The 72,089-nt window shown below is 46.2% G+C and overlaps 1 protein-coding gene across 1 annotated transcript; it reads left to right on the top strand.

Moving 5' to 3' along the window:
• The first annotated feature begins 9,845 nt into the window (after positions 1-9,845).
• LOC146179419 (arylsulfatase B-like) lies at positions 9,846-41,987 on the top strand. The gene is made up of 11 exons (XM_084580189.1): positions 9,846-9,856; positions 11,524-11,620; positions 12,765-12,924; positions 23,504-23,616; positions 27,504-27,614; positions 28,532-28,669; positions 30,194-30,320; positions 31,418-31,729; positions 32,624-32,762; positions 36,461-36,803; positions 40,816-41,987. Exons 1-11 carry the CDS (start codon positions 9,846-9,848, stop codon positions 40,978-40,980), a joined length of 1,716 nt encoding a protein of 571 aa, XP_084436315.1. The 3' UTR covers positions 40,981-41,987.
• Positions 41,988-72,089: the final 30,102 nt, after the last annotated feature.

The following is a 72,089-nucleotide window of genomic DNA, read 5'->3' on the forward strand; positions in this document are numbered from 1 at the left end:
GCTTCTGCCAGTATTTTAACAGTGCCCTCCTCTGCTCCGAAGAATATTTTGTCCCATTTTCCTCCCGCCTTGATTTGTTATTATATATCATTTAAGCAGTACTATTTATTTAACTTTAACTATTTATTTTACTATTTTAATTTATTTAACTATTTTATTTAAGAAGAAGAAATGGACGTGGGAAGGACATGTAGTGCGAAGAGAGGATAACCGATGGTCGCTTAGGGTAACAAACTGGATTCCAAGGGAAGGAAAGCGTAGCAGGGGGCGGCAGAAAGTTAGGTGGGCGGATGAGGTTAAGACGTTCGCAGGGGTCAAGTGGATGCAGCTAGCACAGAACCGGGTTAAGTGGAGAAATATGGGAGAGGCCTTCGCCCTGCAGTGGGTATAGTCAGGCTGATGATGATGATGATTTATTTAACAGTACTATAAGTCATATGCAGGGCCAAGATAGGAGTGCTTTGCTCAGATAAAAAGTACACTCATAGTAGTAAATTAGAAAAAAAAGCGTTGCACATGAAATGTAGTCATGATCAAAGGAAAAAAGATGTGAACAGCATACCTACCATCGCTAATCCAGCTATTCAGACAATAGACAGAATTACTCAGGCTCTTAGCAAGTACAATATTATTGGTGTGTTTATTAGTCTCGCTTCGGGCATAGTGGCTAGCACACGTGGAAGACGCATACAGAAGGTTGGTGGACAGTTCATCGTGCGATAGCCACTACATCCGGCTCTAGCAACCAACAAGCCCAAGCAGTCTCGCGCTCTTTCGATAAAAAAGGAATACTTCATGCATTCTTTCGATAATATTTTTAATTCTGTGTGCTTGGAATTCTATGTGCTTGGAAGGTAGGCCTCGACAGTTTTGAGGCGGAGGTTCGCCTGCCACCGGCGGTTGTACCTGTTGTAGGCCATCATTGCACCCGCTACAGCTTCGGTGCGGACGGCGGCTGTTGCCGACGCGCGTCTCTCTCTCTCGTTTCTTCCTTTTGTTTATTCTTCTCTATTTTCTCCTCTGTCCACACGAGGCAGCGGATGTGGCTCAGCTACAAAGCCAAAGCCCGTGCATTTTCTTTTCCTTCCTTCTTTCTTCAGTCGACACAGCAATATTATGCGACATAGAACACCGAAATAAATTTTGAGACATTTTAGAGTAAGTGGCATAAATTTATCTTATGTTTCTGAGTATAGAATGTTAGGTAAAGAAGTAGTGCTCAATGTTTCAAACGTTATGGTTTACGGGGCTTGAACAACCTCGAAAATACCAACTTCAACCAATGGGGTTCACACGTGGGCCAGTCCAAATCGGGCTGGCCTCTGTAAAGCCTGCGCCGGTACCATTCGGCTATCGGAGGGGTTAACCGGCATTAGCATGAATTAAAACGTCGATCAATGGGGCAGCACTCGCCTGTACAAAAGTAGGGCCCATTAGTGATTTTTGTATGCTGTCCACATTTGGCTATCCGGACCGTATGCGTGCAGCCCTATTTGGGCTGCGCACACGGGTTCGAATTGGGATGGATCGTGGCAAAATTGGGCAGCCTAAGCGGGGTCCCTCTGGTTAAGAGTAGTGAATCCCACATGGAGCCCATATGGGCTGCCCCTATGGGCCCAGCGCGGGCCCCCACTTAATAGCCCACGTTTTGCTACTTGGGTCCCCGTTCACGCATGCGGCGCGATAAGATGCGGCGGTGGCCAAGTTGTCTAAACCGACGGCCTCGGGAACTACTCCTTTTTCGCAGGTGATGGTTCCAATCGCGCGCGAGGACGAAGTTCTTTTATAGCGCTTCAGTAGGCTTTCCTCCGGCCGCTATGAGATTAATTGGCGCTGGTGTCTTAAATGGGGAACAATGGGCTTTTATGGAAGTTTGCTGACCCTGAGATAGTTTCTTTTACCCGAAGGTCAACAAATCCTCACCTTCCCTACTGGATTAACAATGACACTTTGGCTCGGTCTACACAGTATAAATACCTAGGTGTTCATCTTACACAAAATCTTTCTTGGGCTGAACATACAAATACCATTTTCGCTAACGCTTCAAGATTGTTAGGTTTCCTCCGTCGCGACCTGAAAAGCAATAACCCTCATGTGCGTAAACAAGCCTACATAACATTCGTGAGACCGCAGTTAGAGTACGTTCCATCAGTCTTGTCACCCCATCAGATATACTTGACTGTCATGTTGGAAGCTTTGCAGAACAGGGCTTGTCGTTTTATTTCGAGAAATTATTTTTGCCAAACCAGTGTAACCCAACTATAAAGCTCGAACTTTCACTCCATCCGTTTAAAGCTCGTCCATACATTGCGATCTGTGTTTCATTAATATGTCCACGCCACTAATTCACCCCTAGCACACCTAAAGAGTCCCTCCTACTTATCACATAGGTGAAAATAAAATTTAGTTACGCCCGCATTTATGACTACACAAGCTTTTAACTTTACGTCACTGCCGAGAGCTATTAGCCTTTGGAACGACCTTCCCGGACTGCGTCGCCCTGCTACGCAATCACGATACCTTCAGCGAACACCTATTCAAACGCTGCGTTGATAACTGTTAGTACGCCATTTCTAACCCCGTCATTACTACTATGTTTGTTTTTAGCTACTTGTGACTATTGTTGCGTTGGTTCTGTTCCCGCTCGGTTTCCTGACATGTACTCCTGAAATGTTTTCTTTTAAATTTGTGTGATATTTCGTGCATTTCATTCAATTTTTGTTCCACGACGCATAGTTGCCTTATATTTTATACATTTTCTTGCGACTAACGATTTGTTACCTGTGTTCATTTCTTTGTTTGTAACACTACTCTTTATTATGCTTTTAATGCAACATCAACCTTTGTATTTGCTCCCCTTCCACAATGTCTGTATTGAGGCCTGTAAGGTATCTGTAAATAAATAAATAAATAAATAAATAAATAAATAAATAAATAAATAAATAAATAAATAAATAAATAAATAAATAAATAAATAAATAAATAAATAAATAAATACCGATCGAGATTTGTAGGTGGAGTAAAACGTTTTGTTGGGCTAGTTGGTCCATAATGATTAGAAAAACTTCAGCTCAAATGAAATAGCCGGAAGGCGAAAAGCTACTTTCATGTCCTGTCCCTTCTTCTTTTCGCCTTCGGGCTATTTAATTTGCGCTGAAGTTTTTCTAATCTTGTAGCTGGAGTGCACTCTGTAAGTATTGACCTGATTTGTCAGTAAATGAGTGAAAGCCATTCTTCCATCCGGTGGGCTAGGCTGACTAACACAGGCCTACACTGAGATAAAAAAAAATTATAAGAGTTCAACACTGCTGCTCAATAAAGCGAAAGCAATAGCTGCAGGTGACCGAGCATTCTTCTTCTTCTTCTTCTTCTTCTTCTTCTTCTTCTTCTTCTTCTTCTTCTTCTTCTTCTTCTTCTTCTTCTTCTTCTTCTTCTTCTTCTTCTTCTTCTTCTTCTTCTTCTTCTTCTTCCTCTTCTTCTTCTTCTTCTTCTTCTTCTTCTTCTTCTTCTTCTTCTTCTTCTTCTTCTTCTTCTTCTTCTTCTTCTTCTTCTTCTTCTTCTTTTTCTTCTTCTTTTTCTTCTTCTTTTTCTTCTTCTTTTTCTTCTTCTTCTTCTTTTTCTTCTTCTTCTTCTTCTTCTTCTTCTTCTTCTTCTTCTTCTTCTTCTTCTTCTTCTTCTTCTTCTTCTTCTTCTTCTTCTTCAGCCCACACATAAAGCCCCGCTTTAACTAAGCCGTATGAACGTGCCTTGGTGGCCTATAGGGGTAATGTGAATGCCAGGGCCTTTGCAGGCTGATTCTGACATAACCGTCCCATGTGAAACGAGAGACCCAAGTTGGCAGCTCTTGCCAACTTGGTGGTCACCGTCGGGCCACGCTGACGGCTCAAACTGCGAGCAGTATTGCTTTCGCAATAGAAAACAAAAAAATATCGTCTTCGTCGTCGTTCAACTACCTGCCATTTTGTTTGCGTCTGGTCGAGCGAATATGCTTTGCTGGAGAATTAATAGACGAATAAAGTTAGAGCCACTTTTTGTTCTAGATTCCTCTGTATGCTGCAACATTATCTCAAACCACCTGTAAAAGTTTCTGCAAAACGCGAAGGAAAGTGCATTCAGGTCGGTGAGTTAACACGTCATACCTCGCATTCTGGCTGATATCATTAAACGTTCGCGAAGGCTAATAAAATAATAAGCGAAATTCTGAAACGCACCTGGTTCTCGTACGCAACACAGTATGTTCACAGAATGCCTAGCGTATAGAGCAGCAGTATATATCCACGCTTTTTTAATACGTCTTTATTTATGCAGCTTATAGGTCAAATCTTGCGGCATTAATTCGGTGCTCTATAGGAGGGGGGCAGGGAAACTCTTTCATCTTCTCCCTTCCGGCTGGGCGTTCCCGAGGTCGGTTTTGCGAAGAAGCTACCAGGTCTCTTTTTTTTTATTGCGAAAGCAATACTGCTCGCAGTTTGAGCCGTCAGCGTGGCTCGGCGGTGACCACCAAGTTGGCAGGAGCTTTCAATTTGGGTCTCTCGTTTCACATGGGACGGTTATGTCAGAATCAGCCTGCTAGGACCCTGGTATTCATGTTACCTCTATAGGCCACTAAGGCACGTTCATACGGCTTGGTTAAAGCTGGACTTTATATGTAGGCTGGCAGGAGCTGCCAACTTATGTCTCTCGTTTCACATGGGACGGTTATGTCAGAATCAGCCTGCTAGGACCCTGCCATTCACGTCACCCCTATGGGCCACTAAGGCACGTTCATACGGCTTGGTTAAAGCTGGACTTTATATGTAGGCTGGCAGGAGCTGCCAACTTATGTCTCTTGTTTCACATGGGACGGTTATGTCAGAATCAGCCTGCTAGGACCCTGCCATTCACGTCACCCCTATGGGCCACTAAGGCACGTTCATACGTCTTGGTTAAAGCTGGGCTTTATATGTAGGCTGGCAGGAGCTGCCAACTTATGTCTCTCGTTTCACATGGGACGGTTATGTCAGAATCAGCCTGCTAGGACCCTGCCATTCACGTCACCCCTATGGGCCACTAAGGCACGTTCATGCGGCCTGGTTAAAGCTGGGCTTTATATGTAGGCTGGCAGGAGCTGCCAACTTATGTCTCTCGTTTCACATGGGACGGTTATGTCAGAATCAGCCTGCTAGGACCCTGCCATTCACGTCACCCCTATGGGCCACTAAGGCACGTTCGTACAGCTTGGTTAAAGCTGGGCTTTATATGTAGGCTGGCAGGAGCTGCCAACTTGGGTCTCTGTTTCACATGGGACGCTTATGTTAGAATCAGCCTGCCAGGACATTGGCATTTCGTTACCCCTCTAGGCCACTAAGGCGCATTACGGCTTGGTAAAAGCGGGGCTTTATGTGTGGGCTGGGGGAGAAGAAGAACAAGAACAAGGAGAAGAATGCTCGGTCACCCGCAGCTATTGCTTTCGCTCAATATTCGGTTCAGCAGCGTCGAACTCTTCTATTTTTTTTCTTTCTCTTCTTGAAGTAGTGCAATAAAGCTGGCATAAGTCAAAGTGACCCCGCACTGACTTTTTACCTTTTTACATAAAGCGCTGCCCAGTAGAAATAAATCTCTTCATTCTTTTGGTAGTGATAGGGGAGGGCTTAGTGCAGGGTCCTCTTGCTCCAACGCAGACAGCAGCTTCGTTTTGTGAGCGTTAAGAGATGGCGCTGTGCAGTTCGCAGTTATAAGGCATCGAGGTACCCTATGCAGTTAACTATATGTAACGCGGTAAATGCAGCTTTGGCAGCGTCGGTGTTGTGAACGAAAACGTACTGGAATTGCTGGGCCCTGATTGGCCGTACAGTTCACTGACGTCAAGCGACATATATGGCATGGCTGATATGGCAGAGCTCTCTCTCTCTCTCTCTCTCACACACACACACACACACACACACACACACACACACACACACACACACACACACACACACACACACACACACACACACACACACACACACACACACACACACACACACACACACACACACACACACACACACACACACACACACACACACACACACACACACACACACACACACACACACACACACACACACACACACACACACACACACACACACACACACACACACACACACACACACACACACCTGCTCAAAAATTTAACTTCCTTTTGAGCGACAAGGCCATGTTCGAGCGCTCTAGACGCGCTTGCTAACGGCTGTACAGCCGTTCCAGCCATACAGTCCTCAGCGACTCAAAAAGAGCAATTCTAAATTTCTCGGCAGGCTACATCTGCCTTCATGCTGCACGCATCCTGCGCGGCTGCAGTCCTGATCAGAAAATTAACCTAGTCTGGGTACCCGCCCACGCGGGCAACTCTGGAAACGATGGGGCCGACCAACTTGCCCGAAGATTAACAATCCGGGCAGTCGGTCTTACGCGTCCAGACGCACTCGCTGAAGCCCCCAGACTTTGGTCGAAATTACCAATTTTCACAAAGAGATGCGACGCCTTTTCCCGCCTCCCTACCCCGACCTCGACCGAGCACAAGCCACCTTGCTCCGCAGATTACAGACACTCAATTCTTAGTCACTAGAAGCTATCACTAATTACTAACGTGGTGGTGGTGGTGAAAAACTTTATGCAATGTTGGGAGCCTTAAGTGATTACATCCTAATGACGGGTCGGCTCTTGTCTGCGTGTTGTGGCCGGAAGCTGGTGCTTCCCAGCGACACCCAAAGCCCAGTCCGTCAGCCGCTTTTGAACGGCTGGGTCAGAGCTGGACACCGCAGCCTGCCATCGTTCGAGGTCGGAGAGCTGCCAAGTGGCTGGAGAGTGGAATTCCGAGCATTTGATCATGATGTGTTCAAAATCAGCTTTAGGTGCCCCACACAGGGTGCACTGCGGCGAGAACAGTCCTTGATGGATTAAAGCTAAGAAAGCAGGGGATGGGAATGTATGGGACTGAAGCTGGCGCTACGTCATCTGTTGTAGCTTAGTCATAGAGTTATGAGGAGGAGGGTAGATGGTTCGCTGATCACGGTAATGGAGAGAGATTTCGTGGTAGGATACCATGCGCTAGCGAGCATCTCCCAGGCAGTGGCAGTACCTTCTCGGCTGACGTATCCTCGAGCAAGAGTGAGCTGCTTCGTTGCTTGGGTGACCCGTGTGAGCGGGCACCCATATTAATTGAATAGGGTGTTCGGGGGGGGGGGGATGCGAGGAACCGGAAGGCTGGGCTAGAGATCCGACCGCGAGCGAAGTTTCGTACGGCGGATTTAGAGTCGCTAAAGATGGTTGTGGCTCGGGTAGTAGCTATGGCGAGGGCAACCGCCGCTTCCTCCGCTTCCTCCGCTTCCAGGGAAGCGGAGGCAAAAGTTGTAGCGGCCACGACCAGTTGCAAAGAGTTGGGGAGAGCGCTGAGGGCGAACGCATGGCGGGAGGGGTATGAGACAGCGTCTACGTAAACGGTCTCTGGCTGGAAGACATAGTGTTTGTGAAGAGCTTCTGCGCGTGCGTTGCGGCGAGCGACATTGTGGTCCGGGTGCATATTCTTTGGCAGGGGATGCCCCTTAAGAACGCGTTGTATCGCAGGGGGAAGTGTATGCTGTGCAGAGCTGTGACCGGGAGGTGAGAGATGTATGCGAGCAAGGATGTTCCGGCCGGTGAGGGTAGATGATAGTCGCTCCAACTGTGTTGAGCGGTGGGCTTCCGTGAGCTCAGCCAGGGAGTTATGGATGCCCATGTGAAGAAGGCGTTTATTGGAGGTGTAGCGGGGTATGTTGAGGACGGCCTTGTACGCCTGTCGGATAAAGGCGTTAACCTTGTCTTCCTCCGCTCGCGTGAAGAAGAGGTAGGGGAGCGAGTGTGCACAACACGGCTCAGGACAAATGCCTGTACCAGGCGCCTGAGCTCATGCTCGCGCATGCCACGATGGCGGTTGGCTACGCGGCGAATGAGGCGGATTGTTTGATGAACCATCCCCGCCAGCTTAGTGATGGTTGCGGTATTCTTGCCATTGTTTTGTATCAGGATACCAAGAATCCTGATGTTGTCCACTTCTGGTATCCGGGTGTTGTCAACTGTCAAGAAGATGGGGGGATGAGGGCCTTTGTCTGTACGACACCTAGGAGATCGGAGTATGAGAAGCTCCGATTTGGTAGGGGAACAAGCCCCGACCCCACATGTCTAAATTGCAACAACGGAGAACCCGCCACTCAGGCGCACATCCTCTGGGGATGCAAAAATAACCCGCCCCCAAGGGCCCTCCTGCCAGCTCCCTCTGCGGAAAGCTGGCACCAACTGCTTACTAAGCCAGACAAGAACACACAACTTGCACTTATTTCGTGGGCCCAGGATGTCGCTCCCACCTGGGGGCCACACAGGACCCACCTGCCCTAATTCACAACATCTGGGGCAAATGAAGTTCTTTCTCGCTCTCTCTAGGTACACAGCCATCAATTTCAGACCATACCAAAATGCGTCGTAATTTATCCTCCGACTAAGGCAGATATTCCAGTCTTGACATTATGATAAGGTTGGTTGGTTTGTGGGGTTTAACGTCCCAAAGCAACTCGGGCTATGATAGACGCCGTAGTGGATAGCTGCGGAAATTGTGACCACCTGGGGTTCTTAAACGAGCACTGCCATCGCACAGCACACGAACACCTTGCTTTTCGTCTCCATCGAAAAGCGGCCGCCGAGGCCGGGATTCGATCCCGCATCCGTGGGCACAGTAGTCAAGCGCCGTAACCACTGTACCATCCCGACGGGGTACATGATCAGGATTCATAATCAGGATTCATAATCTAGTTGCGTTTAAGTCATTCTTGCGTCTGCACGTCCTTGGCTGCTATTAAGGCGATAGCCTTCAGTGGCACATGCTGTCGTGGACAAAATGTGTCCCGCTTTTGAGGCGTTCTGATTGGCCGAGGCGGGCTGCGTCCCTGCTATCTACAATGTTACACTTGAACGCGTGCTCTCTGAAAGGTGGCTGTTTCTGACCCTGCGGCGCTGAGACTGGTAGGTCAACGCTGCTTGCGGCGGGGGCTAGCCTGCCACCGAATTTTGCGGTGGCTGTCGCGTGGCGTGTCGCGTGTCGCGGGTTGAAATGTGGGATTGCAGATGGCAGGAACGCTAGACAAGAAGAGACCTCAGGCTTTTGCCTTTCACTACTTTAGTCGCTAAAGTCCCTCGTAATATTTTATATTCCTCTATCCTTGCTTATGACAAATCTCAAGCCACTGTTATTACTGTTATTAGTGCTTGATGGAAGTAACATATCCAGAAATATTTTTCGTGGGTGTCAAATGCCGTCGGCAAAAAAAAAAAAGCCTGAAAAGAAGGGGGAGGGCAGAGGTGAAGTGCAATGCTGCCTTGAGTATTATGACGTTGCAGTTAGGTTGAGTTTTATCGAATTATTGCAAAAAGCTTTTTTTCAATTAGTGCTCAGTAATAGTCGACGCCGGTACTTGATATCTACTTGTCCTTTTATATACATGTGAATAAAAATGGCGAAAATTTCACGGGTTCAACGCTGCTGAACCGAGTGTGGAGCGAAAGCTTTGGCTGCGTTGCATCGAACACAACCGGCGTTTAAGGTGGTGGTGGTAAATGCGTTTATTGCATCCAAATATGGGGGACACTTAAGCTCTACCTTTAAGGATATGACACGATAGCGTAGGCTACCAGCCCACATATAAAGCCCCGCTTTAACCAAGCCGTATGAACGTGCCTTAAGTGGCCTATAGGGTTAACGTGAATTCCAGGGTCCTGGCTGGCTGATTCTCACATAACCGTCCCATGTGAAACGAGAGACCCAAGTTGGCAGCTCCTACCACGGTGCCATGGTGCTACGGTAACAAGGTGACGGCTTGAAAACCTAGGGCAGTTTAGCTTTCGCTAAAGCATTATGGGGCACTTAAGCTCCACCTTTGAGGGTATGATGCGACAGCGTTTGCCACCCCGTATATAAAGACCAGCTTCAACTCTGCCGTATGAACGTATGAACGTACCTGCATGACCTGGTTATAACGTGCCTGACTGAGAATGCATGAGTCGTGGCAGGTTGATTCTGATATCACCCTCCCATATGAGAGGAGAGAACCGAATTGGTAGATCCTGCCAAACGTAATACCAGGAAGCCCTGCGTCAGTGCTCGGCCATGTCAGCTGCCAGCTTTTTTCGCTCACTACGCCAACGCTGACCATGACGCCAGATGACGATGACGCCAGAAAATAGCCTTGTGTTGGCAGCGGGGATGGTCGCCTTTTACCCTTTAAATCTGAGCTTGCTCACAAGGCTGCACTGGTGATAGTCTCTATCACTCATTTCACAAGGTAGCCTATTTAAGATCTCAATGTGTCCCTAGTATTAGAGTTAATTTAGCTGACGATGCAATGAAATATCTGGATTAGTTGGCTTGATTTATCGGCTTTAACGGCCCAAAAGTGATTTAGGCTATGGGAGACGCCGTAGTGGAGGACTCCGGAAATTTCGACCACCTGGGGTTCTTTAACGTGCGCTGACATCGCACAGCACACGGGCGTCTTGCTTTTCACCTCTGTCGAAAAGCGGCCGCCACGGCCTAGATTCGATCCCGCATCCTTGGGTACAGCAGTTGAGCGCCCTAACCATGCACTGCACCATGATGGGGCTGGCACAATGATCTATTACTTGAGCAACATCGGAAAAATAAGTAATGGCAGGAAATTCTCAAGTTTATTTTGCTAACTAAGATGTCTAAATTCTGGCCTGATAATGGTGCTCAGGGATATTTTATTGCGATAGCAATACTGCGCCATGTTTCGGTCCGTCGCGTCGTCCCGCGAAGGGCCATGTTTGACCTTGAACAACAGCCACGAATAAGAATAAGACAAAGAAGAAGAACACTCGGTCATCCACAGCTAATGTTTTTGCTCCACATTCGGTTCAGCAGCATTGAACCCTTTTCATTTATACTATGTGGGCTGGTAGCTTACGCTCTCGCGTCATGCTCTTAAAGGATGAGCTTAAGTGTCCCCAATAAAATAGCACCTTACACTGATAGGGCATGACAGGGGAATAATGTAGCAAGCAAAAGAAGCTTCCGCCGTTGCTATCGCAATTCAACTAGGGTTAACCAGAGTTAAACCACAACTAATGTTTTTTTGTAGGCGTTCCTGGTAAGTAATATATACAAGCATGTATGCGTCTCAGAAACATCGAGGACATACAGATTCAGAATGTGACGTAGCGCCACTTCTACTGCTTATTACGTACCACGCGCCGTCAGACCACATGCATATATTTTAGAGGGTGTCAGATGGCAGCAAGTGCAGCGTCGGTACTACCTTCTCATGCGCATGCGTGGGGCGCGGTACGAGGCAGAAGGTAGCGATTGTGGTGCGCGCTATGCTGAAGGTGTTTTTTATTGGCCTTTCACCTGAAGCGATGACTATAAAAGGATATTTGTCAATTTTATACTTGGCATCACAAATGTATTCATGTTTTTTCTTTTTGCTTTTCTTCTTCGGATGCGAACAGCGTGGCAACCTGCGCTTGTCTCGTTGCATCTCGACGGCCACCTTCGCCCAAGGAGCATCGACCTCCACACATTGTCTTCTTCTTAGGGGACGATATTGTGAGTAGCCGCCATTCAATCTGCCTTGAATTTGTAGAATAGCCTAGCACATACTGGTGGGCGAGTTGGTTCAATATGCTTGCAAAACGGCACCAAAATAGACACGGCAGACAAAGAAGAGACACGGGACCCTAACGGGATACCTACGTTCGTGTCCCGTCTCCTCTTCTCTGTCTACCTTGTATTTTTGGCGCCTCTTTGCAAGATGCTAGATTAGCCGAAATGTTGGCACTTTACAGTATTTTTTCAAGGAAAGTAATGGTCAAATATTCAAGAAGCCTAACTTGTTGGGCCAGTTAATGCATGGTACGTGGAAAAAGCCAGAGGAAAGGACTAGTTCACAGTACTACGCTGGAAACCAAATTTATGGTCAAATGCTTGTACTTCTCATGATCTTTTCATTTTTTTCATACCGGGACTTTCAACTGAGACTGCAAGTAATATTTAAGTATACGTTTTCTCAGATAAATAAGTATCTTTTCGAAGAGAAGTACCGCTTGCAGGGGCATATATCAGAAGTCAGATTAATGTTATTGATTATCAAATTGGTTATCTAAATTAAAACTACCGATACTCTGTCTGTTACTTTTAAGTGTGCCTGGTTCTAATTATATATATTTCTATGCGGTCGTTAGTGGCAGCCGATTTAGTTTTAGACATCCTAAAACGAAATTTGGTTCAGCACTGTTGCGAATCAAAATTTAGCTTTCCTGCAGCACATCAAACATTAATGGCATTACAGAAACGTGCATGCAACCACACCGACAAGAACGTCACTCGGTGACACATTTGTCAAGAGGTCTTCTTTGTCCCAGTATGGTTGTACAATAATAACTGGTGGGCGAGTTGGTCTGACATATCCAGTGAAGCAGCGCTGTGTTTCTCCCTTTCTTCCTCTGGCCTTGTGCCGTAGCGCTGCTTCACTAGATTGCCAGTATGGTTGCTGCCCTCTGCTCTAGTCTCCAGCGGATGTAATATCGACACTCATTATGTAAACCATTAACAAAACATTAATCCACCAGGGTAACACACAATTCGCCACTTACTGTCATCAGATGGCTGTAGTGGGCGCATGTCATGAGTGCTGGAAGTTGCTGTGTAGACGTGTACTTGTTTCTCTTTTCAAGACGTCTGGAACACGCAGGGCTGGAACGACGTGAGTTTCCATGGCTCGCCTCAGATCCCCACTCCAAACATAGATGCTCTGGCGGCCTCGGGAGTCATTCTGAGTAGACACTACTCAGCGCCAACATGCACGCCCTCCAGGACGGCCCTCATGACGTCATACTACCCGTCGCGCACGAGTGAGCCTCTCTTCTTTTGTGGCTAAGTCACCCTGTGCGAGATTTTTCCATTTGAAATGTGGCTTCTTGACTTTCGCCTTCCACACTGGCAAATTACGCACCGAGACTTACTGATTGGAATAGAATTCAGAGCGAAACCAATTTATTGTTTGATAAACCACTCCATGTATATAGAGGGATCGCATGACATGCAGGATGAAGTAGCAAATGCAGTACAGTAGGCAATGTACGATAAATAGAGAAGCCAGTAATTATTACACTTTGAAGCCACTCATGAAAGCAGTCGCTGATTGAAACATCCAGGCCCTGTACTGAGGACTGCGCCAGTTATGGACGACTCTATCAATGACCTTTGGGACTGAATACAATTTTCTACCACCACAGCGAAGAAGTGACAGCGGCAGCGAAGCTTTACTGACCTAACCATAAGCCAAACCCGTTAGCGCTGTGTCGTGTAGGTACGTTGCTCTTTGTGTTGATACAACGAAAAAAAAAGAGAGAAGAAATTCAGCTCAGTCTGCTTTGAGATCGATGTCGGTTAATATGGGAAGGTTACAAGAGTATTGAATTCGAATTTTTTTGTAGTTTCTAGCGGTATTACACTCAGACTAGGTGACGTTCTTGGGTGGTCACTTGAAGGTCGACGGGAGATCTCGTGATTCTATCGCGGTTGAAGACGGTCATGAATCATAATTTTCTTCAAACAATGGGAAGCAGTAATCTTTCTTAATATTCACTGTTGTCTACCGCATGGTGAAATAATGAAAATGTAGGGGGAAGCTTCTCGAAAAAAGTATAGATTCAGAAGAGGCTTTGGTAATGAACGAGCTTGTGTGTGAAGTTTCTCAATATCATTGGTGACGAGAGCAAAGCTCACCAAAGAATTTAAAGAAGTCGTTTACTACATGCGTAAATATGCCTACCAATTACTTTTTCATAAACCTTGATTATGGCCCACTAAATAGTTTCATTAATGAATGCGTCCATTTTTAATATCCGACACACTGACATGTGAGATAAAGAAAAGAGACGAAGTGGCCCGCGAAGGTCCCCAGCAGCGTTTACATGAACCCTCTAAGCGGTTCTCGACCCGATAACTCAACTCAACCCGCTTCTATCGGGTCCACGCAAAACGCCTCACGACGAGGAGAAAATATCAGCGCGGTCCCCTCCTATTGTGGTAACCCCGTCGCTAGTTTCCGACGCGCGCAGCCGCACGCGCGCTCACGCGCCAAATATGTGGCTGGTTGGTTGGTTGCACAACTTTTATTTCCATCGGAAATGGGCGTCCTCTTTCCCGCCCCCGACACGCCTGCCGGGGAAGTAGGGGAGTCGTGCGCCCGCGGATTAGATAGAGGCTGACAGGTAGCCTTTGGCTTGTTGCGGCCTCTTCCACCAGATGGAGCAGATCGGAGCGTCAGCGCTCGCGATGCTTGCGTCAGGTGCCGCGCGCATGCGCAGACCGGCTTTGGCTGACGCACGCGATGACGTTGGCGCTGCAGCGCATGATGCGTGTGTGCTTGGAGACGGGGCTTTAAGTGTATGTGGCAATAGCGTAGGCTACCAGCCCACATATAAAGCCCCTTTAAACAAGCCGTATGAATGTGCCTTAGTGGCCTATAGGAGTAACGTCAATGCAAATGACCTGGCAAGCTGATTCTCATATCACCATTCCATATGAATGATGGGCTGATGAGTTATGTGTGACTCTGGGGCACGACACTTCCGGGTGTCAATCCCCCTCTCCATCTGACAACGGCAAAGGGGAGCTCCGGGTTGGCAGCTCCTGGCAAACGTAACGTTAGGCAACCCTACATCCAATCAAGTTGCGGCCATATGTAAGCTGCCAGCTACCATCTGTCAGCGCCACGCTCGTGATTTTTCACCCACAAGCCCACCGATGTCAGCGACGGATGTCCGGTGAACGGTGTCTTTAACGCTATCACGATAAAAAATTCACATTAACTCCTAACAACATTATGCGTTTTCCGGTGCCTAGCATTAGGCACTGTTGATGCCTTCCCATCGAGTTTTATGTCATGCTTTCAGGGCTGCGTTTGCGGACCCCTACATGTCTGTTTGCCTACAACAAGACAGCTCTTCGGCTCATTTAGCATGTGGTTATGTCTCCTTAACATATGGCCACGTAGCTGTTTAGGCCCGTAACTAGAAGGTTGGTTTTAATGGGAGTTGACCCAGAAGGCATCGCAGAGCAGGTCAAGAGCACCGAGAGACGGTCGGCACCCAACTTCATCTTCGCATCGAACGTCACGAGGCCACTTCCGCGTCTTCCCGCACCGCACCGTCCATCTGGCGGAAGATGCCGCAGCAAGCCAAGGGCTACCTGCCATCCTCTAATCCGCGGGCGCACGATTCCCCTTCTTCCTCGGCCCGCGTGCTGGGGACGGGGAAGAGGACACTCATTTCCGATGGAAATAAAAGTTGTGCAACCGACCGACCGACCGCGTCTTCGATTCGGTGCACGAGACTCGCGATGAGCAGCCGCCGAACGGCTGCTGTTGCACACGCTGCATTACACTCTCTTAGGTAAAATAACATTGACTCGATTAATTCGAAAGAAAAGCAAAGTAAAGAAGAAGCATGCGCTAAGGCGGTGCGCTAATCTTCTAGGGCTGCTCTCGCGAAAAGCACGGCTTCATAGGCATGACGTAGACCACATCGGGTTTCTGCTGGAGACGCTTAGAAGAAAAGCCGTCCGAAAGCACTTCGTACGTGACGTCACTAAGCTGACAGAGCACTTTGAACTGGTCAAAGTACTGCTTCAAAAGTTTCTCGGATAGTCCACGATGTCGGATCGGAGTCCAGAGCCATACTCTGTCTTCCGATTCGAAAGTCTACACGGTGGCGGTGATTGTAACGCTAGGCGACTCGGCCTTGCTGGTTTCGGATGTGTGCTCTCGCCAGCTGTCGCGCTTCTTCTGCGCGCTGAGTAAATTACTTGGCGCCAACTTCGAGGTCACGGCCGTCATGGGCAACACCACTTCCAGAATTGTTGAAACTTCGCGGCCATACAATACGGAGAAGGACGTCATTTGTGTTGTTTCCTGCTGCACCGTGTTGTACGCGAATGTGACGTACGGCAGAACGTCATCCGAAGACCTATGTTGAACATCAATGTATATGTACATCATGTAGGCGAGAGTTTTACTCAGACGTTCTGCTAAGCCATTAGTCTGTGGATGGTAGGCGGTTGTCCTGCGATGGGTCGTGCCGCTCAGCTGCATGACAGATTCCAGCAGCTTGGCAGTGAAAGCAGTGCCTCGGTCCATTTTATAACTGTCGGGGCGCCGTGCCTCGGGATGATGTGTTCGATGAAAAATTTCGCTACCTCGATTGCCGTGCCGCGCTGGAGGGCCTTTGTTTCAGCGTAACGCGTGAGGTAATCTGTAGCAACGATTATCCACCTTGCCCGAAGCAGAATTAGGAAAACGACCCAACAGATCCATGCGGGCGGTGGCTGTGATTCGAAAAGAAATTGATCCGCGAGGTAGTTAGCGAAGAGCTCAAGTTCAATATTGGCTCGCCTAATCCGACTGCCGCTGCTGTCCCTGAAACCGTGCTCGAAGAGATCCGCCAAACATTTTCAGCACCGGAATAGCTGTGGGAGCCACGTTCAATCAGCTACGCAGCAGCCCTTCGTCGGCCCCCGGTGCCTCCCTCTAGAAGTTGTTTTATGAGGAGACCATAGCTACGCCTCTTAACGACGTAGCTGCGGCCACCCGAGGGCTTGAAAACCTACCACAGTGTATAGCTTTCGCTACAAAAGAGACCAGTGGCTGTACCCAAGTAGATGGCACTGAACGATAATAAGATCTGGCTGCTCAAATTAAGTCCCAGCTTTTGCAATGGCTTCTCCAAATACCGTCTTCTCATCATGGTGACAAAGAGGCAAAACAGCAAGATAGCTCGGCTCGATACAGTCCGTACATGCAGAGGCAGTGACGCCACCATAGAGACTCCCCTCCAAACATCCATCAACACTATTGACACCTATGTGAAGGAGAGATGCCTATCTGCTCACCGTCTAAATCTCAACTCTTCCTCTATCGACCCAAATCTACTCATCTTGATAGCCCACCTATCACTCTGACACTCGGTATACACAACCAATTCCCCTAGTAACTCAAATAAGAGTGCTAGGAACGATTCTCTTCTCCCATGGGGCCCATGGGGTGTAAGCATGGGGATGGAGCAGTCCAGACTCATGCTCAACAAACTACCGGCTCATCCGTCGTGTAGCACATCGGAAAACAGGCCTTCACGAAAGAAATACACTTCGTCTAACTTAAGCATACGCTATTAGTAGAGTCGCATAAGCTCTTCCATACCACATAAAAAAAAAAAAAAAGAAAAACTACAGGTGGAAAGAGCCTGATTTCTCTTGCCATGCGGTGAAGTAGTTCCTGGTTTTCGTGAGGCACCCAACTAAGACTGCTGCACACTGGCTGTAAATGCCGGGTATACATTTTGGACATGCGGCGGAACTTCGAAAATTGCCTTTTCATGGAATAAAATCACCCGGACTCTGAGTCAAAGCTCAATAGTGAACAGCTGGAGCCGTTTTTGGATAATTATCACCACTAAACGGTGTCAGATAACAAAACCGAGAATATTTGACTTACTGGAAGTATTTTGATGACAAAAATGTGATGTTAATGTTGCATTACAGCGGGTAGCAGGATTTTTTCAAGCGCGGCCGCCACGTCTTCTTTGCCACAGTACATGCGCATTAGTTCTCAAAAAGGTCCATCAAAAATCAGAACGTCGCCAGAGCGGGAAAATTTAAAGTAGTTCTACGTGCTAAGACCAGTCCCAGGATGGCGCTGGGTGCACGAGAAACAATTCCAACATGTCGAAATCGACGATTTAAAGCATCGATAACCGGTGAAATGGTAGTAATTAGCTATCTCAGGTGGTCTTTAACATAATGTTGTAGCTTATGACGGTAGGCTCACTTGCATATCGCGATGACAAAGGCGTAAATAAAAGCTTGCTGATTAAGCGAATAGCCAGATGAATGGCCACGAGCGATGTTCTTCAAAGGAAGGCGGTAAACGAGAGCCAAACAAGAGCTTCTTCTGATCACAGCTCATGCGTTTGGTCTTTCAATTAAATGGGTACCTAATTTGGCGTGGGTCCATAATGTGTAATTTCTTATGAGCGCCGATACTACCTTTACTACCGAAACCTACACAACGGTATGCACATGCATTTCATGGCGCTACAGTACACAACTTGATATGAACCGGAAAATAAATATTGGCGGACCCTCAACAGTCGCCTTAAGAGTAGACGCGAAGCTTCTTTAATACCCCTTTTCATTTCTCGAATATTTATATTTTTGTTTAGGTTGCTTTTCGAAGAAAGTAAGGAGCAGTATCTGTGTCACTTTACAGTGAGCACCTGCACTCATCTGAGGTACCTACGTCATCGGTTCAAGTCTTTATCTGAAACCAGCCCCTACCTTGAATATAGAGACGTATACTAGATGCAAAGCGAAATGGTATCGCAGAATAGCGACCTCCACATTATGAACGGTTGCGTCACAATTTTGATATGAGGTCACGTGCGCATTCTTCTTGGCGCGTTTTTCTCAATTCTGGGTTACAGCGACGGAGATGCCTTTTCGACCAAACGAGTCGCATATGCTTCGTGTGCAAAAAAGAAGAGCTAGCTCAGTACGTGTACCTATGGCGATGTTACTAACCGCCGCAGCGAGTGTCTGTACGTCATTGACTGCACTGATTACCTTGAGCTCGTTACGGGTGAACCATGCACGTAAGAAGAGTGATACCAGCTGCGAAGCAGCTGCACCTGAAGACTAGAAAGAACGTGCCCTAAATCATGGCTTTTTTTTTTTATTTCTACCCCAAGGCGCCTGCGCTGTAGACGCTTGCGCAGTCAGGAAATGTCGACTGGTGTACGAGTGAAGTGGAGGCAGCTGGTGCGTCTTTTACACAAGCGATTACAACACCTGCAGAGTCGCATTCCGGCAAATATCTCACCCCTGTACACTTGCAACGTGGATGAGGTAAAAGGAGAGGGTCTGGCGATGCCACACTTTGGGATGAAAGTGCGACAGTGGATACGTGGGTCTGGAGGCCATCTTTTGCGGTTGGCATTGCAGTTGCGATTGTACGGAAAGCCGTAGCGCCTACTTGTACGAGTCTTTAAACTTTTTGGTGTATGATATAGTGGCTTGTGGCTTGAGCAGTTTATTGTCATTTATGGTTATTCAAGGAATGAAGTAGTGTTGTACAGAAATATGTGCCGAAGTCATTACTGTATTGGGACCTCTTATCACGAATGCACATAGAAACATAAAATAAAAGCAGTCGGTCCATGGGTAAAATCGTTGGTCACCAACGAAGCATAAAGCTAACTCAAGGAGTAAAAAAGAAAATTTGCCTGTACAAGAAAGGGGCAAAAACAACATACCGAATAAAAGTGCTCGTTAGTCTAAAGGAGAAATATACTAAAAAGGTTTCAACACGCAACACATGATTAAAGGAGAAAAGGGGAGTTTTAACAGGAGGGCTATAGGAAAAAGTATGCATGCAAACGATGCGTATTTTACAATACTATAACACTATGAGATGGTTAAAAATGTATTGCTTAAATGATTTTCTGAATGATGATGCAAAGCATGATGATTTATTACAAAAGGGAAGCTCGCTCAATATTTTAAACATGGTAGAACTGATAGTTTACCATAGTTGGCACAAATGTTTGGAAGTAAAAGGTAATCTTATTTACATTGAAAAATCCACCAATGTTCGGATTGCTTGGATAATGTAGATGTAGATCATAATTTAGAGAAGACTGTGGTTATTTATGAGACTATACGCCGTTATGTTAAGCTATATGTTATGCGCACATTTATAGTTATGATATTTAGGGGTAGATATATAGCGGGTCTGTGTGAGCAGTGTACGCACTATGTGATATGATTTTAATCGCTTGTTGCGGGAGGTACTGAATACGCGAAAGGTGGAAATGCTACGCTAATCCACATGCAGCGATACAATTGATATGGTTATGAATAAAAGATTAATAAAGTGGGATAAATGTAGACTGTTGGAAGAAATGACATGCTTTCAAAAGCACTGTTATGCCGAAGGCCGATTTCTTTTCGCAAGTTTGAATGTTGAACTAAATATTAAAAAAGGGTAGAGTTCGATATCCAGAGAAATGCATCGGTCTGTGAGAAGTGTGGGAGTGAGAATTTAGGAATAAAAAGGAGCAATGGAGCGATGCTTGGTTGATGAAATAAAGTTCATAACTTTAGGTTTGGTTGGATTGATAACTAAGCAATCTATTAAGACGACGTCACTCATTTAAATTTTCTAGATCGCGTTTCGGTTGTGCGACTAATTCACTTGTTAGCTCATTGGATGAGAAAATTGTGGCGACGCTCTGTACGATGTGGAAGAGAAAAGAGATCAATAATATAGGTTAAAAATAGCAGCGGCACAAGATACTGACCCTGCGGAAACCCGATGCTAACTGTTCTAGTATAAAAACAAATATGTCTGATGCAAAAACTGTTTGTTGGTGATAAAGTAAACTACGAAACAGCGGCAATGATTGCCCATTAATTCCATAAGAAAGGAGCTACGATTAAGGGAATCAAATAACTTTGTAAATTCTATGAATACCAACCCTACCAGTTCGCTCTTATATATTTCATTCTTTATGTTTTGGATGCTATGAGGGAAAGCTTAGCTGAATATATATATATATATATATATATATATATATATATATATATATATATATATATATATATATATTACATTTAGGTGCAGATGAACGAAGACAGTTTATGCTTGCTTTGGTTTGTGGGACCTAACGTCTTGCGATTAAGGCTGTGGGATACACCACAGTGGACGTATTCAGAAACTTCGACCACCTGAAGTTCTTTAACGCGCAATAACATCGCACAGCACACGGGTGCCTTGCTTTTCTGCTTGAATCGAAAGGCGGCCGCCGTGGCCGGAATACGGACTACGATCCTGGATTCTTGGGCTTAGAAGTCGAGTGCCCTGGCAACTGTACCACCGCGACGGGGGTCGAACACAGTTTATTATTATTATTTTTTTTTACATTTCAGTACAAATGAACGAACACTCTTGTGACCTGTTCGATTGCAAATCGGTTTATACAAAAGGAAAGTCGCAGTATCTGCCACACTTCTCGGTCAACAGCTGAATCACGCAGTATGGTAAGGCTTGGTTTGGTTTGTGGGGTTTAACGTCTTAAAGCAACTCAGGCTATGAGAGACGCCGTAGTGGAGGACCCCGGAAATTTCGACCACCTGGGGTTTTTTAACGTGCACTGACATCGCACAGCACACAGGCGCTTAGCTTTTCTCCTCCACGGAAAAGCGGCTGCCGAGGCCGGGGTTCGATCCCGCACCTTTGGGGACAGTATGTCAAGCGCCCTTCATGCGCTTCATGCGTTTTAGCTGAAGAGGAAGCGGAGCGGCCATAGATGCACCCAGTGAAGGAGCAGGGATCTGCTACAGTCACGGACGCCGAGGTGGTAACAGGCAGTGTGGCACAAACGCGTGTTACTCTGGTCTGAGCAGTCTCGTGTCGCTCGCTCGCCTTGAACTTCATCGCAACCTTATCTTTGTAGGCTTCGAGTTTACTGAGAGCCGGTTAGAAAGAACCTCCTTTGGCTTCAGCTGTACGACCGCTTCTCCTCTTCACTGCTATGTCGCGTGACGCGCGTCGCCACCTTCTCTTTCTCCACTTCAAGTTTACCGAGAGAGAAAGTGAGTATGAGCGGATTCGGGCGCACATCGGCGAATGGATGGATGAATAGAAAAACTTTATTTTCGCCAGAGGGCATGTGTGGACGATTCCGTGTTAGGTGGCCATCAACCCATGACTGACGGCGACCTGGGTGGCCCACTCCACGGCCCTGGTCTGGGCGACCGGGTCTGAGCTGGCCAACACGGCCTCCCACTGCTCGAGGGAAGGATCACGCATAATATCCGCCGGTGGCAGTGCTGTGCTGCAGCTCCATAATATGTGGTCATAGGTTGCCAATTCCTGACACCATTTGCACTCCGGCTGAATGTCCGGGTAGATTTTGCTCAACACGTATGGGTTGAAGAAACATCTAGTCTGCAATCGTCGCCAGACGCATTCCTGCGTTCACCAATTGTTTGTCCGGGGATGGGTAAATCCTCCACACATCGGCGGAAGGTTCCCCCTTTCCTTTTTCTTGTTTTTCTATTTTACGAGGCAGCGGAGGTGGCTTAGCTACAGAGCCAGTAGCAGGCCCGTGCATTTTCTTTTCCTTCTTCCTTCAGTCGCAACGACAACACTTCGGCGGAATCTGTGATTGGGCGAGTTTGCTAAGCATTGAAATAGAGAAAATTAGAGGTGTTGGGGGAGGGGGGCGCTCAAGCTTCGCCCCAAAAGAAGACGCTATAGAGCCTTTTAACACCGTCTTATTATTCCTCAATTTCTTTTTTTTCTAGTTTGTTTTTGGGGAAAAAAGGTAATTGTCTATCCCACTTCTCTATGGGCACGTACACTAATCTGAGATGCGTATGTCATTGGTTCTAATCCCTATCGCAAACTAGTGACCAAGCTTCACTAGCAGGTGAATGCTAAACGGGGAACAAAATGGTACGACACCACCGGCAACGTTGCACAAAGAACGATTGCGTCACAATTTCGATACCAAATCACGTGGGTATTTTTTACAGGTCGCTTCTCGCAATTCTGGACTAAAAACCCTAATCTGTCTGTTGTGCGATGTCAGTGCACGTTAAAGATTCCCAGGTGGTCTAAATCGCTCCGGAGCTTTCTACTATGGCACTCCTTTCTTTCTTTGTGCTTTCACTCCCACCTTCCTCCCTTCCCTTACGGCGTGGTTCAGGTGTCCATGACAGGTACTGAGTAATTTACTCTTTAATTACTCTTTAAGGAAAAGTACACGTGCCCTCATTCCCCCGTGTACATTCCCACTTCCTCGTAACTTAACGAGATTGGAGGAGGTTTCCCTTAGAAGGATAAGAGCTGGGGCGGCCCTTACCCCGTCGGTAAAATGCCGATGGGAATCGCAAGCTGATATCGGACCAACCACATGCCCAAAGTGTTCCACACCAGCTTCAGAAGTGGATGTTCGCCACCTGCTATGGACTTGTGCAGGGACAAGGGAATCAAGGACACAGATTCTGCGCGAAGTGGGTCTAACCACAACAAGGGAAGATGACTTGTCTAAATGGCTCACCGACAACGCTAAGAGCGGGAGCCTGCTCCGGTTCCTCACGCAAAACCATTTACACGAGTTTATATAATATGCCTTATGGCAAGTTTGCGTACAAAAAAAGAGAAAGGTACTGAGTCTTTCCTTTCATGTTTACCAATTATTATCATTATTATTATTATTATTATTATTATTATTATTATTATTATTATTATTATTATTATTATTATTATTATTATTATTATTATTATTATTATTATTATTATTATTATTATTATTATTATTATTATTATTATTATGCACATTCGTTTGCTTTTTTGCTTCCCGCTAGATGTGGGCTACCAGGTGTATCCCGCGGCTCCGGAAGGGGCACTGGATCTACGCTTCAAGCTGCTGCCGCAGTGGTTGAAGGACCTTGGATACAGCACTCACATTGTGGGGAAGGTGAGACGCGTATACCGCAGTGCAGTTCTCGGTACCACTTTGCGCATTTTTTTTTTTTTTTTACTTTTGATAGCCTTGATGCTGGAAGAGCGGCAATAGCACAGGTGTTGAAGAGAGCAGATAAATACGCGGTTAAACAGGATGCCCACGTGTAGCCTGAAGTAATGGGACCTGACCTTTCCTAGGCCTACTTCTCACTTCGGTCTACGTAGACTGAAACTCAAAACATCTCTATGAAGCCCAGCTTTATGGGTCTCGGCTCTTAATTGGTCACCGAGTACGTGGCAATATAGTTGTGTGATATAGTAAGAAGGTGTGAAGCACGTTTTTATGAGAACTGTTTAAGTCTCCAATGCTTAGCAAAACTTTGCTCGTAAAATTTATCCTGAGTTCGCATCACGTAGTTAGCCAGCCCAGGCTTATAATACCAATCATAAGCGCTTTTGAACACAATTGTTAGTTAACTGCGCAATATAGTAAGATAGCTTTATAATATATTGCTGTAAGCGATATAAGCATCCGAGGCGTCGCAAAATTTTGCTCCAATGTTTGGCCTGCGTTGACGACGAGGAATTAACACTGCCAAATCAATGGGATATGCGTTTTGTGAAATTAAATGGCAAGAAGCTGAAACGCTGTCGAAGGAGGGTCTGCGGGTATATGGATTGTTATGGAGAAATGATAAAACGTGCGAAAAATTTTGTTGAAAAATTCTTTGTTAAAATTTGACCACAATGTCTGGTGTGAACTGTATATGAAAATAAAAAAAAAATCATAGGGTAGGAGCCCTGGTGACACCCAAGATCACGCGATCGCTGTACGATGATATACATTTTCTGATTCTACTCGTCGAGACCTTTTATGTGAACTTAATATACAATCACTGTGAAGTAATTATGCACTATTAGGGAAAAAAAGGAGGTTCCAGTTGTGGAGTGACAGATGGCTTTTGCACCAGGACAATGCACCCGCTCACACGGCCCTATCTGTCAAGCAGTTTGTGACCAGCAAAAGTATTGCTGCAATGGAGCATCCTCCTTATTCACCTGATTTGGCTCCATGTGACGTTTTTTTTTTTATTTCCTAAAGTAAAATCTTGCCTAAAGGCAACTCATTTTATCTCAGTTGAACAGGTTCAGGCAAAAACATAATTTCGAGAAGGGCCTTCCAAAAACCTCGTCCCAGAACTGTTACCAGCAGTGGCAGCCCCGAATGCAGAAGTGTGCGGATGCTGAAGGCGACTACTTTGAAGGTGGTAATGTCACAGGGAACGATTCTGTAATTACAGTAATTTATTGGACCAGTCTCCTTTCTTTTGTGTCGCGCCTCATACGTCTTGATGCTGTAGCACAATGTTAACCTCTTAATCATGACTAACGAAAGATAATTAATTAGGACTTACATTAGTCGAGTGCTACTCGGCATGATATACAAAGTTATTAAATTGATTATTACTTATGAAGATAAACGTTTATTAGCGATTAGATAATGAACTTGTAATTAATTACGACGTGTAATGAGTCAAGCGGTCAGTTAGTCAGCTGGCCATAAATGGTCATTAAGTTATATGGTTATGGAGCAGTTCACCAAAGCGCCCTGTATACTAAAAAAAAAAGCAAACAACTTTTGAAGCGCTAGGAAAACCGCATTTGCAGGCCAACGTTTGAGTTCGTTCTCTCCTAGTCTGCTGTAGACGATACGTTGCAGCAAGAAAGGGTAAGACACAGGACAGACGGTTGGTGGTGGACGATTAGGAAGGGCAACAAAAGTTATACTAACTGGAAAGTAGCTCGCGCCAGTCATTTCCTTTTCTCGTGCTTGTGCAGCTCGTGCCAGTCTCTTTTTAGAGCGAGGGCTCTGCACGATGCAAAAGTCGAACTATGAATAAAATTGAGGTTCGTGCAGCACAGTCATATCATATACATTTTGCTAGCTGATGTCGAGGTATAACTGCACTACACTAAGTATAGGTGTAATTACCGTTAATCAGGTAACTGTTATAAAAATGAACTTGACGCTAACGCATCAAATAATTTATCTTTGGATAGTTTATGCCAAGCTTAATTGATGTGGGTTAATTGTAAATCTTAATGGTTTATGTTAATTAGATAAATGTTGTTAATACCTGAACTTTGGGCCACGATACTATGTCAGATATCGTTGGATAGTTTATGTCAACTGGAATTGTGCGGCGCTTATTGTAGGTCGTAATGAGTCACCTTTAAATGGATTTTTATAATAAAATTTGATGTTTGCACAAAATGAAGTTGTACATCGTTGAAAAGGTCTCGCCGAGCAGAATAAAAAGCACAAAATCACTCAATACCATAAAAAGCCGAGCTATCGCTAACTCGGTTCAACCATAGTGATACCGCTGTGAATATTCGTGTCTATTCCTCAGGTGTCGGCGTTCACAATTAACGAGCCATCCTATATCACCCATTTTATGTTCAATCAATCAATCAATCAATCAATCAATCAATCAATCAATCAATCAATCAATCAATCAATCAATCAATCAATCAATTGATCAATCAATCAATTAATCAATCCATTATTAATTAATAATTAGCTGGGGTTTAGCTTTAGTTAAACCTGGTAGGTTGCGTAAGCAAACCCGACGTAGCTTCTCTTTCTGTTCCTTCTCCTTCTTCTTCTTCTTCTTCTTCTGCGGCACGGCGCGTGGCTACCGGCCGGGTTTACGCGACGGGCTGAAACCTGGCGTAGTATTGCCTTCGCAATAATAATTAATTAATCAAACAATCTATGAAACTTAGTTACACCCCAGTTACACGGTCATTTTCAAAGGCGATTGAGTCGATAGCCTTCGAGATTTTCAATCCCGATCGAACTCGATGGAGTAGTGCCGCTGCTACACGGCAAAACTCGAAGGCTGTTGAAATAGTTCTAGTGTATGGTGCCAAACTTTTGTGGCGCCACTATCATTGCTTTCGGTTTTCCTTAAAGAACTAAAATTTCTCTATAAATGCAAAATAACATATAACTGTTGCCTTTTTTAGTAACTGCAGGTGTAGTTGTTATTCAAGGACAACGTTGTTGTTGTTGTTTTTTAACGCGTTGACCTTCATACGGCTGTGCTTTTCATTATGTTTGCTTTTCTCGGCGGCACAGTTTACAGTGATAGCACATAAATAATGCTCCTTAAAAAAGAGCGATGCTATTTTAAAATTATTAGGAACATTAATATTTCACCACGCAAATTAAAGGTATAAAATAGCAACGCTTGTTCATGATTTTCTATCGTAAACGCGCTGTGCACGTGTGTGCGTGACGCTCCTCGGGTCAACGCTTTTTCTGCTAAGCGGGCAGGCAGAACCCCTGACGGGGCTGGTACAGGTGGGTCACCGCCGCTTGCGGCAGGGGCTGGCCTGGCACCAAATTTTTATCTGTTGTAGGCCGTCATTGCACACGCCACCGCTGGTGGTGGACGACGGCTGTTGTTGCGGCGCGCGTCTCTTTCCCTTTTCCTTTTCTTTCTTCTCTATATTCTCTTCTATCTGCACGAGGCAGCGGAAGTGGCTCAGCTACAGAGCCAGTAGCAGGCCCGTGCATTTTCTTTTCCTTCTTCCTACAGCCACAACAACAACAACAACAGCGCTAGCAACCTTGCGGACGTTCGAGGGCCTTCGAGATCTCGATAGAGTTCTGAGCTGCTCCGCTGACTCGATAGACTATCGACTCAGTGGTCATTGAAAACGCCCGATGGCAGCTTTCGAAGGCCTTGGAGTCGATAGGCAGTCGGTTCGAGGGCCTTCGAAATGCTCGTGTGACAGCGGTATTAGGCTGCTTTATCCGTGAAATCCAATACTTGTGGCTTGTCTGCCTGGATCCAACGACTGCTTCTTGCTCACGCACAAAACACGCAGTGGCACCTGGGGTACAGAAGCTTGGAGTACACGCCCACTTGGAGGGGTTTCGACACGTTCTTCGGCTACTACAACGGCGAGGGTTACTACTTCAACCACAGCATCACATCGGTGAGCACAGCCCACTGCCATTCATAGGCTCGCGAATAGTTTATTTCGTTCATAGTTAAGGTCTTAATTGTTATTAGATGCAAACTGGGGTCACCTGAACCCGTCCTGTGATCTGACCTAGCCTAAAATGATACACACTCGCGCCACATAATGTGCACCCTTTGGTTCGTAATAATTAGAGATGAATAAAAATGATTAACAAGAAAAACACCTAGTGATTTCAGCCTCCTTTTGTGGCATAGCAGCGGATAGTGCACTGGAAATTGCACATTCTTACAAAATGCGCTACTGCACCCTTTTAGCATCTCTTTGAAAATAATGCAGGACAGTCTGATACATGACGCACGTGTATCTCCAATGCATATGCATCAGCTATTGTCACATCCCACTAATTACAATTACAGTATACGTGCGTCTATTGTATTGAACATACGGCTTATGGCCTCCAGGCAAGGGGAGAATTTTTAGCGGGGACTGAGCGGTAATGCATCGTCGCCTAGGCTTGACAGATTCTTAATTGCGGCAAATGTCTCCAACAAGGGTCATGGGCCACAATGCAGAGGTAATAAAAAAAAGCTCCATGCATTTACCAGGAGTTGGGCACCTGCAGCGTAACAGTTTCCATCAGCGCTCTCAAACCGAAATTGAAATGAACGTCACCGGTGAGTAATGCTTACATCTTCATAGCTGTTCAGAAGTGGCAGGGGCAGTAGTGCCCGTCAGTGCAAACCAACCCTAAGAAATCGATCACACGTAGCAGGGTCATGACATGCGAATGTGGTGTAAATGATAGGGACTTAGAAGCTTGTTCATTAACGTTTGTAGAGGTAAGAATGGTGAGCACGTTGAACTGACTCACGCTGCCCAAATACCAAATAAAAAAAAGATCCATGCTGTTTTTTTCTTGGCACCCGCAGTACGGACAGTGTGGCATTGACATGTGGCACAATGTTGGCCACGATGTACAACCCATCACCAACCTTACCGGCGTCTACTCAACGTATGCGTACACCGCAGAGGTGAAGAAGATTATTTCCCAGCACGACCCTGATAAGGTAACTGGCAAGTCGCTACTTGTAGGAGCGAGAATCGCCTGATGACAGAAATCACGAGCATATTAGAGAGCTAGGAGGAGGAAAGAAGCAAATACAACTTCGGGCTGCGCTAAAATTCCGAGCCTGTAAGCAGATTCGTGCCGGCCGGACGACGCCGAAAAAAAAAAAAAAAGAATGTTGAAGCATTCCAATGCTCTGAAGCGCGCCTGCGAGAAAACGTTCCGAATTTCCACTGAAATGCTGCAAAATGTAGCCACTACGGAGTGGCACCCAAATGACATTCTCTAGTCATCCAGCCTCGTCTTCTTCCCTGAAGCGGGAGTAAAGGAGAGGGAGGGGATCCCAGAATGCTGAAAGCGGCCGCGGCAATTGGCAGTGGGGGACGTCGGAATTCCCCCAATGCATGCATGTGAGAAATTGTGCATACCAGGTTTGCCGTTAGTCATCATCATAATCATCATCATCAGCCGGACTATACCCACCGCAGGGAGAAGGCCTCTTCCATAATATTCCAATTAACCCGGTCCTGAAGCGGGAGTAAAGGAGAGGGAGGGGATCCCAGAATGCTGGAAGCGGCCGCGGCAATTGGCAGGGGAGACGCCGGAATTCCCCCAATGTATGCATGTGAGAAATTGTGCATACCAGGTTTGCCATTAGTCACCATCATAATCATCATCATCAACCGGACTGTACCTACCGCAGGGAGAATGCCTCTTTTATACTCTTCCAAATTAACCCGGTCCTGTGCTAGCTGCATTCATTTGACCCCTGCGAACGTCTTAGCCTCATCCGCCCACCTAACTTTCTGCTGTCCCCTGCTATGCTTTCATTCTGTTGGTGTCCAATTGGTTACACTTAGTACACCCCACATTTGGCCGATAAGAGAGCAGTAGGCTGTTAAGAGGCTTTACCTCCAGAGGCTAGTTCTACGATAATCGCGAGTGCGTACGGAAAGTGCAGGGGCAGGGAGTGAGAGGGGATGCGGCCACCGCTCTCTAAGATGCAGAGTATGGGGTCTCGGGCTGAAAAACATTGGCGTGCTACTGCGCATTCGTGTAAAGGCATCGGCACCAATTAAATCAAGAAATAGTGTTGGGACCTAGGAAGACATTTACTTTGGGCATTTCACACCTCCATTGCACATCTGTATATGCACATTTGTATAAGCATTCACCACTCAAGAATCTGCGTACCCCCGACTTCAAAATTAACGTTGGGTTCCTGACACAGGTACATAATAGACGTTATTGCTGGTCATATTGATGTAATTATGGGAATTTCCTGCATGATACGGACACAGGCTCTTTCCACGGCGTAAGAAGGTTACGCTATGAAATATATGTGTGTAAATCTATGCAATATGAAATACTGAAATCATTGCATTACACAGTTGAATATTTGAAGCACACAGTGTCCGAAAGCAGTTAAAGATTTAGAGCACCTCTCATACAAGCTATACAATACTTTCATACAGCGCCAAGTGCTGGAGTAACGATAATGACTGCCCCTTTTGCTCATATGCAGCCCTTGTTCTTGTACGTGGCCTACGAGGCCGCCCACAGCACGTGCAATGGTTGCACCCCGGAGGCACCCCAGGAGGAAGTGGACAAGTTCGCGTACATCGAAGCCACCAACCGCACTTTCTTCGCCGGTGAGCTGAAAGGCGCAGAATGTTTCTTATAGTTTCTTTTCAAGAATCATCTACTTCATGCGTGCAACTTTTTGACCTTTGCGTTACCGTTTAAATTAGTTAACAAATCTTGTAATGAGCAGGACATAACGTCTCCGTCTCTAGAGAAAAATCTAGATGGACGTAATGATGGTGATGCATTTTAATGTTCCCAACGGCAGATTTGCTCAAAGAGTGCCATACATACTGTTTTCTGTCACACAACCAAGGGAGGTGGTTAAAGACCCATTTCCGAAGCAAATTAACCAAGATTAGGCACAGCCCCAGGAAAGGGAAAATTTGTTTCCATTGTAATTCTGGTGGGTACTCGGCAGCACCGGAGATCTATCCCCGAACCTCTCCCATGCAAGGTGAACGTTCAAACGATTGGACGACTTCTTCAGTGGAGTCATAATTTTAGCGACCACATGCTGGGATTCAGGCAGAGTAGATGGAAGATGTAACATTCGCCCTGTAAATAATTTCGATCGGCAATCTCATGGCCTTCAGTACTTTTCGTTCCCTGCACATTTCAATGTCACGATAACGTAAAATAAAAAAGATATACCAGCAACATTTATGTTACTACGTCATTTGGGCAACTTTCGAACACTGGGCATGGTAAATTTCGTTGCAGAATATTGCCGAGGGAGACATAGCCACTTTATAGCATGCCCACTACTGCCCTCAGGTGATACATGCCAAGTCTCTGGCGTCAACCACTCAGCATCATTAGTATCGGAATAAAAGGCAAGCTTGCTGTCTCCGAAAGTAGAACACAAAATACCGTAAAATGACTCGGCGCCGGCAGTAGTAGCCTCTGCACGTTGCCTCATTTAAAATTTGAGCTCACGTACACACAGCGGCAGCGAAAGACCCCGCAAAACCTGGAGCAAGGCCGTTACAGCACGGGGATTTAATAACACGCTTCCTTCAGGAAGCTCATCTGTCCCCGTTGAAAACAGCACGAGGAGTGGCGAACAAAGTCGCGCCGGCGCTCGTATTATCAGCACATAAATATGTTCTTACATTGTGGCCTGCAGAAAGTTTCTACAGATGCGCGGAATGGCGTGCTGCAGGCGCCCTCAGCGTCATGGACGAATCCATCGGACAGGTGTTGGAGGCGCTGCAGTCGAGGGGCATGCTCGCAGACAGCGTGGTGGTGTTCGCTAGCGACAACGGCGCAGGGCCACTGGCTTCGGAAGCCGCCTTGTACCCCAACGCTGGCTCCAACTGGCCTCTACGTGGGGCTAAGGAGGGGCAGTGGGAAGGTGGGGTGCGCACGCCGGCTGTCTTCTGGTCCGGGCGCGCCCTCGACAACTTGCCACGGGAACCTTCACAGCAGATGATTCATCTTGTCGACTGGGTGCCCACCCTATACGCGGCTGCAGGTATAGTGTTTCAAGACACCATTTAATGTTTTTGGTTCCCTTAAATGAACTCGCACTATAATTTAATTTTGCATAATCAACACACGCATAATTTCTTGGATACAGAGTATCTACAGGTATTGAACAGAGTAAATTTGGAATAAGAGCGGAAGAAATGGAAGGCCTGAAGACAATAGCATAAACAGACGCTAACCTTTAAATCATATAAATGCAAATCCTTCAAGTACTAATTTCATCAAAAACAAAAAAGTAAATACCCTAGTCAAATCATGCAAATGTGTTCACTCCCGCATAGAGCTCAGAAACAAAACGAAAATTTACTGATTATGATAGAAACTGATGCGTGGAAGCTGCGATGATGCAAGTTTGGGCCCTTCACTTCGTATTGGCCACCATCCCATATTTCCGGCATAGTTTGTGTCAATTTTTGATGCCGCCTATTTATGTTCGGCCCTATGAGTTTCACATGGTTGGAAACTCTAGGAGGTGATTTGGAGACCTTCCAAAGAGTCGAGTTTGGTGGCAAATATAGACGGATTTGTGGTGGGCTGCTGTCATGTGCTTCTTCTTGGCGGATGCTTCTGGAAATGTGTCTTAACTCACATCGATGTCACACAGTACACTGGAAGCTTGTGTTGTACTCCAATTAAACACAGTTGCCTCGACCGGGAGCTATCCGGTTCCCCCAGCCATAACCACTGTGCCACCTGGATGGGACACGGGCATGTTGTAGGAGTAAACATTTCTCAATGGTCTGGCAAACTGTATTTCATAAGGTGATGCTCCTGTTGGGCCTTTGGGGGTCAGGAAGATTAGGAGAGCGTTGAGCCACTGAATTAATCTGGGGTTTTTAATCAATCACTCTTTTGTTACCCGCTCTGACGTCTCTAAAAGGTGGTGACGTCTCGAAGCTCGGTGATATCAACGGAAAGAATCTGTGGCCCGCGTTATCCACTGGCAAGAAAGAAGACCGTGGAGACGTGATCGTGGAGCTGGAAGGCCAGGGACAAGCGTCGGCGATCATCTCGGGGAGGTAAGGAATTCAGGCTTCGATCGTTGTGGGGAAAGATATTTCCACTTCATTTAAATGACATCCACGCACAGTTACAGGAAACGTGTCTTCCCTTTAACGCTCTTGACTGGACTGGTAGACTCTTGTTTGATCTTCCTATAAAGGGATGGACAGCGATCGTACATGCATCAACAATAATAAAAGTCGAGAATTGACGTGGCGTGAAATTTTCGAGGAAATGACCCAGCCTTTATAGTAGCAGTCTGCGCTGTTTTCTACTGCGGGTGTGTCAGGCGCACAACAATTGAAAATTGAAAAAAAAAAAAGTTATTTCTAGTAATATACAGGAAATGGGCCTTGGGCGAAAACCTACAACGGTAGCTTGAGAGATGCCCGAGGCCCAGTAAAGAGAGAGCAACAAGACGTGTGACATTAAGGCGAAGGTACACATATATAACATGAAAATTATGAAGCACAGAAAGAGCACATATATACAATGGAAACAGCAAATTAAAAACAAGCACATTAAATTAACGGTCCACAATACCGCAACAGTATGGACGAAACATGGCAAAACGTAATGAAAATGAAGTGACTATTCTTATAATAATGTTTAAGGCAAGGAACTGAAAGTGCAGAGACAGTGCGGAATTGATAAAATATAGCTTAAAGTCCTTAATTGAGGCGGTAAAGATGTTTGGGTTGTGTATTTTATAATGATTTAATACGCATGGTAAAGTAAAACGGAGGATCTGGTTACCGTATAACGTCCTCGTTAGAGGAACGTCCTATATTTGTTTACTTCTGGCGTGAAAGGGTTTTTCGTAAGGCTTAAGTCCAGATATATTCTTCAAGAAGTCAGAATTGGGTACATCTTCATAATACTGCAGCCGTGACGCTCTAAAAGACAGCGTTTGATATGGAAGGTTTGTCCTGGGGCGCAGCTGCGATGGTTCGGAATAGTTCCCGTGAAAACTTTATAGGAAGTGGTGGGACACCCTCTGATTAATTGTGCCAAGTGACACAGTTACATAGACCTTATTGTGGTTACTTGGGAGTGAAGACTGCACACCATATGCAACTGAATACGGCTTTGGGCTCGCGGTGTATGTAGACGCTAAGATAAAGTTTTGAGGACATCCTCAATGAAAGCGGAATGCATAATCCATCCAAACCACCCTGATCATTGTTGAACATAACGATAAGAATCCCGTTTCTCGGCCGCTTTATTCACGGCTTCCATGTATTATCAATGAAATTGACAGCAGAAAAAGGTGCCCAAGTGTAGGACTGGGTGTATACGGCTGCTCAGTCTTATTAGCTGGACAGAGGAGGAGGAAAAACTTTATTTAGCCCTATATTACTTAGCGGTTTTTGGGACGTCTTCAGAGATGTCTGCTTGTAAACTGTAGTTCGAGTCCTTGTTGAAAGCAACTTCTTGTCTCGTCGGTGTGGTTTCGACTGATGGTACGCTTGCACCCGATATCAACTGTCTTAGATATCGATGTCTAATCATGCGAACTGGAAAAGAGTGGAAACCTGTCTGAGTTGGCTTGTAGCGTAAATGTGAACATTGGCCGAAAGCATACCGATGATAGGAAAAAAAAAACTGATTGATTGATTTATAGGAAGGGAAAGGCGAGGTAACTGTCTCACTTGTTTTCTGTGGACACCTCAACCGCGCCGTTAGGGAAAGGAGGAAGGTGGGAGTGAAAGTGGAAAGAGAGAAAGAGGAGCCGTAGTGGAGGGCTACGGAGTAATTCCGACCACCTGGGGATCTTTAACGTGCGCTGACATCGCACAGCACGCGGATGCCTCTTCGTTTCGCCTCCATCGAAACCGAGTCGCAGAGGTCGGGTTCGAACCCGGGTACTCCGGCAAAATAGTGATGATAGGAAAAGGTGCACAAGACAGGGGCTGGACTTATGAGGTGAGTCCAGCGACTAAACATAGTCAGTTTAAGCCTAGTTTTTTCCGGCTTTGCTGCTGTTCACGCATTCCAGTGTCCTAGTAAAACAAATTGCGAGGAAAAATAGTACTTGGCTGGAAGAATATAAGGCATAAATGTGTGCACCCAGAAAAATATTGGTAGGCAACACTAAAGTTCCGCATTTAAGTGTATGATGCGATAGCAATAATTGCTCCCGTCTACTACTCCTATTGCGGTTACTTGTTCTCGTACTTGTAGCGCTTAATTACCAATCCCTCAATTTGCACGACTAGTATCCTGAGCTGTCAGGTTATCCGGCTACCGGTCGTAATCGACCACCCGACAAAAATGGCTGAGGCTTAGCTTGGTTAAGCCTGCTCAGATGCGAAGCATATTGATTGCTAAACTCGGCTTTCCATGGTTACACTTAGCTAAACTTTTCTTTCCTTGGTTACACGTGCTTTTACACGGTTTAAACTTGGAATGCACAATGTTTTCCCATCGCATAAAACTAGGTAATAGCATGACTCGTTCATCTCTAATCTAACTGTGTTACCGACACGCACAACGAACATGTCCCCCAGGCCAACGTTACTCGATTGCCACTACGCGAATATGTACGCAAAGCAAAAGCTCTTACAACACCGACGTGCACGGCGTGCAACCGCAGCCGACGGCGCGAGCTGGACCCCCGTCTCTCCTCTGTCGTGACGTCAGCGTATCACGTGGTGTGACGTCACCATACCACGTGGTCCGCACGGCGTGCAACCGCAGCCGACGGCGCGAGCCGGTCCCCCGTCTCTCCTCTGTCGTGACGTCAGCGTATCACGTGGTGTGACGTCACCATACCACGTGGTCCGCACGGCGTGCAACCGCAGCCGACGGCGCGAGCTGCACCCCCGTCTCTCCTCTGTCGTGACGTCAGCGTGTCACGTGGTGTGACGTAGCATTCCAGATTCTTTGCATGGCGTGTAACCGTCACGAAGGGCTGTGCTTTACCTCTAGCAATATGCTTCGCATAAAATGTCAAGTCCTATGTCGTGTAAACGTCCCTGCATGGCATATGGATACCATGCCTGGCGCGGCATCATACAGCCCTTGATAATTGATTTCTACCCCACCGCGGCGGATGCGTTTCGATGGAGGCGAAACGGAGTGGCATCCGTGTGCTGTGCGATGTCAGCGCACGTTTAAGATCCCCAGGTGGTCGAAATTACTCCGTAGCCCTCCACTATGGCTCCCCTTTCTCTCTGTACACTTTAACTCCCACCTTCCTGCTTTCCTTTACGGTTCAAGTGTCCACAAAGTGTGACAGATAATGCGCCTTTCCCTTCCTGTGAACCAACTATTATTAGTATTATTACCCCCTTGGTACCTCAAAAGAGTAACGCGAGTTGTTAGTTCCTCGCAACTGTGATATTATGTGGGTATCATACGTTGCACAATCCATCGACGAATCAGTGCTGGCCCATATCATATGTCACCTGCCAACTTCCATCTGCCAGAACCATGCTAGGGATTTTTCTCTCACAACGTCAACAACACCAGAATATCTGCAAAGTAGGGCTTTTAACGCTATGATGTCTCACAGTTCCTATTTTTGTACCGCGTTTTAAAACTTTACATTATTCCTTTCCTAATGGCTGCGCTTCTCTGCCTGCCTGACAGGCCTGATGTCTTGGTTGTCTGGCAGACCACACCCGGCTTTGTCGACTCTGGCAAATGCTCTGCTCGTGTTTAATGCTGCGTCTAAGTAGGGTATACTTTTTCTCTCTCTACGTTTCTGCAGGTACAAGCTGGTGTACCGTCCCGAAGGACCAAGTGATCCACAGTTAGATGGGCGAATACGACCACCACAAGGCCAGCCTCCCGACAACCTTGACCTGGACGCCTTGATGAAGTCCTCAGCGGCTTGGAAGGCGCTACAGGCCGCTGCTAGTGAAGGTAGACACAAGGCGTCAGCGCCACTGCGGAATTGGCGCAAAAAGGCTGTCCTTCATTGTGGCGGAGAAGATGACTCGCCGAAAAAACAGAGCGACTCGGGCAACTTTGACCCCTATGACACCGTCTTTGTGTTCGACATCGAGAATGACCCGTGCGAGACGAAGAACCTGGCATCATCTAGAAGTCAGGTAGGGTACTTGGCCCTTACACTTGCAAAAATGGTCAGGTTACGGTGTTGAGTCCCAGGTAGGTGGCGCAGAAATTACTTTCTGATCTTCGATAGACAGAGGAAGGGCGGACAATGGAATTCTTGACAACACAACCCGCTATGAGAAAGGGTCAGATAGTAGACCTCAATCAGCTAAAAGCACTTCCCACAAGGCATCCTGTCTTCATCTAGTGAAGCACAAGTCTTCTTTTCGAAACGTAGCCTTGTAGCTTCACGAACGCCTGCTGGCCATTGTTGAGCTTGGTTACAAATCAGCAGATATAAAACAAATAAAGATGGGGGAAAATATGTAATTTGTATAGTTATTTGGAAACGTACATTGCTACCACCTTTTCAAAATAACGTCGTTTATTGCCGCAAGTTCTAAAGGGAGGTACTAAGAAAGCAAAAGTTTTTTTTTTTTAAACGATTGAGAGAAAGTTGGCCGATCTAGTGAAGTCGATGAGACCCCTGCGCTCCAGCAATATATTAAGATGTGCTGTTAGGGAGGAGATGTGTTCTTCTTCATAGCCACATCGTGTTCACTGCAACCCCATTGACGAACATATCTCAGCGTGTCATCACTTTATGACCAATATCCGAAGATAGCAATTTGCGACTACGTGGTTCTGTTCAATAGACCTTCGACGTTTTTTTTTTTTTGACGGAGAGAATAGGAGAGTTCGGTTCAGTGGCCCAGTTAAGTAAGACCATCGCACATTTCCTTCGGCTCCAAAATGTTATGGTACGAGCCTTAGCTCTATTTTTTCTCGCAAGCGTGTGCGTTTATGCAGGAATTGTGTGCATATTGTTACGGGGAGGATTCACAGTCCGAAAGCTGTCCGCACCACTGAGGATGAGCACAGCACAGATCTCAGCACTCTTCTGCGTCGTCTTCTTCTGGGAGTCTGTCGCACTTCTATATCCTCAGCACGACCAGCGAATACCGCTCAGTAACATTAACCCCCCCTCCCCCTCCCCCCCCCCCCCCCCCCTCTGGAAAAGCACAGTCCCGGTGCGGTCGAGATTAGTGAAACAGAACGCGCATAATAGGGCTTCAGACGGGACACATGCACTACTTCGGAGGATGGTGCTCTGGACGAAGATTTCGGAGGCACAGATTGAACTTCGGATGTGACGTCGGTCACAGAGCGCAAAACTCGGCAACGGCTTGTGTAACGGGGCAAAAGTTTTTCGCACAACCCCATTCGACGACATGGGAGCCAAATCAAGACGAGAGATCCAGGAGTGTAGTGGACATCACGGTGGCGACTGTTGTACCGGAATTTTTGGGAGTCTTGGGATGCAGAGAGCCTGGCACGAGCTATCCGGCGGGCATCATGAGCGTGGGCGATGACATCACTGGCGTAAGCACTGGTGGCGTCTGCCGCGGGTAGTGAGATGTCGAAGGGCAGTAACAGGTGTCAGCCAGCCAAATAGCAGATAAAATGGAGAGTATCCAGCGGTAGAATGGACAGATGAACTGTAGGTGAATGTCACAAAGGGTAAATGAACGTTCTAATCTCGGTGGTCGTCAGACACATACATGGCCAGCATGTCTGTGAGGGTACGGTTTAGACGTTCTCTGAGGCCGTTGGTCTGGGGGTGATAGGCGGTGGTGAATTTGTGGTGGACGGAGCACGAACTGAGAATTTCGTCAACCACTCGCGACAGAAAGCAGCGGCCACGGTCAGTTAGTAGTTCACAAGGGGCACCATGAGACAAAATCACGTTTTCTAGGAGGAAGTCAGCAACGTATGTGGCGCAGCTGGTCGGGATGGCTGGGGTATAATAGCGTATCGCGTAGCATAATCGGTGGCGAAGGCGATCCAATTGTTCCCTGAGGCGGAAACTAAGAGCCCAAGAAGGTCAACGCCTACACGGGAAAACGGGAAAACGGGTCAGTGGGTATGTGGATCGGCTGCAAATGGCCTGAAGACAAAATTGTGGGCTTCTTCCAACGCTGACACAATTCACATGCGGCAATCTACTGTTGGAAGGAGCGGTAGAGTCCCGGCCAGTAGAAATGTCGGCGCAGGCTGTCGTATGTGCGAGAGACACCCAGGTGGCCAGCCGTAGGAGCATCATGGAACTGGTCACGGATGGTGGAACGCAGATGTTGATGAACGACGAGCAAAAGGTCTGCGCCGTCTGGTCGCTTATTGCGTCGGTATAGGGTGTTCTCGTGGAGTACATATAAGGCGAGAGATGGATCAGGGTGGTCGGAGTTTCAGACGGAGGATAAGGGAATGGAGCAGAGGATCTAAGTGTTGTTCGTCGGCAATGTTAGAAAAGGCCGAGACAGACAAGACACATGCGTCATCGTCAGAGTCGGTAGGATTAGGGGAGTCGACGGGATGACGGGATAAGCAGTCTGCATCTTGGTAAAGCCGGCCGGACTTGTACACGACGGAAAATGTATATTCTTGTAATCGACATCGAGGCACCTTATGTAATCGAAGCGCCCAGCGCGCCAAACGGCCTGTAGGATCTTTCAGGGAGGAAAGCCAACCCAAAGTGCCCTCTGTATTTTTTCCGCAACATTCATTTCATTTTTAATCTACCCTACTTATCCCTACCCTATTCTTCTTATTTCGACGGGGTGCTTATCAGGTGCGATGTGAGCGTGCGGCATGCACCACCGCGGAAACCAATTTTAATGCGTAAGCATTTCTTACCTAATGGGCGACGTCACCAGAGCGTGTCACCAAAGCCTGTCATCATGAATTGACACTAAGGAGAAAAATGGCGTCCACGCAAGGCGTCGAACCACCATCCTTCTGTGTCTCAGCCGGGTGCGCTAACCACTGCGCCACGCCGACTTCCGGTGTACCTGTCCATATATAATTTTCCTTGTCTAGCGTAAAGATGCTGGAGGGCGTTTCAGGAAATAAAAAAAGTAAAAATATAAAAATAATAAAACGCTCTAAAATACGAAATAAAATTTAAAAAATAAATATAGACAATGAAAAAGAAAGAATAAAAAAAAAAGCTGCGACTAGCGCCGCAAAATAGCAGCAACAACGCTTACGCCAGAAAACAGTTAGGTTGCCCAATTGTGCATCAGTGTTCACTGCAGAAAGTTATGCCATATTCATAGCTGTGGAAAAAATAATAAAATGCAATATTGAAAAGAGTATAATCTACACTGACTCCCTCAGCTTAATCAAAGCATTACACTCTAAAAATGCAACAGAACCTTTAGTGGGAAAAATAATACATTGTATAACATCAGCCGAAACACGAGGTTACAAAATTAAATTCTGCTGGGTACCTAGCCATGTCGGAATCGTAGGTAACGAGACAGCTGACGAATGTGCAGCAGCTGCCCACAAAGCAAAAATAGAAAAAGTAAATGTACCACGCAAAGATGTTTTGAAATTCATACAAAAAAAGCTCAGGGAAAAATGGCAAGCCTCATGGAAAAATGAAATAAACAACAAACTACACGTCGTGAAACCAGTTGTCGAAGAATGGAAGTCATGCAGTCACCAGAAACGCTTCATGGAGGTAATATTATGTCGCCTTCGAATAGGACACACGCATCTTACTCATAGTTTCATTCTCAAAAAAGAAGATGAACCCATATGTGAAGACTGTGGACATGGACTGACGATAAACCACATTTTAATTTCATGTAAAAAACTCGAAAAGCTACGGAAAAAGCATTTCACTCAATTTTACACCGAACAGATACCATTCCATCCATCACTTCTCCTAGGAGAGAATGCAATTGTAGACATTTCATGTGTTTTTAGTTTCTTAGAAGAAACATCTTTCCTGAACAAGCTATGATATCTTAACACTTTATTCCTTCTCAAACATAATATACCTTGTGCTTGGCGCATGATAGCCTGAGTTGCTTATGCGCCATAAAACACAACACAACACAACACAGCTTTCGCATTTCTCCAGTGCAGGTTCTGCAGTACTCTGAAAGTTTTTGTTCTTTATTTTGTTTTATGAAGATCACTATCACTTTTGCATTCCAGCTGCGCGACAAGCTTCTGAAAAAGCTGGACAAGTATCGGAAGGAATTCCATCCCCAACCCGGGAACAGCGCCGCCGACGAGCGGGGTTTTCCGGACCACCATAGATGCCTATGGGCGCCGTGGCTGGGCGTGGAGCCGGCGCCTTACCAGGACTGCTCTTGCTGAGAGAAGAGTCACGTGCCGCGCCTGAAATCGACCATGATGATCACAGTCAGCGTTTGTACACGTGACCCCGAGGCCGCGCGGAAGACTAGTCGAGGCGTCGCTCGTTTTAGCCAGAGTGGTTTTAAAATTGACACGGTTTGGAGCACAGCACTATACTGCACTGACTTTAGAGCGAAAGCGGTTCCTGGTTTCCCATGCATGCCACTTTCCACAATCTTGCTAACCGTATGTCTGCGGCCATTACAATAAAACCACTTGATAGCAAACCACAACTGTGTGGACTGTATACAATCCACAGTATTCTGAAAACAACGATATTCGCGGAGTATGTGATTCTGACCGGTACCGAGACGGCCGCTTTTGCTGTGAAATTGAAACATTTACGATGCATTCCTGTCAAAATTTTTAGCGAGAGCTGTTTGCGAGATACTTTATGACATCCTGTTTAGTGAAGCGACGCCATGACTGTCAGGTGATTAAACCGGGTGGGGTGAGAGAGGAGGTTGCATTTATGACTTGATCCTGGTCCGGTCGGAGGAATGACGCGCACATGACGTCATGCATGCCACCAAGTTTGGTGGTAGATTTTGGTACAAAACGAGAACGCACAGCCACATGAATGTTGTGTCACTGGACTGTGATAGTTACTTGACGGTCATGCCGCAGTCTGTCGTGTATGTCAAAGGTATGAATTTGAGCGCTAAAAGGAGCAGCGACAAAAGCTTTTTCTATGTCCTTCATATACCCTGATAGGATGATAAATGGTAGATTGTGTAATTCTCGGGCTGTTGGGAAACAAAAATATTGCCTTGTAAGCGCTTTTTGCAATTAGGGTAGTTGTTACTATGTGGGGGTCACTACTAAGTTTAACCATGGTGTTTGTCATGTCGCTTGGCTTATATACTTAATGAGCGTCAGGTCGGGATATGTTTTAACCCGCGTTCTCCTGCCAGTTCTAGTAGAGAAAACAAGGTCTGTGTGTAGTGTAATTACCGTATCCTGGATGTAAGTGCAGATTTTTATTGGCTTTGTATGGCTAGGTTATGTTTTGTGCATTAAAGTTTCCTTGCATGACAAGTGGTTCTGTTTACAAATTTGAGTGTCCAATTTATTGCCTCAGTAAGAGGGTGTGCTCTCTTTTGATTGATGTATGGATTAAGTATGGATGCATAGGGCATACCTCCCGTTAGGGGGATTACTTCTACAAGAAGGTAGTCGATATCAGGCACTTCTATGGCATCACTTATTCTCCTTAGATTTCTCTGGAAAAAAAAAAATTAATGCAAACATCCACAGAGGTAGAGACCGGAAACCGGTCAAAATTACAAACTGGAATCATTTCAGAAAACTCGGGTATCAAAACGGCTGATAATGAGACCCTAGAGGAATGGGTGAAAGATCTCAAATCGATGTTAAGGCAGCAACAATAGCAATTCCATCCTCGCAGGAACCAGCAATCAACAGTCGGCTTCTACATATTTGGTGAGCACCCGGCAGTCCTGTAATAGAGTGGCAAAAGCGAAAACTCAGCCGGGCACAGCAAAGTAAAATTGCAAAGCGATTCCAAGAGAAAAACTATGCACAAAATCATTTCAGGAAAGAATGGCTCCGCATCTAATTGCCATCAGAAACTTACATCCACCACCTGTTCTCCAGATTCCAATAATCTGGGTCCCAGCACACTCCTATTAACAGGAAATGAGACTGCCCACAATTGTGCCCGAGGTTTTGTCAGCTGGGCGGTGGGAGGCCTCGACCTGCCTTTAAAAAGCAATCGCATGACGATATTTTACAAAATGGCTACGCACTGCCGAAAAGGGAGTAATAAAAAATGTTAGGGCTAAGTATCGCGGCTCAACGGATAAGGCAGTGTGAGTTAACGGTACTTTCCACGGAAAGATCTGAATCGGCAGATGGCTGCGATTATATGATCAGGGTCAGACATATTTATTCACAATCATTAAACATGGTTAGCCTAAGTCACATTTAGTTATTGTTGTAGTTATGGTTATGGTAAGTCATGGTTAGTCATAGCCATGGTTACAGTGCCTGAAGTCATAACAGCTGAATGTCGTTGGTGCAACTGCATGTTCAGGCATAGCTGAGCACGTCAGGCATCGGCGGAAAAAACACAACACATTAGAAGTATGGAACGGAGAGGCTCCTTGCAAGTACAAGACGAGCTGAGAACCTGCTCCATTCCAAGTACTTACATTTAATTGGACAGATGGACTCGCCGGAATGTTCAACTTGTGGCATCTCAGAGACTGTGGACCATATATTATTGGTGTGCCCAGCGTATGCGCGCGAAAGAAGTGTGCTAGCCGCTTCCTTGAAGCGTTTAGACAAGAGGCCTCTGTCGGAGGAACTGCTGCTGGGCGCTTGGCAGGACAAGGGAAGGGTGTCCAGGCAGTGCGTGCTCTTTGCCATTTTTCGTGCGCCAGCGGACTTGATTCGCGCTTGTAAAACAAGCTACTGTGTCTGTATATGTATTTCATATACCTTCTCCCACATCGTCACCCATCATGACCTTCTTTCTTCTCTCCTTCCCCTTCCCCAGTGCAGAGTAGCAGGCCAGATTTGAATTATTCCGGCCAACCTCTCTGCCTTTTCCTTTCAATAAATCCATCTATCTATCTATCTGCTCCATTCCAACTGGATAGCCTCCCAAAGGTGGTTCGCGGATTATCTGTGCAGCTGATTTTGCGACAGCCACTTTTTCAGCGGCCTCCACTCATTGTCAGTCCCACTGGAGTATGGTATGCTCCCTTTGGCCCTGACATCCCTTGGATGCTGTACTCATCAAGCGCTTGTCGCACCTGTTCTAATAAAAGACGGTTTTAGAGAAGCGTATTGGCGCCTCATTTCCGCTGGAGGTGCCCGTTCTGCCTAACCAGAACATTAGCTACAAAATTTATTTTTACCTGAACGCATACACAGGCGACCTGCATGAAGAGCAACCTCGTTATAGATGATGATGATGATGATGATGATGGGTTTTAATGGGGCTAGACATAAGAAAAAAATGCTTTATTTTTTCAATTGCTTCATAGTTTCCAAAACTGCTTTATATTGCCAACCCATCTTCAGTAGCTATGGATGGATGTTAGACAATTTGTGCAGGGTGATAGAAACTAGTGCTTAAGTTAAGCCACCAAGACAGTCGTGTGGCTAAGATTTTCTCTGTCAGGTTACACAGTGTTGACTTTGAGGAAATAGGACGAAAATTGTAAATGTACGTTGATGGTTTCTGCATTTGAAATGGGGATGCCAATTTCCAGGTATCAGGTGAACAGCAATCTACAATACTTTGTTAACAGTGTCTAGAAGTTTAGAGTTCAGCGCTACTCGGTACTTTCACTTTTTTTAGGACCGCGCGACGTCTTCCATCTGGCTGCATCTATAGCTGCACGCAACTCGGGCATGGAGAAAGGACTCGCACTTTCCTCTGCGTATAGTTGTTGATGGCAGTACTTTTACGTCCACTAGAGTCTCTGCAAAAGCATGAAGTGGTAGCCGACGAGGGCTGCACACTATACTTTGGAAGAAAGATCGTGCCGCTTCGCTGGAGAGATCATCCGGAGAAAGTAAGTTGCGAAGCAAAAATAAAAAGAAAACATCGGACAGATGGCGGCATTGTTCTATTGCACGGACAGTTCGCCAATATGCATTCGTTGACTTGGTAAAAAACTGCGCATGCCGCGAATGCCACTGCCGTTACGGCAAAATACGCGCACATCTGTGAGCCCCAGCAATTCAACCTTGCACTTGCCTGCGCTGATTTGAGGGTTTCGTAAATCTGCTATGTCGGCTTGTCGGTGAACAGACCGTCATATGAAACCGGTCGATCGACGTCTGTCCTCGTGGAGGTTGCAGCCATGTTTAACATGCATCAGCAACAACCTCACCATTGCGGTCAACAAGTAGCGGTGAGAACTACACAGGTTGATTCCGGATAGTAGCCCTCCACTACGGCACCTCTATATCCTTCTCTTCTTTCACTCCCACCCTCCTCCCTACCATTAAGGCGTGGTACATGTGTCCGCGGAGAATTGTGACAGATAAAGCGCCATGTACACCCTGTAAATCAATTTCAAACGCCGCTGATGCATGCCGTACTAACGCCTCATAAACATCTGGGTGTGCTTCTGTTTGCTGTGTGGGGCGGCGTTCGAGGAAGCCGCAAATGAAAGGCGCTGCACGGACGCGTGAATCGAACGCCCGGCGGGGTCAGCTTTATATATACATTGACGAATGGATAACAACTTTTAGGGACGATGGCTGTTGCGACGGGGTTTGGTGGTTGCTCCTGGCCCTACGGGTATAGTGCCTATACTACGGGGTTGGGACTGGAAGGTCACTGCAGCTTGCGGCGGGGGCTAGCATGCCACCATATTTTTATCTGGTGTAGGCTGTCATTGCACCCGCTACCATTTCGGTAGTGGACAATGGTTATTGCTTCGCGTGTCTTTCTCTTCCTTTTCTTTTTCTTTCTTTATTTTCTCTTCTGTCCGCATGAGGCAGCGGAGGTGGCTGAGCTACAGAGCCAGCAGCAGGCCCGTGCATTTTCTTTTCCTTCTTCCTTCAGTCGCAACACGCGCACTGTTGCGATGCGCGTCTTTCTCTCCGTCTTCTTTTTCTTTCTTCTCTATTTTCTTCTGTCCGCACGAGGCAGCGGAGGTGTCTCAGCTACTTAGCCACTAGCAGGCTCGTGCATTTTATTTTCCTTCTTCCTTCAGTCGCAACAACCACAACTGCGCAAAGCAGTTCAGTTGTGCTCCCCTGATGGAGCTGGGACAGGTAGGTCACCGCCGCTTGCGGCGAGGGCTAGCCTGCCACCGAATTTTTATCTGTTGTAGGCCGTCATTGTACCCGCCACCGGTTCGGTGGTGGATGACGGCTGTTGTTGCGGCGCGCATCTTTCTCTCCCTCTTCCTTTTCTTTCTTCTCTATTTTCTCTTCTGTCTGCACGAGGCAGCGGAGGTGGCTCAGCTACAGAGCCAGTAGCAAGCCCGTGCATTTTCTTTTCCTTCTTCCTACAGATACAACAACAACTTTTATTGTCGACCGTAAATGGAGGCCCCTTACTCCCCACTCCCGGCACGTTAGCCTAGGGGACGGGTGGTGGGGGTAGAAACATTTACTGCCAATATTACAGAGGGTAGGGGCGTTGCCCCTTACAGGGCTTCTGAGAGCCCTCTCCATGTACGCAGGGCCCTCTTACAAGGCAAAAGAAAGCCCTTGGAGGGCTATCCAAGCGAGAACGCATCTAATCTTGCGCTGGTCCTTATAGCAGGTACTGGTGAGTAGCATCTCCCAGTAATCTAGGGCCACCTCTGGTGAAGGAGGATGAGAGAATGAGGGGTAGGTGAGTAGTATGTGTAGAAAGTCGCCAGGTTTGCCACAGAGCTTGCAGGAAGAAGAAAACTGGTCAGGAAAGCGGGCGTGGAGAAGGATGGTGTATGGGGCTGTGGGCGTTTGTAGCTTGCGCCAATGGGCAGCTTGTGTTATTGTAATATTCGGGACAGGGGGTGCGTAAGTCCTCCTATTTTCGCGGTGTGTAGGATGTCACGAAAGGACAGCAGGCACTCCCGGGCATCTGAGCAAGACTGTTCCTCCCCAGCCTGGAAAGTGAGACCTCGGGCCAGGGAGTGAGCCTCCTCATTACTGGGAAGGCCCGCATGTGCGGGTGTCCAAATAAGGATGACAGGTTGCCGGGTTACCAAAAACGTAAAAGGCGGTGGGTGTTGGATGACACTAAACCATTGGCAGAGTTCAGGATAGCTGTTTTGGAATCCGAAATTATTTTCGCAGCGGGTGTGGATGTCATGGCTAGCGCAATTGCTGCCTCCTCAGCCTCTGTTGTAGAATAGGTGAGAATTGAGCAAGCAGAGAGAAGTTTTGCATGATTGTTAGCCCCAGGCGGACGGCTTGCTGTTGCCAAGCGGGGTCTTCGCTTCGTAGCGAGGCTTCCCAACTTTCTCTGCTATTGATATTTTCCTCGACTCCAGGAGAGTCGACGAATTCCCATATAATGTGGTCGACGGTATCCCTCTCCCCATATGCTTTACGATGATAATTTTCATGTTCCGCTGGTAGGAGGACGTGAAAGCCCCATACTGGGTTAACGAAATTTCCAGCTTGCAGTCGCTGCCATGCGGTCGCCTCTCTATTACTTATCCGGTGGTGGCAGTAGTTTTCCATTCATTCATTCATTCATTCATTCATTCATTCATTCATTCATTCATTCATTCATTCATTCATTCATTCATTCATTCATTCATTCATTCCACAAAGGCATCCCGTATAAACCTAACATAGGGGCTCGATGTGGGTACCTTAATCTATGTTTGGTGCTTTAAAACCACTTCGTACTAAAATGGGACAGCTGAAGTATTCCTGACGCGCAGTCAATAACCAACGAAAAAGGCATGAGCAAAGAAGTTCTTCGGAGAATTTTGGAGCAACTCTAGCCTCCGGCTGGTATAACGTGCAGTCTTCGTGGCCTGTTACACTAAAGGCTTTCTCAAACGATATCGCTTAATTTGTTTATTTTCATGAAATAAAAAGGAGCGTATTGTGGCATGTCGTTATCTCTCACAGCCGGCAATCTATAAATAATGTTGAAGGGAGAACGAAGAGATCGATCTCAAACCGCACGGAACAGCTTTCTCAGTTTCATCATGAAACTAAGCTTTTGCAAAAATGGCTACGGTCCCTGTCCACCCAATAATTGTCTATTTCTGTAACATAGACAACCAAATAAACTACAGCATTCTGCCTGTTAAACCTCGTCCTGAGTATTGGCGTGCATGCATAGCAAAATATTTCTTGTCATTATAGAGACATCGCCCGGTAAATGGATTCCGGCTACGGTCAAAATTTCTCTTTTAAAAAAAGCTCAAGGGGGAAAAAGGAGAAGACGACGACGCGAATGTCAATTGCCGCTCGTCAGTTGCACTAGCTGCAAGAAAGGCACCATGCTGCTCAAGGCTGTCCTCGCAATCGTGTGCTCACTGCTGATGACATCGGTCTTGGAGAAGGCGAGTGAGGTCGCCAAGTATTTAGGAACCCGGGTAGCCGGTTTGATTGGCAAGGACCCGTCATGGCTCAGAGTCACAGAAATGGCAGGCGACGCTACCACACACTTAGAAGCCCTGAGTCCAATTTCGTTGTGAGGACAGAGAGATTACGACACATGACCATAGAGAAGGCGGAGGAAGTTGCAAAGTACTTAGAAACCCGCGGCGTCGATATAACCGGTACGGAAGACCTGCTGTGGCACAGAGGAGGCCTCGTCGCGTTTCTGAAGGTAAGGACGTGAGTATCAGCTCTGAGCTGAAGACTTAGTAGATACTGCGGCAGGAGAGGCCACTTGCATTTAAACTGCTCAGATTCGTGCGACTGCAGGTGATGGTTTTCAGTATTGACTTCGGCATTTTTAACGCAGACGGCGCTCCTTCTTCACTGCACACAAGAGCTTTGTCTCAACAAGACAAAGCTCACAAGGGAAACGCACAAGAGCAGTGTCTGAACACGAGCTTCGCACTAGCTCAGTGGAATTCATCATTAGAGCCATAATTTCGCTCTTTCAAGGGTGCGTAGCAAACGGACGGCATTTTATGCAGTCTTTTCGTCAGATATATAGAATTAACCCTGTGCATGGCGCTGAGAAGAGTTAGTCACAACCCTAAAGACGACTCTGACCAACCTGTAGTAATTACACAAAGCGTATACGGAGCTGGTTCGGTCGAAAAACTGTCGCAATACTGCAAATTCTGCTCAGGTGTTGTCGGGAGGTGTTAGGAACCTGGTAGGAAAAGTGGAGGCTTGTAGTTGATTGATAACAGAGCTTTTTATCATATCACGTTAGGAAATTCCGCTTCGAAAAGTGCCTATTGGTAATAGAATGCCTTTAAAAGTGCTTATGGATTCTTGCGCCATCCAGCAGCGACCGATAACAGCTGTGTGCTGCTGCCATCATTGCCTGCTGAAAATCGTTTTCTTTTTATTTTTAATTTGTCTTCCCCTCTTAATTGTTTTTATGGCTGTTATAGCTAAAAAAGTTTTTGTACTGCAAAAAAAAAAAAAAAGTTGTTGAAAAGTCAACAGCTTTTTTTTTTTTTTTTTTATGCCAGGTGGTTGCGCATTTATCAACAGTCTGAAAGCTTCCAATTTAGACACAGTTTACAATTATTGATCGCGGCCTCCGCTAATGTTCGTAAACACCCTAATTTTCACCAATCAGATTGGGGCATATGGCAAATTGTGCAACTAGTAATACTAAAGAAGTCTGGATTGATAAGCGTTAGATAATAAATGGGAAGTGCGATGAGTAACTGGGGGTTAATACTTGAAGTATAATTGATTCATTAATTGTGGATAATTTGGATAGTTAAACGTAACCAATAAACCCAAATAGAAAATAAATAGATGAAAGTAAAACAAAGGAATGCAAATAAAGATTGAGACGAACGAAAAAACAAAAAAGTGCTCAGTCATATATCGAAGTTCGTCGCAGCTGAAAAAATTGAAAGTGTTGATTAGTCGTGTCGTAGTCCATCGTAGCTAAAGAATTGAAAGTGATTAGTCATTGTGTCGTAGCCCATCGTACTAAATGTGCTGAGTCATTACGTTACTCGTCGCCTGTCGTAGCTAAAGGAAGTGGATGAAGCATACGAACGCACGCTACCTTGTCTACTCTTAAGACGAAGCTTAAACACGCTCCTAATTTTAAGGCGAAAGCCTTTAATGGCTCATGCTGTCGTGGACAAAATGTGTCCCGCTTTTGCGGCGGCTCTGATTGGCCGAGGCAGGATGACGTCATAGAGGTCTCGACCAATCGCAGAACACCACCACAGTATGCGCGAATGCGTGCCTTATGTCAATCAATAGGCAATCACTAATTAATGGGTACTTAACTAATTAACAAAAAATACTGGTTAGTAACTAATTAAATAATTATGTATGACTGATTAATTGATTGCTGAATTCAGTGATTACTTACATGCCCACTTAATCGCTAATAAGTAGCTAATGCCTAATTAATTAACTACTAGTTCCAGTTGCGTAGCAGAATGCGGCACTCAGGCTTTTGCCTTTCACTCCTTTAGTCGTTAAAGTCCCTCGTAATTTTTTTTTTAAATCCAATTGTTCTTCGTTTTTCAGGACATCAATGTTACCATGACTCCAGTGCGTGCTTTCCTCATCATGGCTACTGTCATCTACCTGATTGTTGTCGCACTCATGTGGCTCAACCAACTTGTCACCGGCAGCGAAGGAGCCGGGTAAGAGAAGAACGCCATTTATAATCTACCATAAAGAGACGGGGTTGTGTGAGGAGAAACTCTTCATATACTCTTGATTCGTGCCCGAAAAGGACCTGTCACTCGAAATGAAGCAGGGACAAAGGAGTGGAATAAAGAGCAACCGAGTATAGTCTTTTTTAAAGGGGTTAGATTTAAATGCAGTGCAACAGTAGATCGGACAAACCACACACGTTAGGAGAATGCATGCTACGTCTTACTTTTACTATATTTTAGTGCACTCATTTCAAACGTGTGCATGATATATTAGATACGGCACTGGTGACTTGTTTCAGTCTTAACGCGTTTTTCGATCCCAGTCACCTACCACGCGATAATAACGCATTGAAGATGTATCCCACTTGCTTAGTTCATATCAACCACACAAGAGAAACACGTTACAAGCATGCGCTCGCTATCGAAAAATTATTTCGTCCCAGCAATATCTCCCGACACTAAATTTTTCCCACAAGCTGTCTGCGATTGGAATCATTTGCATCCATCAGTCACAACCCAGCCACCATAGATACATTTTTTAGGCTGGCTGAGATGTCTGTGATAATTCTTTTCCCCATTAACCTGTTCATTATCTTTAAAATCTTTCAGTGTTTTTGCTATATGCAAGTGCCATCCTCGATTTTATTAGATGATCGCTTTATTTATTATTACCATGTACGCTGCATATTTCTTGTTTTGTCTTTCTTATTTTTGGTTGTAGAATATTCAAAAATTCAAAAGGCTGAACTTTGGCCTCTCCTATAATAATCTCAAAACAGACTGACAGTGTTCCAAAATAATGAATCATTCCTGCACGAAGCGATCGCGTAAGAAAACTCACAGCGGAATGAACGGGACAATTTTTCTTTTGATACACATTTAGCAACCACGGACACATGCTAATTACAGGAAATCACTGCTCACTATCGGCATCTTGTAGCAATCGATATTGCTACCGACGTCTGTACCAGGTCAGGACGCTTGAAATTATTGAGTTGTACATAAAAACGATTAAGGTTGTCGTGGTTACGCGCTACAGTTTCAGCTTTGGAGTAAAGGAGGGCAGTGACTTAAGTTCATCTAATCAGTACCTTTTACACAGAAAAATAATTCCTTAGTTCTGCAACTTTATTTAGGCGCGTATTAAAATAATGCCAGTCATTCATAAAAGGGCTGGCATCACCGGGGTTCACCACCGTCATAGCGCCATCAGCGTCATTTTAGAGGTCAGCAATCGCAGTATCAAATGTGCAATCTAGTGTCGGTGACAACCTTCTACTTTTGATTTGTCCATAGCTTCAGGTATTTGAGAGCTTAGTGTGGCTTCCATGATTGAAGAAAAACTCGCAAAATACACTTCTGACGCCTCGCGTGCATGAATGAGAAAATTTACAAGTCGTTTTCGACATATATATTTAAGTTCTTTCTGTCGGTATTACATTTAGCGCGCGTGTATGTGTTCATGTGTGTTTGTGTGCGTGCGTGCGTGTGTGCGTACATGCACCCGCGCGTGTGCGTGTGTGGGTAGGCGTGTGCAGTCAACACGCAATGCTTCAAAAGTCGTCTGGGCGCCGTATTCGCCAGAACCTCGGTTTGGAAGCATGCGATTGTGTGGACATATGTCACTGGTTCTAATCCCTGCAGTGAGTATAGCCTCCATCACAGCTGCCGAGATTCACGAGCATATGACCAGAGAGACTCGCTTGAAGCCTTTTAATTCATACAAATCTCCGCAGAGTTCCAGAGGAAGTGATGATCAGGAACAACGACGATGGAGTCTTACCTTGGGCTACTCCACGTATTCGGTGTTTGTACGTTCGAGCTAGGGCCCAAATCCGTCGCACGACACAATCGTACACGACACGGACGACAATATCACAACAGGTGAGTTGCAGTTCACTTCGATTTGGCAGATGACCTCGATGGTTACTCTTTTCACCACAGCTGCAATAATACCAGGGGCTGTGGCATGAACCAAGTTTGCTGTCTCGTTTTCGAAATAATTTTTTTTATACCCCACCGCGCATTCTACAGCAATTGTATTACAGTTGCTCAGATTTCTTATGCTACGGTTTTCTCCTTTAGATGTCAGATAATGTTCCACTTTGCCAAAATTGGAATATGCACACTTTTTTTTTCCGTTTGTTACTTTCGCCGTTTAATCGTGGACTTGTTCGTGGACTTTTTCGTTGGCTCAGTTTTCGTTATGTACGGGAGACATAAAATTAGGCTTCACTGCAGTACACCAAGGAAGAGCGTGATGTGAGTAGAACAAACAAACAATCATTGCGCTAGTCCAGGTTCCGATGAGAGTTCGTCTGGTCAGGCATGATATTGAACAAGTTGAAGGTAATTTTCCCTGTCAAGATAACAATTCAAAGTTTCGGAATCCATACTGGTTACTTGTTCATTTCGGTGGTCGAAGTTCGGCCGTCTTCGCAACCATCTTTTTTTATGGGCACTCCGATAGTTAGCACGTCTAGGGTCCGACGAAAGTTCGTTTGGTCAGGCATAATAGTTGAAGGTTATTATGTCAAGAAAACTATTCGATGTTCGGTTAACAAGCCGGGTTGTGAAACTGCGAATTGTTGCATTCACATGGTCAGTAACCATAAACTTATTCCATCCTTAGGCTAAGGGGCATGGATTAGAACAAAATAATCGGATAAGAAAAATAGCCTATGCTTTCCACTGTCTATGCAACTTGTGCCTTTAAAATAAAACAATTTGCATGATTCTAACGGTGCCACCTATTCTCACAAACAACTGATCCGAATGATCTCATAAGCATTAAATGTGCCTTGAAAGGGAGGAAGAACGGCTAGTTGGTAGTTCATCTTGGGAAAACAAGACAGTGTACCCTTGACACACGAGCAAAGAAAGAAACGACACCACAGCGTTGTGATGTCGTTTATTTCTTTGTCCCTGTGTTATTTTTGTTTTGTTTTGTTTTCCTAAATTGTTTAATGTGGCCTAATAACAAAGAAAAAGCAGTCCTGAACGCACTTATAGGTATGATGTTAGCCACGAAGCTCAAAAGTGTATACCAGGTGTTATACAATATGTTGGCGAACGCTGTCATACCTGCTATGGAATTCACACAGAACAGCTGATCGAGATATTCGAAGTCTCAACAGTACCCAGAATTTTGAGCATTGTATTCACCTCTTGTACGTTTGCCAACTTATACTCTCTAGACGAGTTTAAAGAACTACCATCCTGGAAACAATATTTATTCACAGATTTCAAAAGATGATGTGTTCTGAACTGCCTATTGTGCATGATTGTAGATATGCAAGGATCTGCAAGTCTTAAGATCTGAAATCAACTGCAAGAATGTGATACGTGACCGTCGCGATCGGGGACAGATCCGAAGAGCATTTCCCAGTCGAAAAAAACTACAGAACTGTATCAAAAATACGACAAAATATCCTGTAGCTCTGTCATAACCGTCAGATTTTCCTGTAGTTCTGTAGCACTTTTCTGTAGTTCTGTAGTTTTTCTGTAGTATATTTCTGTTGTCTGTACATCTGTACCACTTTCGTGTTGTAACTACAGAAATTTCTGATGTTATTACAGAATGTTCTGTTGTCACAACAGGTTTCCCGTCAAAAACCGCACAGAAATTCTGTCGTAACATCAAAAAAATTTCTGTAGTTTTTTCCGACGAGGTTAGAAGTGCATTTTGAGGCATTTGGCTCAAATGAATGACGATAGCAAAAGCGGTTGTTGAGCGAGTTCGTGTTTTCGATGATCCATAACTACTGTATTATGGATCATCGCTGAGCTGTGTGGTGTCCCTCCTTAATCTTTGTTCCATCTTTTAAGCTGTATGTTATGGATCAAGAAATGACGACTTCATGATTGAAATTTGCTACAACATGGCAATAGAACACGGAGCACGAGGCGCTATCTTAGAATCGGCACGCTCTGAAACACTGCAATAAAAGGCCTCCAGGCAGTGACTTAGCTCCACGGAGGAAAAAGTAGGCGCGGACAGTGGAGGAAGGAAACAACGGTTGTAATTCTTGCAATCAGATGCCAAGGGGTGGGGTACGTACGTCATGCCCCACGGCTTTCTTTTCTACCCGTCGCTCCACTGTTCGTGCTATGTGATTTTCATTGATGTGGCTAAATGATGCACGTCTTCTGTCGCGCGCCGCAGGGTTTGTTCGTCGATGTCATTACGTCACCACTAGAAGCAGAAACGCCCACTCTGTGCAACGTGCACCAAACGCTGCCCTGTATGGGCCGTTGCCGTACCGAATAATAGGCGATACCGGTTTTACCGAGGAGGAGCAACCCTGGAGCTTCCTCGAATATCAGTGCGGTGGCGTGGAAAACGAGGCAACAGAAACCACAAATATTTGTAATTAAAGAAGAAACAAAACTTCCAATGCTGGTGACCAAGTGGATGGTGAGGTAGGGATATCGCTTTCGAGAGACAAAAATATTTCAAAAATAAAATTAAAATAAAGAAATCACATGAGAATTGAAAATTTGGGGAGACAAGCTCTGCCTGTAGAGATATAATGCGACAACGTTAATGGCCCCTGCTTGCGGTTCCTCGTTCGCATGTTTCCATTTTGCTACTCGCTTAATCAACGATATCTTTAAGTTTGTGGGTCTATTACCTCACGAATTCCCATTACCATTCAGCCGCAAGTTATCACGCTGTGGAAGATCACCCCACTCTAACCAGGTCCTACGAATGTGCCTGCGTCGCCCAAGAGTCCGTGAGGGTTCGAATCCTCATACATTCCCATTTCATAGGAGAAGCTTGAGTTAGCAGCTTCTGTCAACGCTGTCATCATGATGATTTTTACTTCACACAATCCGACGACAGGTTCGTGCCCGCCATGTTGAATTTATCCGGGTGCGTGCGCACTCGGGGAATCCTGACAATGAGGCCGCCGCCAGCTTAGCCCGAGGTATGATACTCCGGGCACGGGTGGTCCCCGCGTCGGAGCTCTCCAGCGAGCGCATGCACATGTTCAGTGAGATGACTCAGGCCTACAGAGCCAAGGCACAGCTCTGCCTCTATCTTAACTCCTATTAACAATTACAGAAAGCTTTATGGCGCTGTCTTTAGACGCGATTCCTCCTACCTCTTATAATAGGTCCCGCTACCACCAAATCATCGCCAACCTCTCTGCAACCACCCCACCACTGCCCTCGTCCACAGGGTGAGGGCGGTGGAATTGAATTTAAGGAGTTTGTCTGAACTTCTAGCGAAAAGGAGGGGGGGGGGGGGGGAGGGTATCGAGTGTGAAGTCGTGAGTTCTTCCACCATCCACAAGCCAGCTGTGGACGAGTGTCCCTTTGTGTACACGCCCGTCTTTCGGCGCTACTTAACTCCACGTAGTGTGTAAAAAATAAGGAATTACGGATGTGCCACCAGAAAAACAAGTGGGTATGTAGAGAAATGACTGCTCTTCCATACCCTATTACAATGCTCAGCGAATTCTGGAGCACTCTCCTGCTGGTTCTGGAGCAGATCACAATCTGGGAGGACTGCGAGACTGCCACGCTCTGAGGTCCTGGTCCGCCAGAGGACCAACACGGACCGTGCTGCCGACGTCATGAACCGCAGGAATTTGAACGCTTGGATGTAGTGGGGCCATGCGGAGGCCAAGGTGCCAGCGTGCCCCAAACTCCTCTGTTTATGTGTTTTTTTTTTTACTCCTGGAGGCCTTCATTTGCACGCTGAGAAAAGGTCCTGGCTTGAAGGTTGCGCATTTTTGTCTATCTCACCCATTCTGGTAATCTAGTCACGTCCGGCGCACTCACATGCCCCATTTAGCAATACCTTTTCGTATGTTCTGCTCCTGTTTGCGAGGCGAACACTGGACACCTGCTGTGGATTTGCTCTTCTCAGCGCACACTCCGGCAGAAACGCCTGCTTCAGTTCGAACCACGCTTTTGCGGCCACCGGATGTAAACAAGGGAGTATTGAGACTACACCAGACCTTTCTGGATTTTGGAATGTGGCCAGTGTATATACTATTAATAACATACTTATCCCACAAGGAACGCTATAGCAATGCCTAAAGAGTGTCAAAGTTACTAAAGCTGGAGATGGGGCCGGTCAAGCTGCCCTTGATGTAGCCTTTACCCCGTCCCCTCGCTAAACCTCGTGCATGTCCTGTTCCCTTTGCGGGAAATCAGTAGAAACTTAAAATTAAGCATAATTACTATGAAGGACGTTCCAAAATGGGTCACAAGTGCGACTTTTTTAATATAGAAACCTGAGGAAGATGAGAAAAACAAGAAGTAGAAGAAGACAAGCTAACGCACTGCTGAGCCTAGGACTCGGTGCAAAGAGGACACCATGCTTCTCGAAGTCATTGTCGCAGTCCTGTGCTCAGTGCTAATGCTACCAGTCGCTGAGAAGGCGAAGGAGGCCGTCAAGTACTTCGGAGCCCGGGCCGGGTCCTTAATTGGATGGACGGACCTGAAACAACCTAAAAGCCTCATCCCAATTCTGAAGGTAAGGAAGCGCGCGTCACGTCCATCCTCAAGAAGTGGGTGGAACGCAAGCGGAAGACCTTACGGGCTTTCAATATATGGCAGAGTTGCAGGATTTCAGGCGCAGACTCGCAGTGTCTACGAAATTTTGTTAAAAGACAACCGCGGTGCTAGGGTAAATGTTAGGGGATACCTTTTACATTACGTGTTAAGAATGCGATAGCACTAAAGTCTGAAGTGGGCTCGGCTTGTTTTTGCACGGCACATGTCGGCAGAGCCGCCGATAGACCCCCCTTACAGCTACAACCATCTGGGGTCGCTCTCTCCGCTTGCGTATATTTTCCACAGCTGTGGACAGACGTGGCTTTAACTCCTGTCTTAAATACCAGCTAATAAGCAGAGGCACTCCTCCATACAACCAAACGCAGCTCTCAATGGAGGCCCAGCACTCCTACCCCGCTTAGCGGTGCAACGTGATGATTGAATGTCCTCAACTGCCAACTGCTACCTATCAACTTGGCCACGGCCAGGTCGCGTTGCCTCTTTATTTCGCTCAACCCCATAGACCAGTCAGCAAAATTTATGATAGACGACGCCGGGTGCAGCGTTATGTTCAGTGGAGGTTTTTATTCCTGTAGCAATAAAAAAACTTACTGCATGATTACGAACATGCGACGCGAATCTTGAGCGAAAGCTACTGGGTGAAGCGAAAAAAATCTTTTCGGGCATGCTAATTTTCTCGCAAAGCTAGGCAGCCGGAATTGAATCGGGACTAGCCCAGAGCTACAGCGATGCTCCCAAGCGAACGCTTTTTGAAAGATCATATACAACATTGACATTTACCTTCTACGTCTGTTGCGGATGAACTCAAACTCCGTGCGAACACGGTAATATGTACCATTTTAGCAGGCTGAGGTACGTGTTCAAGACTAGGTTAACCCCGGAGAAGATGCTGTGATCTTTGCGGAGTTTCTTCCAAGCAAGCACTCATAAGTCAACCTGGCGCTGGGCCGGGACAAGCTTGCATGAATCCTGGTACCGAGATGGGTTTCGAACCAACCTTCTGAAGCAACCACATGCCGATCTGTACGCCCTACCCTAACCGTCATCTCCCATACTATCTGCCCCTTTTCTCTCCCGCTTTCCCCTCTTCCCAAATGTGAAGAGTGGATTTATCTCGTTTTCTTCATTTTGCAGACCGGTGACTAAGACAGGAGACAGATGGCGGTGCTGATGACGACGTCCACGGCGTGAAAATGAGCGATCGATCTAACTAGAGCTACGCCCTGATATTCATAAACGATGAGTGCCGCCGGTCATGAGAAAGAGTATATGTTAGAATTAGGGCTTCCTCTGAACGGGCTAGCTGCTACCACTGACGTTCAGAGAGTGCGACCGGGTTGCGGGACAGGTCAATCAGTGAGTGACACGCCCTACCCATGCTCCCCTCTCCCCACCCATCGACTTTGAATGATGGTCGCAGTAACACGTCTGCCCCGAATGGTCTTCTACCTTCTCCTTCTCTTCCCTCATTCTATTTATGCCAACTCTATGATGTGAATTTTCCTCACTCTACTATGTACCTCTCAAGACTTCATGCGCCGCCCCCCAGGCTGAAACCTTTTGGGTAATGGACGTCTAAATGCTACCATATTCATGTTGGATATTTTGAAATAATGCACTGAATCCACGTGGAAGCCACGCACTGTTTGAAAGAGCTTCTCATAGTTGAGACAGTTTCTGTGAGATTAGAGGTCTAACCGGTGCTACGCCAAGATTATTCCTCTGCAGGACTATATGCACGCTGACGCATGTTCTGTTGCCATAAGAAAAGTTTTTTTTAAGGAAACGTACTTTTAATCACGCGTGTGCTCTGTGCGGTCGCACAGGATAGCGAGTTAAGGCATGTGGTTATGCAGATACGACACATAGTTCATGCTGGTTACATTGTCATGTCGTGCAGATGCAATCAATGGAAGAGGTACCTCTGGTAGTGGCTTGAAATGGGTTATTAACAGTTGTGACCCCGAGTAGCTCGAACAGTGGCAATTACTGTGATGTTTTAGCGGCAATGTTAAAGTCGTCGCAGATGACGATGTTAGCGTATAGTTAGCGTCCGGTGCCCGCGCAATGTATATCTTCACATTCGCATAGACCGGTTACCTCGCGGACAAGTAGCGCCATCTTTGGCCCTCAACACGATTCTTGTTACAACGGCTATGAACTGCGAAGCAGCGGCAACCTTTGGCGCCGTAGCGCAAGCTCATGAAACTCTCATTATAATTTTGTGCCTTCGCAATGCCATTATTGTAGGTAGTATTTAAAAAAAAAAAGCCGATCGCAGTTAGTACTGCTCCCCTTGATAATATTTTTGAGCAGTATTTACAATACACGAGGATTTTGAAACACCTCTGAGCCTCACTAGGGCATCTGTGGATGTCCGGTAGCCTTGATAAACGGAACTGTGATGGCAATGGAAGTTGAAAAATTTGAAGGACGCTTAAGCTTCGCCTTCAAGAGTGGAACGCGATAGCGTTATTGCACCTCGTCGAGAAAACTTACTAAACGCAAGGGTATTGGGGCATCCTCGCACCGGTACCCGCGCGGCCCGAAGGGGAGAAGCGGGTGAGCGAAGATAGTGATCTAAAGAAAAGAAAGACGCTTGATTCTACAACCTGTGAGGGTGCACGGCGAAACGTCAGGGGCGAGTGGCGCGCCACGTGTCGGGGCAGCGCCGCACATTGCGAGGAGGGGTTCTTCTGTGTTTGCCGCAAGATGGCTGTGCATGTGCGCAGAGCGCAGAAGAAATGTAGCGGAAACGTACTTCGCTACTCGTGTAACTGCGACTTCTGTAAGTAACATGCTCATAATTACCGATATACACTGCAGTATAACGTTCTACGGCATGTTTCTAAGGCAACACCGCATTCACTAGAAGCGCTTTTGTACCGCTTTCAAGCATCGAACTCGTGGCTGAGTCCGCAAGGTTTGGGCGAAGCTTCAACGTGGGCCTCCTTGTTTGAGGCGCCTTTGCTGGTGGTTCCTCGGAAGTGGGCGTTGTCTCCTTGTCGTCGCCGGTGCTGGTGTCGGCATGTGGGCGTTTCCCGGGGGTAGCGGCCGTGGTCGTCCGACCACCGCAGTTGTGCCGGTGAACCTCGCTCACTTCCTTTGCTTCTGCGTCCTTGGGAGCCGGCAGGCTCTCCGCGTCCGCTGAGGTCTCCTCGCTTGGCTGTGGCAAATTCACCGTAGCTGGCGCGAGCTCTGGCGCGAGCGAGAGGTGGGCCGGCGACACGGCGCCTCTCGAGCACGGCCAGAAGCTCGAGGAGGACGGCGCCAGCAGCGACGGAGGCGTCTAGCCATGTGCTAGGCGCGGGAGGTAAGCACCGTGCTTTCGGTCTCTTCTTCTTATTTAAAAAATGGCTCCTGCATCACCGTTGAAGGTCGCCACGCTAAATGTTAGAGGTCTGGCAGGAAAGAGAAAACAAGGCCAGGTGTACCGACTTTTAACGGAGCATGATATTGATGTATTAGCTGTGCAGGAGACGAAAGTTGACGGTGAGGAAGAGACCGAGAGCATGGTGCAACGTTTCACGCCTAGGTTTTTTGCTGTGGTTAGCCACGCTGTAGGCACATCGGCTGGCTGTGTTCTTTTTGTGAAGAACTTGCCGGGGCTTGAAGTGCTTGGTCATTTTTCTTGTGAGTCGGGCCGGTGTGCACTTCTAGATTTTTCGCTGAATAGCACGGATTGGCGGATTGTCTGTCTCTACGCGCCTAATGTAGCAGATGAAAGGGCGCAGTTTTTCCAAGGCATCCAGCAGCGGCTCTGCACTGATAGACAACTGATCGTCCTAGGTGATTTTAATTGCGTCCTTAGTGCGCGAGACAAGACAAGCCGGCGGCCATACCGAGACGCAAGCACTGAAGTGCTATCGCGAATTGTTGAGGAGTGTAACCTCGAGGATGTGGCAGAGTGTCTCGAGGGAGCCCGCACCGTAAAGCTCACGCACTACCTATAGGGTTCGAGCCATGCAAAGCTGGACCGCATTTATGCATCCCTCGACATCTTACCTGAATGCAATAGTTATGAAGTAGAGCCGGTATCGTTTTCAGACCATTGTTTAGTTAAATGTTCTTTTGGATGGGTAAAGAGAGGGAATTCTTTTTCGTGGGAAATGTGGAAATTCAATAATAAACTCTTGCAGGATGAACATTTTACCCGCATAGTAAAAGAAGAAATTGAAAAAATAAACCCAAGTAAAAATATGCACCTTTGGCAACAGTGGGAGCTGTGTAAAGAAACTATAAAAATTAAAGCAATAGAGAGGGCAACCTGTATACGGTTTGAGGAAAAACAGAAAGAGACGGAGTTAAGGACACTGCTCCGTACGTTGCTTAAACAGGAAGCTCGAGCGCCGGGGCAATGGATTGAAGATATACGGAAAACAAAGAATTGATAGACGAAGATCGTTATCGAGGTGCGTTAGTGAGGGCAAGGGCAGAAGACACAGCTGCAGGGGAGGCGCCATCAAAACGAGCGCTGGGGTTCGAAAAAGCAAACGCTCAACGGAACCACATCGACCAAATAGATTGGGGCGGTATCTTGGCGGCGGACAACGACCACATCAAAGCAGCGTTCAACGCCCATTACCAAACCCTCTTCGCATCCCACACGGTAGACGCTATCACTTTTAAGAATAAGTTTCTGGCGACGATACCGCGTCTGGACGATGAAGTGAAAGAGAGATTAGAACTAAAGATAACTGAAACAGAAGTGGAGCACGCTATTGACAGTTTAAATGCCGGTAAATCGCCGGGACCGGATGGGTTCAGCGCGGGTTTTTACAAAGAATTTAAGTACGAAATCACACCTATTTTGAACGCAATTTATAACGATGCCTACACAGTAAATGCCCTGCCTCCGTCATATGGGTCATCCCACACCGTACTCATTCCTAAAACAGATGAAATAGACAAATTACGCCTGGTAACATCTTACAGACCCATAGCACTTACAAACGTTGAATATAAAATTTTTATGAAGGTTTTGGCCCGAAGGTTGCAAACGGTTATTAAGGATATAGTAGGACCACACCAAACGTGTGGGATAAAAGGGAGGTCAATAGTGACCAACATTCAAAAGGCGCGAAGTGTCCTTGAGTGTTGTGATGACTGGGATGGTCGGGTCGCCATGCTTCAGATCGACCTCGAAAAAGCATTCGACTGCGTCGATCACGAAATTTTGTTTTCCCTTTTAGAACATGTGAATGTTGGTTCAGTTATATGCAAGGGTGTGGCCCTGGCGTACCGTAACTGAACGACGAGAGTGATTATTAATAAGAGTCTGGGAGCCCCCATTCGACTGCAGCGTTCGGTGCGACAGGGCTGTCCCCTCAGCCCTCTTTTGTTTTGCATTTATATTGAAACATTGTGCATGAAACTTATGAATAATGTCAACATTAGTGCGTTTAGGTTACAAGCAGCCGAAGTGAAGCTGCTCGCGTATGCAGACGACATCGTTATTTTTACGGTTGACCAGGAGAGTATCACCGAGGCTGTCAAATGTATCCGTGAGTTCTCTCAAGTTACCGGTAGCGGGGTGAACTGGGCCAAGTGCCTTGGGCTCTGGCATGGACAGTGGCCGTTGAAACCAGATCGCTTTGCCAATGTTACGTGGACAGACACACCGACCAAGTACTTGGGCGTCGAGCTGGATGCCTACCGCGAAAGCGAGCATTATTGGAAAGGGCAAATGACCGAACTACGGGAGAGAGCCGAGAAGTGGAAAGGCGCCAACATGTCGATTTTTGCCAGAGCTACTGTATGCAATCTTTTTTTTTATCAACAAACTTTGGTTCGCAATGCAAGTTTTGAGTTGTTCGCGCGTAAACGTACAGAAGTTACACAGGATTTTCGCCGTTTTTGTTTGGGCAGGTAAATGGGAACGCTGCAGCAGGACGAATTTGTTCCGTCGGGTAAAAGACGGCGGTTTGGGACTCGACCATCTGTTTTTACGGCAGGTGGTCAACCGGTTTTTGTTTTTTCGGGATGCTTCGGACCCTTTCTTACGCACCGTCTGCCAAGTTAGGCTACGGCGCCTACTGCCGGAGTTTGTTGTCTCCACCGAAGAAGCTACGGGTGGGATTTTTGGTTATTACAGGGAGGTCGTCGCTAGTGTAAGACTTCTTTCAGTGCGTTTTTCTAATGAATATTTGTCCACTGTAAAACGAAAAAAGCTGTATCGCGATTTATGTGACATTGTTTTGCCACAACCCTTGTACAGAACCTTATACAGTGGAGGTCCGGGCAGAGATGTCTTGAAGAGAGTAAAGAAAATGCAGGTGTCGCCAGGAGCTAAGACATTTTTCTTTAAATTACACACCGGAACATTATCAGTAAAGAAGTTTTTGGAGGAAAGGGATTTTTTTTTACCGCGCACTGTTTAATCTGCAAGCAGCCGGAAACAATAGACCATGTTTTTTTGCATTGTTGGGAAGGGGTTTATTTCTGGGATGTTTTGCAACGTACGATAAAGAAAGAATTTCCACTAGACTCCCACGGCATCCGGTATTTAAGCATTGATAATGAAGATGGCGTTCCGTATGATTTAATAATGCTCATGGGCCTCCACTCTATATGGCGTTCCAGAATGGCGGGCTATCACTGCGACAGGGATGCTCGACCCGCTAGAATATACTTTCGAGAAAGTGTGAATTGGTTTATTGCCATATAGAAAGTGGCTGCTGAACCTCCCGAATGGCTCTCAAGGGCTTTGCGGGAGTTTTACTGTACTGAGACGAAGCCAGCCTGACATTGGCTGGTGATGACCTTCCAATATTTACTTTGTTTTGTGTTATTAGTGTTGTGTTCTTGTGAAATGGTATGAACCAAAGCCAGGAAATAAAGAAAAAAAAAAAAGAAATCGTGGCTGAGTGGTAGCGTCTCCGTCTCACACTCCGGAGACCCTGGTTCGATTCCCGCCCAGCCCATCTTGGAACTTGCTTTTTATTTATGAAGTGCATGCCGGGATTTATCGCTCACTGGACGCCGACGACACCGCTTTTTCTGCGACACGAGCTCCTTAACGCTACCGCGTTGAAATGTAGTCGTTAATTGTAGTCACACATCAAATTCTTGGGCGTCTGACGGACGAGAGTTCTGGGTATATTGCAGAGAGGCGCATATACAAAAATAATCATAACCAAAACGGACGAAAATTTCCACCAGCCTTGTTGCAATTTCTGCAGCAAAAGCTGTGGTAGGACTGGCGTAACAACATAGCCTTCCAGTCTACCCTGGAATATACAACGTCAGCTATAAGACACGAGTTGCATAATCATACTCAGAAAATCGGAAAAAGCGCCGCGTTTCGATGGAGGCGAAACGAAGAGGCGTCCGTGTGCTGCGCGATGTCAGCGCACGTTAAAGATCCCCAGGTGGTCGAAATTACTCCGTAGCCCTCCACTACGGCTCCTCTTTCTCTCTTTCGACGTTCACTCCCACCTTCCTTCCTTCCCTTCAGGTGTTCACAGAAACAGGTGTGACAGATACTGCGCCTTTCCCTTCCTGTGAACAAATTATTATTATTATTATTATTATTATTATTATTATTATTATTATTATTATTATTATTATTATTATTATTATTATTATTATTATTATTATTATTATTATTATTATTATTCTCTTAAGGGAAGGTTGTAAACTCGAAATTCTCCTTTTTTTTTGTCTTTCTCGTGCACTTCCTCCTACAACTTTAGCGGTTACAAACACTTGTCCCGTGTTGCGTGAAGAAATGAGCCTGAGAGGAATGTGCGTGGCTAAAAGGCTAGGCCAAAACTTTAACACCTACCTCCGAATAATGTTCCAAGCCGGCAACCTTAGCAATATGGTCAGCACCAAAGCGGTTACCATAAATAGCGACTCCAAATCTGCTATAAACAATTTTGCGAGGGGCATGATCTCCAAAGAGACAGAGCGAATTTTAAGATATAAAACTGGAACCAAAAAGAGGTGGAATTAATATGAGTGCCGGCACACTCGGGGAACAAAGGAAACGAGTTGGCTCACAGTATAGCTCGAGGTTATGTCAGCCGAGCAGTGAGCCAGGTTGATTCCCCCAATTTCTCGAGAGATGCACTAATCTCAGTTCATGACTACACTAATCAATTTAAACTAGAAAGGCGGATATATCCTCTAGACAAGAAAGTAGACAAAAGGCAAGAAGAAATCTGGCGTCGACTCCAGACGCGTGCCTTCTTCAGCCCTTCTAAATTAGCGCACATGTACCCAGCACAATACAATCCAAATTGTAAACAGTGCGGCGAAATAGCAGGATACGATCACATATTATGGACCTGCAAAAAAGCGCCGCCACCAGCGGACCTACTACCGGTCCCTTTTTTTGAGCGGTGGGAGGCTATACTGGCCAGCTCAGACCCGTTAACGCAAGTTCGGGCTACTGAGTGGGCTCAAAAGATCGCCGAGAGCAACGGTCTTGATGCCATCTAAGTGTAGCGCCCACAAATCGCTCATTGCTGACAAGAAATGTTTTCCAATCCAATTAGCATTTTTTTAAGGGGCGAAACTTTATATGAAGCACACGTCAGTTATCGCGTGACTTAAGTCCATCCAAGGCCACTGACAAACGCGATCAGAACTTAGTCTATACCTTATGTATGAATGGTAGAGTCCGATGGATTGCGAGGAATTAGGAAATAATTACATTGGGTTTAGTTGGACGAGGATAGAATCTGATAAGCTTGATGTCGGTGGAATAAGGATTAAGTGGTCTGGATGATAATGGATTAAGGATGAAGTCGGATTAGGATGTATGAGGGTGGGCGAAGGTGGATGACGTTTGATTACACCCCCGCCTCCGGCCCGCCTCACTATGTTGATCAGCTTTGTGCTTTAATCTCTACATCGTTTGGAAAAAGGGCTGCAACTTAGGAGCGAAAGGACTGGTACGGCAAAACCAGTGTGCTTAAAATACATTCAAGCACTGTCCGCGAGCCTCCAATTAAGGCCAGCCTAAGAGCAGTTTTTTAGGGAGATGGACAATGCGGTGCAATAACTATGCCAGTGCAACGTTACCGATATTTTTATGCGAAGCATATTGCTAGAGGTGAACCACAGCCCTTCGTGACGGTTACACGCCGTGCAAAGAATGTGGAATGCTACGTCACACCACGTGATACGCTGACGCCACGACAGAGGAGAGACGGGGGTCCAGCTCGCGCCGTCGGCTGCGGTTGCACGCCGTGCGGACCACGTGACGTCACGACAGAGGAGAGACCGGGGACCGGCTCGCGCCGTCGGCTACGGTTGCACACCATGCGGACCACGTGGTATGGTGACGTCACACCACGTGATACGCTTACGTCACGACAGAGGAGAGACAGGGACCGGCTCGCGCCGTCGGCTGCGGTTGCACGCTGTGCGGACCACGTGGTATAGCGCAGGTTTATATATAAAGGGGAGACGATTGCGCTCGCCTCCAGTAGACCCGTGTTCTAAGAGCTTTTGCTTTGCGTACATATTCGCGTAGTGGCAATCGAGTATCGTTGGCCTGGGGGACGACATGTTCGTTGGGCGTGTCGGTAACACAGTTAGAGATGAACGAGTCATGCTATTACCTAGTTTTATGCGATGGGAAAACATTGTGCATTCCAAGTTTAAACCATGTAAAAGCACATGCAACCAAGGAAAGAAAAGTTTAGCCAAGTGTAACCATGGAAAGCCGAGTTTAGCAATCAATATGCTTCGCATCTGACCAGGCTTAACCAAGCTGAGCCTCAGCGATTTTTTTCTTTCATCTGCAAACTATAGAAAAGGCTCCCCTACGGCGGGAATTGCCGCTGCTCTGAAGCCGCAAAAGTAACCAGGAATAGCTGAGCAAGGATGTAAAGTGCACTAAGTGGCAAACCTGCGATCATGATGAGGGGGATTATGTCACCGAATACTTGTATAAACACGGGGCTGCATGCCCAGACGACATGTGGCGCTGCACAATTGGAGCTACCTTCACACAGCTTTGATGGGACAATCATAGCCAAATGAGCCGTGTAGCTAAGAAGTCTAGTACAATAGACTACAATATCATGCTGTAACCAACTTCTCTCACATGCACTCCTCTTCGTTCTTCACTTGCAGGATATTCGCGAGACGACGACACCACTGCGTGCATTTCTCATCATTACTACTGCCATCTACCTCTCCATATTCGCATTGCAGTGGCTTATTCGTCGCATTGCCTGTAGTACAGGAGCTACCAAGAAAGAACCATTCTTGGGTGCCACCTGTAAAGAGCGTGAGAAGTGAGTGATGATATACTTTCTTCAAGACTACCAAATTCGCACGCGAAAACTAATTGCGGCGCGTAGACAGGTACGAAGCAATGAAAATGCCAGAAGAAAGATAGCCCTTTCCTGGGCTAGTCTGGTCATACAGTTTTAGACGCAAGGGGAATTGCGGTAGGCGAATCAACGCATGATGAACAGTGCACGCTATTTCCTGTAGACGCTTTTTATATACGCTCCTGCTTTCAAACATGCCTACGCCCAGACACGGAACTGGTGATTCTCGCCTGTTCTATTCTATGTTGTGGTGCATCAATCATTCTGTGGCCTTCAATCGAGAGCATTAGGGCCCCGTGTCGCAGTAAAGCCTGTGTGTTGTAACGCGGAAATCAGCTCCAGCATGCGGAGCCCACAGGAAATCCCGCAATCGCACTGCGCAGCCGCAGTACAAATGGAGCGCAAGCTGAATAAAATGTGTGCCTAGTGCATGCTTTGTCGTACGAATTGCACGCTAATTAACAGAGGTGTCATTAAAAAGGAAATTCATGAAATGGACAGGCGGTAAGTGTTAAATGCGTTATCACATTACTCTTACTGGAAACGCCCTTGCAGTCTAATGCTCAGTGGAGTGGTGTGGAAGGTCATATACGATTTATTTCGAAACAACTCTACCAGTTTTTGAGCACCTGCTCGCTAACAAAGCAAAATTTGTCGACAACGACGCTGTATGCCATGTACACTTCTATACGCAGCCACTTCTCCGTCCGTCTCTGTCTGGACTTGAAGGTCTTGCATAATCAATTTGATGTTTTAAATGTACACAGCTTTTCGTGATAGCTCTTTCTTGTAATCTGAATCTTAAACAAGGCATATATTCTAACTCCTCTAATCAATTTGCGCTGTGTATGTAAGACGCTTTCGTGTATATACACCATTCCTTCAGTTGTCGTTCATAGTCGCGGTCTACTTTCTCTCCGCTACAGAAAACCTAATTGGTTTTATAGCTAATGCGCTAGGAGAAATCGCATCTTCACGGTTACGCCGTTTGAAGCCAGAAAAGGTTGACAATTCTGGAATTTCTCCACAACTAAAACGCTCTTCATAAGAACTACGAGGGGTAAACGAGTGCAGGTACCAGTCAAGAAAAACAAACTACATAGTGATCGCCACCGCCTCCGCCACTGTTAATTTGGTTTAGACGTCAGCTTAGCACGAATTTGCTTCATACGGCGCAGTCCTTGAAATTCCGATTATGGAACGCTACCAAGCGGCAATGAGAAAAAGAGACTGAATGAGAACACAAATACCATCAGAATTCTGATCGAATCTGTAGCGGACTGAGCTACAGCATTGTGCTTTTGAACTTCGCACAGTTTACTTTTTATTTCGCTGTAGATGTTTTAGTCCTTTTTAGGACCAGTAATTGTAAGCACTCTGTGTTTCCATATCAGATAAGTTCTGAAATGCTTTTGTTTGACATTTGCCGTTTATGACGGTTTTTAGGCGGTTTAAATCGTTTAGTAAACGGAAGCGCGCTTCGTTTGAAGCAACACAATCATAAACTGCGCCGTTTCTGTCGCTGATGCCATTAATCATTTTTCGAGGCTTCGAGCAGCAAAGGCTTGGCCTTCAGACTATTGAAAATGGCGAGACCATCAGCTCGCTTTGGAGTTATGGGCTAGTCAGTGTGACTGATTCCAAAGCAAATCTTAAAGCGAATGGTACGAATTTAACGCACGGCTTCTTAGGTTTTCATTCCATCAACGTATTATCAGGGCTCAAGATGAAGCGATGGCGAGTCTCAACGACGACAGAACATCGGCGGTTACTGCTGACTACTCCTCGTCCTCGGGTTTTGTACCCCCGGGCTCGATCTCCAACCAGTCGCTGGACAGCATGATGCTCGACACGGATTGTACCCCCAGAACGGGTGAGGCACTTACTGGTTCGTGTTTCCGGCCGCAGCACTTTACCAGGTCGCACCTACTGCCATATCCCCATTAGAAAAGATAGCTATAGACAGCTTATAACCACTACTGATTGTTAGGTAAATCTCAAGTATTCTTTGGTAGAATTTTGGTCTTTGGTATCCTCCAAAACAGCTGAACATCGAACATTTTCTTGGTGTTATTATTAATAATTCAATTTAAGAAGCTCGGGCGTTATCCAACCTAGCAAGTAGACTCAACAGGTCTGCCAGCCTTGCGTGGAGCTAATGAGGGAGATAAAGTATCGAAACCGCTCTGGGATTTTGAGTGTTGCATTTACATACTGTGTCTGTAGCTTATGTGACGCTTCTGATGAGCTTGAAGAATTGTGCCCGCTGGTATGTCATTGTTATTTAAACACTGATTTCAAATGGCTGCTTGGATGTTGTAAAGTATTTCTGTGGCTTTAGGTTGGTAGGGGTAGACGCCCTCTCGATCTCGGTAGGGAAATGTAAACCTGGTCGCGAATAGGGAAGCATGCAGAGTAGCAACCAGCCGACACAGGGTAAGGCTTCATGGCGGCCTTTTTGCTTTGGACTAATCATATCAAATCAAATAAGTTTATTTTAAAGTTCTACAATGCTAATGTCAAATCAGTTTATTCTAACATCCTACAATGCTAATGTGCACAGACAAAAAGCCCTAGATGGGCTTGACGGGGTCTATGTCACGTACAAGGCCTAGATACACTGAAAGAGTTGGGTGCAAAAACAACGCGAATACGCTGAAAGAATGCAGCTGTTCATTAACAGAAAACGTACGGAATGACAAATACGTGATGCGAATAACAAAGACACATTTCTAGGTAGCGGAACATGACCGATATGGCGAACAACATATTGACATCACAATAAAAAAAAACGCCGCAAAATGAGTACATAAAGCATGCGTCAGAGAAAAAAGTAAAAAAAAAAATTGCTGTACACATTTGTTCAGAAATATACAACGCAGATCCCTGAATGATTCCTCAGTGGTATCTGTGCCATCTTAAATTCGTTCAAGAGAGGTGGCAAACAATACGTCATCATTTGCTCCCCCCCCCCCTCCCCGTAATTGGTGCGGCAGTCATTAACTTTATCTAGCACTCGACACAGTTTTGGTGTCAGCACGTCTTGAGATCTCGTAATGAGGCTTCCACGCAGTGCCTAGCTCAACAGAGAGGCATGGAGAGTCAGTTGTGTTGCACACCACAATATGCCAAAAACGCGCTTAAACTCGCAGGTTCTTAGGTTGTTTTCACACATGTACTGTTTGTCTCGGTGGTCATATTCGCCAATGCTGCCTTACGCATGTTTTCCTTTGTGTGCCTCAGAACTTCGTCCTCGAAGCTCTTCGGGGGAAATCAGCAATGAAAACGGAGAGTTTGTCGAAAGGACGGCGCAAGCGAACTCGGGAGAGTGGCTGTCGTATCCAGCCGAAGGCAGTGCAGCAGTCAACGAGGGCGTGTTGAACTGGAACCTGATGTACACCAGTGTGCTCAAGGAACCGTGCTCAGACCTTTTTTTGCTGGAATCTGCATGTGGTCAAGTGGAGGAATAAGTGATATGTGAATAACGAAGCGACCGGAATTCACGTTCAATAAAATCACCCGCTGATTCCTAGTCTCACGAGATAAATCAATGGTGCTGGAGAGTTCCGCTTCTTAGACCTGACTCTACATTTTGATGCTAATTGTGCACACTGACACTTTGTGTAATTGACTCAGTTTACAGATCGGCGGTCTATGAAAAACGTAGCATTTCGCTAAATGTAACGCATTTTCCCGGCTTTGGTTTGTAGACAATAGAATTCAGATTGCATTAAAACTTGTCCGTATGAGAAAACTTTTGTAGTGCTAACAGCAAACCCGCTGCTGCAGCATACAGCAACTGACCAATGCGCAGCTGAGCTCGGGACCCGCTACAGACGCAGCTGAAACCGCTGTGCTGAACTTTTCCCACTAAGGGGAAGGGGAACTATTTTGCTCCTTTCAAGAAAAAACAAAAATCTTTTCACCTATTTCTTTTTCCTTTCGAATTGCTAAGTTGGAAGGTGACGTCACTTCGATGCGAATAAAAAACGTAACTTCTTTGGTAGCACAAAGTGACAGTTTTAATGGAATACTTGTCCATTGCCGAGAAAGGGGTAGATGTAAAAAACAAACAAACAAATAAACAAACAAACAAACAATATAGAATCTTGGAGATTCTTACGCACGTTTCATAACGTAAAGGTTCAGTTAAGCTGAGTTTATTACCTTAAATGTCCCCCATAGGCGCATTACGTACGAGGTGTTCATATACATACAGTAAGGATAATGACAAATATGTATTGAGAAAAATTGTCCTATACAGGTTGCAAAAGATGAAGATGGGCAGGTCTAGCAGCGATTTCGCGGGGAAGGCCGTTTCAGTCTTTGGCGATTCGGCAGGAAAATGAGGCAGTGAAGGTGATATTCGGGGCGCGTGGACGCGCTACTTTTGCGCTGGTGGGTCAATGATTCATTGCGCCGTCAGACAACCCTATGTCCACCTCGTGCGGCAAAAGTCTGTAAGTGGCCATTTTTTGGCCAATGACCTTATTCCCGAGTATTTCACCCGATAAGAGTCGAGTACCAGGCAGAAGGAGATCTTGTACCCATTGAAGATCGGTGAGTACACGGCAGCATCAGGCATCAAACCTGGTACCTTTGAATGCGATGCAAATGCTTTACCACAAGGCCATCGGTTAAGGGTGCAGAGGAGAAGGCAACGCTTTGTTTCGTGGTCTAAATCTACATTTCTCATTTCACAGAAGTTATAAGTAACATGACACATCACATTTCTGCCGCGTGATTTTGTATTTACACCCATTATTTATAGTCTCCTGGATTACCTTGCTTAAAACCTGAACGTCGTAAGCATATTTTCCCAAGAAATTGAATGGTCGTATTTTTTTTCATGACCCGATTGCGGGCCTTATGAATGCTATTTCTTGACGTAATCGGGTCGTGCCAGTGCTTACCAAGTTCGGTTACCCATGAAATCATAGCTTAGCTCTATTTTCCCTTCCATGGTCAGTTCTTCGGTTGCGTT

The sequence above is a fragment of the Amblyomma maculatum genome, chromosome 9 (assembly GCF_055883805.1).
Source record: "Amblyomma maculatum isolate TAMU_Amacu chromosome 9, ASM5588380v1, whole genome shotgun sequence".
Classification (NCBI taxonomy): domain Eukaryota; kingdom Metazoa; phylum Arthropoda; class Arachnida; order Ixodida; family Ixodidae; genus Amblyomma; species Amblyomma maculatum.

What these genes read in the sequence shown, in the direction of transcription:
- LOC146179419 (XM_084580189.1), top strand. An exon ending in TCTTCTTAGGGGACGATATT is followed by an intron (nt 11,621 to 12,764) that starts GTGAGTAGCCGC and finishes TGGAACACGCAG; the next exon opens with GGCTGGAACGACGTGAGTTT. An exon ending in CCCAGCACGACCCTGATAAG is followed by an intron (nt 28,670 to 30,193) that starts GTAACTGGCAAG and finishes GCTCATATGCAG; the next exon opens with CCCTTGTTCTTGTACGTGGC.